General features: G+C 52.2%; 1 protein-coding gene across 1 annotated transcript; it reads left to right on the top strand.

The window, feature by feature from the left end:
* The first annotated feature begins 10,750 nt into the window (after positions 1-10,750).
* On the top strand, positions 10,751-62,251 carry Kcnq4 (potassium voltage-gated channel subfamily Q member 4). The gene is made up of 14 exons (XM_046469425.1): positions 10,751-11,064; positions 39,889-39,979; positions 40,624-40,750; positions 40,948-41,123; positions 41,759-41,884; positions 42,299-42,409; positions 42,600-42,695; positions 44,672-44,760; positions 46,431-46,592; positions 53,322-53,542; positions 55,369-55,468; positions 57,552-57,683; positions 59,462-59,591; positions 60,175-62,251. Exons 1-14 carry the CDS (start codon positions 10,751-10,753, stop codon positions 60,385-60,387), a joined length of 2,088 nt encoding a protein of 695 aa, XP_046325381.1. The 3' UTR covers positions 60,388-62,251.
* Positions 62,252-68,506: the final 6,255 nt, after the last annotated feature.

The following is a 68,506-nucleotide window of genomic DNA, read 5'->3' as shown; positions in this document are numbered from 1 at the left end:
GGAAGAGGCTCATATTAGATCATTTCAAGTCTAAGTGTGACACTTGAGATTCCTTTAACTATGAACCATGGCAATAGGACTTGAATTGGCATTCATGAAATAGGAAAGATTTCAGGTAACACTTTCTGCCCCCTGTTCATTCTTCCTCCTGAGAGATCCAGGTCTTTCCTACCTATTTAAATTTCTTTTTTTTTTTTTAATTAGTTGTTGATGGACCTTTATTTATTTGTATGTGGTGCTGAGAATCGAACCCAGTGCCTCATGCATGCTAGGCAAGCGCACTACCACTGAGCTATAACCCCAGCCCCTATTTAAATTTCTTACCAAGATTTGGGTCCATTGTTCTGGCCTGCTCTGCCCTTTACTCTCTATGTAGGGAAAGTGTTTGACTATATCTCCTTGTCTATGGCATGTGTCACCTGGTGTCATTTTCTTTAAGTGTATCTTACCTCATTCCACAATAAAAATTGAGTGATTTGCAATGAAAACATAGCACAATGAAATAATAAAATAGGGCAAACCAGAATTAGGAAAAAACAATTGAGTAGGAAATAAGTGTCATAAATAACAAGAACACAAATATGGTGGTCATGAAGACCTATATAGTTAGAATGATTTGATGCTGAGCCTCCTATCACTAAAGCCAAAAGAGGGGAATCAAGTAAGAGATTCATTCACATATGAAAGGAAGAAAACCAACACTTTTTCAAAAGCAAAGATTTTTCTAGTTTTAAGGTTTTGGATACATTGTACCCTTCCATTGTCATCAGGGAAGGTAAAGCAGGTGACACTTATCATCATGAGAAATCAGTACCCCTTAATAGTTCGGGTGGCCCCTGCATGTTTCTGGCTCCCAAGTTAATGCCCTCCTTCTTGTATCCAGTTATTCTACCTCTGGACTTGTCTCTAAAGGGGTCTTCTGGCCTTTCCATCTGTCCCATATCCAAACACATCTTAGTGAGACAATCAGCAAGTTTTCACTGGTGGCTGCATGCCCAACTTTGTGGAAAGAGGCAAGAAAGAGTGAGTGAGCAGGCAGAGGACCCCTGGTCTTAAGACAGACAAGGCAGAAGCTCTGTTATTTAATTTCCTGGGGCCCTCTGTCCCACTTTGCTGCTCTTCCACGCATTGCTGAAAATTCTACCACGGTTGGAATTTCAGGATCATCTATGGGTCCATGTTTTCCCATAGGCTCCCCCTGTTCATTTTGGAGATGTTGCGATCAATTGTGATTGGCAAGCAGCTTCTCTGCTGAGCACTTTCTCTTTAAATTGCCCTGCCAGCAGGGCCCTTCCCGGTGTAAACAAACCCTTTGGTGCAGCCCAAGAGAGCCCCTATCTAATACCCAGCATGATCCCCTTACATCCGGAGCACTCTTTAAACATTTTTTCTAGCATTTGCAACATCCGTCCTCCTGATGATCTTCACAGTGACCCTGCAGGAGAGACAGGAAGATGGATCATGATCCCTGTGTTACAGATGGAGTCATGAGAAGCCTGTTGAAATGAAGTGACTTGTCCAAGGTCATTCCATGAATTAGGGGTGGAGTTGATGCCAAAACACTAAACTGATCCTCTGCATATACAGCTGTTCCCTTGCCAAAGGTGGGATATGTATGTGTAAGAAAGAACAAAATATTGCCAAGTGTCGACTGTCTCCTTTTACTGAGCTTCCCCAAACTCACTGGCCCAGCCCTGAGTGTATGTGGAATAAATACATGATTGGGTTGGTCTGGGGACAGCTGGTAATTGGGAACTTTCTGGGAGGCTAAATACTGAAGGTTGGAGACCCTTGGGTATGAATGGAGAACCTGGCTGGCTCCCTTGCTGCTCAGATCTGCCAGTGCCACGAGGGGGCAGCAGGTAGCCCTCACCTAAATCCTGGGAGGTGCCTAATCCCTCCCGCCCTTTTCCCACCTTGAGACAATTCTAGCAACCAGTAGGGGTGTGACTGTCCCTTTTTCAGCAGGTACAAGATCTTTGGCTTCCTTCCTGATAACAACCTCACTCTTTGAGTGGGGAAGCTTCTGTAGGATAACAATGAGGGCTGGAAACTACCCTTTTCAGAGCATGGCATCATGGTTAGATCTTAATGAGGGCTTCACGACAGCCCAAGTTCATTGAGAGTCCTTCTATTCCCCCAGCTTTCTTCTCACCCTCCTCTCCTCCACCTCCGCCTGCACTTAGTGCTCCTGTCACACCCCTATTACTCACTGGTTCTTGAGCTCACCTCCATGCTTTCAGATTCTGCTCATCCCAGTGCCTGGAATGTCCTTTTATTCCCCTTTTCACTTATTGATCTCCTATACATCCATCAAGACACAAATTCAAACGGCTCTCACTGAGAAACTTCTAATTCCCAGGCAGATCAGCGAGGACTTCTTCGATGTTCTTGTATCAACTTATATAGACTATTACTAGAGCTCACATACACAGTCATTCAGCAAATATTTCTTTGGCACCTTCTGTGTATCCTGCATTGTTTTGGACATTCTGAATACAGCTGAAAGCAAGCCAGATGAGATCCTTGCTATTATGGAGTTCATTTTGGATGTTGAGTTGGGGGTGGGGTTCGGAATTGGAAATGGGAGAAATAGTAAATGCTAGACCAAGTTAGACTCTGAAAATACTCTGTCTTCCTCACAGGTGGTCCTCCTCAAATTCAGGGTCATTTCTGTGTCTCAGGATCCCAGCACAGGGCTTGGGATCAAGAGGGTAACAGTAACTGATGAGTAAGTGAATGAACACAAAGCCTGCCTTGCAGACAAACCGGAGACAGGGACTTCTGCACACTGCACACAATCCCACCTCTACTCATCTGACTCATGATTTTCTCTTGTTAACAGTTTTTTATTGCACACTGACAATATGCTAGGCAGGGCTATTAGGCAGAGATTATACTTTTAAGAAATTTATGTGTTGGAAAATAAAGCTAAAGCTTGGTACCTAAATGGGTTCTTATTTCATCTTCACATCCTTATTAAGTAGATATTCTCCCCGTTTTATAACAAGAGCTTAGGCTCAAAATTGCCCAAGGGCACCAGCTGGTTTCATGGAGCCAACTGCTCCAAAAAACCACCTGTCCCAGGTGGCCCAGCTGCCTCAGCCCCATTGGTCTTGTCTGCTCTGTCCATGATTCTTTTCCTATAGAGAATGAAAGTCCCCTCTCCATCAATTCCTGGGAAAGAGCCTAGCATTTGTCCCATAGTTCCAGCCATCCATAGGCTTTTGTCAGATAGCACTTGACCTCCCTAGAGGAGAAGATCCTAGGGTAGAGATTGAGTACCCAGTCATAATTTGAGCATGGTGGCGCACACGTGGAATCCCAGCAACTTGGGAGGCTGAGGCAGAAAGATCACAAAATGAAGCCTTGCCTAAGCAACTCAGCTAGGCTGTCTCAAAATTTTTGGTAGAAAGGGCTGGGGGTATAGCTCAGGGGTAGCACACCGCTGGGTTTAATCCCCGGTACCACGGGGGTAAAAACAAAACATTCCGAGTCACAGGAGTAACTTGGGCATGGCCTTCTTGAGGAGGAGCCACGCTGGTGGTGTCACCCCTAGGTTGGGTACTTGCCACTACCACACAGCCCAGGAAGAGGGGACAGGAGGGCAGCAAAGCTGGCAGTCAAGGGCAGAGAACATGAGCTGGGCCCCAGCTGGGCCAAGCTAGGCTAGGCTTCTCTGTTTGGCTGGTGCTAAGGTAAGATCTGAAATAGAGCCTGATCCTCCAACAGCCTTGAGCCTCCTGCCTTTCCTTAGTGCCCTGGCCTCCCTGAGCCCTGTGACACCTCTGTGAACTCCCAACGCTCCCCCAAGTCCCTGTGCCTCCCTTGCCTCCCTCTTTTAGGGAAGAGGAACAGAAGCTGACTGTGGAATATAAGCTTTCAAAGATCTCATGCAAGTCCAAATGTCTTTATTTTGCCCTTTGATTTAAATGACTAGTTTGGCAAGATATGGAATTGTAGGTTCACAATTATTTGCCCTCAGCACTCTGAAGTTGCTCTTCCATTGTCTTTTGGCATCTGTTGTTTCTGATGAGAAATTTACCATCAGCTCAACTATTGGACTTTTGTAGATAAGTTATCTTTTGTCTCTGATGACTTTTAGAATTTTCTCTTTATTCTTGATATTCTATACTTTTAACTATAAGGTGTCTGGATGTAGGTTTTTTTTTTTTTTAAGATACTTTACTAGGCAGTCTGTGGGTCTTCTAGATTTAGAAATTCATGTCTTATTTCTGGAAATAGCATGGTCACTCCAGTATCTCTTTCTAAAATCAATAATACCAATGCTGGAATTTTTTGTTCAATATTCTGTCTCATTTGTATGTTTATTGTTCTGTTCTTTGTTCTAGAAGATTCCTCCAGCTCTAGCTTCTAATTCATTAATTCTCTCTTCAGCTGTATATACTCTGCTAACCCATTGATTTTTTAAAATGTCAATGACTTTGGTTTTCATTTCTAAAATTTCTAGAAATTATGTTCATTTCTGCTACATGTTCCTGTTTAGTCTTTCTGTTCTTGTTTTATAGATGCTATTCATTTATCTTCTTGAAAAACAATATTAAACTTCTTTTCAGATTATATCATTATCTCTAGGTCTTTAGGAATGAATTTTCCTGTGAGAGATAAGTCTCTCAAGGTATTGTGCTTCTAATATGATGCGATATTTATCCTTGAGATTATTTTCAGCACATTTTTCTTACTGTATCCTGGATGTGTATGTCACCCCAAGGGACCCTCTCTCAGTTGTATGTGCCCAAGCCATGTGAAAGACAAAGCAGCTCTTATTTTAGTGTCTTGGCTTAAGGGTTTTGCATCAAATCCTGAGCCTTCAGCCCATATGGACAGGCTGAGGTGCCATACTCATATGGGTACTCTTTCTACCTAAAGCCAGAGCCAGGTGGTCAACAGGCAGAGATGTTTCAAGGCCAGCATTAAGCAGGGAGCAAAGTATAGTTCCTTCCATTCGTGGGATCTTCAGCTATATTTCTTGTCCTTGCTGGAACACTGAACCCCCCCACCACCTTGGAGGTTCAGCTTCCACTCCTGCTCACCACCAGGAATACCCTTTCATTTCTACCCTTAAAGAATTCTCATTCTCAGGGGTGGGATTGTGGCTAAGCGGTAGAGCGCTCTCCTAGCACATGTGAGGTGCTGGGTTCAATCACAGCACCACATAAAAATAAAATAAATAAAACAAAGGCATTGTTTCCAACTACAACTAAAAAACAAATTTTTTTTTTTTAAAGAATTCTCATTCTGGGGCTGGGGCTCAAGCGGTAGCGTGCTCGCCTGGCATGTGTGCGGCCTGGGTTCGATCCTCAGCACCACATACAAATAAAGATGTTGTGTCTGCCGAAAACTAAATAAATAAATAAATATTTAAAAATTCTCTCTCTCTCTCTCTCCTGCCCCCACCCCCCAAAAAAGGCACATACGCTGTTGGACCTAGAATCTTCTCCAGGTCTTCATTTTCCTCCTGAAGGTCCCAGTAAAGACATTAAGTCAATTTAAAAAAAAAAAAAAAGAATTCTCATTCTCACTTTTGAGCTTAGATATCTTTTTAAAATACTAGTAATCCATCATGTATCTTACACATTTAATATTTCAAAGAGGAGGGTGCTTGGGCAAGCTTTGGATTAGAGACAAAGGAACCTCCAGGAGCCTGAGACAGCTGAAGTCAAGTTTCACCTGAAAGTTTCTTTCTTGGAGCCTCCCCATCCTGCCACTGAGTCTCTCGCCTCTCTTCTGAGCCCTCATCCCCTTCCCTTAACAAGTATCATCCTTTGTCTGAATCCCTCTCGCTGCCACTTAATCCCTCCCACTCACATCATCGCGTTCCTGAGCCCTCATCCAAGTTCCTCTCGCCAAGACAGCATACAGGTTCTTTTTGAGTGGACACTCTGCCACTCAGAACAGTCCTTCCTCTATATTTTTCAATTGCTCCACTGTCCCAGTGGCCCTCTGAGAACATGGAGCCTACCAGCAGGACCATAGTACTGATACCTTCAGCACAGTCTCTAGGAGTAGGATTAAGGGACAAGAATGTGTCCAAAAAGGAGGAGTGTCCAAAAAGGCACAGCTCTGACTTTCATTTCCACACATCCCTTTCCCTCTGACTCCTCCTGGTGGGACCCCTCGCACCCTTCAAGATCAATGGGGGTTACTTTCGCTGAGCTCGGCGACACTGCGACCTCTTCACTTCCTGCGACTGAGCAGACTGGCCAGGCCAGCTTGGTTAGGCTGGAAGCAGGTCAGTGGCACACTCACATCCGGGGACCCTTCAGCCCTCTCATCCACTGGGCAGTCCAAGTCTCTTGTCCTTTCTGGACTGCTTAGGGAAAAGGAAGGAGGCCTTCTCTCTTCCTCATGCCCGCTCCTGCTCTCTGAGGAGGAGGATTCTCAAAGGCAACAATGTGATGCCATCACCCCAAGAGCACCCCCCATACCAATGCTCACTTGAAGAGCAGTAGACAGAATGGCTCACATTTGTACACCCACCGGCATGATCTGTGACTTTTTCATGCATTATTACATTCAGCCCTCCTGCCAGCCAGGATTGGAAGCCAAGCTGTGGCTTGTGGTTCAGGGCTCTTTCTGCCCCTGGCACGGCTAAACTTCTCTTCATGCCAGCGCCTCCTGCCCCACCCCTCCTGGGCTTGCTTCTGGGGAGCCTCAGTCATTGTAGCATACTCAGGCTCAGGCCCTGCCCAAGCTTCCTTTTTCCTATCTGGTCAAATCGGACCCTTCAGCCTGGCATTCAAGGCCTCCTGCACGCCCCTGGCCATGCTTGTTCTTCCTCTCTTATGACCTCAAACATCCTCCCCATCCCGGTACCCCACACCCACACACGCTGCAGTGCAGGGGTCAAGAGCTGGACTAGGCAAGTCTCTTCCCTGAGCTTCATTCAGTCTTCTTGACTGTAAAATGCTGTGTGAACCGTGTGAACCCACAGCGTTGCTGGAATGCTGGAAAAGACTAAGCAGGTCCACCCCCCTGCAAGAGGCTTAGCATTTAGCATGGCTTCACTGATGGTAGCCACAGGCATTGCTGGTTGTATTTCTTCTCCAAGCCCTCCCCCTACAAGGCTCTGCCATTGCTAGTAAAGACTTAGGACCTCTAGTGACCCTTAGAGATATAAGGGTGGTCCTGGGGTGTAGGATGGAGGAGGAGGAGGAGACAGCTGGCTAGAACCTAGACCCTCTTGCCTCAACGAGTGCCTCTGTGGGAATGCTTTGACACACTTGGGAGCTCCCTTGTGATTCTGTCTGTAAGAAGCATTCCATTGCTGGTGAAGTCTGAGAACCCCTGCTTAAATCACCCCTACCCACTCCAGGGAAGGAATTTGAGCCCTTGAATGACCTGAGGTCACAGTGAAAGTCAATAAAAGGATTGAACAGTGCTCCAGGGACTGAGGTCCCATCTACTTCCAGATCTCAATCCTTTCAGACCTGGGAGTCTTACCCTCTGGCAGGACTGATTCCTGGAGAACAAGGGTTGGCCATGTACGGTTCCTTCAGTCCCAACACTGACCCCAGCACTCAGGCTCAGTAGTTACATGCCAGTCACAGGGAAGCACAGGTCACAGACAGTTGTGGGGTCGCTGGCTGGCTGTGTATCCTTAGGTGAATCCCCGAACCTTTCTGAGCCTCAGCTTTTTCACATGCAAAGGACTGCTCTAGGTCCCACAAGGGACAGGGCGTGGCACACAGTTGGAAATGGGAGCACTCTCTCTCCCTGCCCTCCCTCTCAATCAATACTTGCTCTTGAAACATGATGAGGACGATGATGAATTAGATCAAGGATTCTGCCCCTTTCTTGTACAGATGGAAAAACTGAAGCCCACAGCAGGGGAGGGACTATGCAGGTGGGACAGTGAGTCTGTGCAGAGCAGTTTGGATAGTGTTACCAGGGAGGGACATGGCCTTGAGGGTGGGAAGGGAGCTGCTGAGGGTGGGGTCAAGGGAACAGGTGGGAGAGGGGAGGAAGGACTGTGGGAAACCACAGCATACTCTGCCTCCTTCCAGCAGAGGCCAACTGAGGGAGCCTGGGACAGCTGTTTGCTCAGAAAAGTGTCTTAGTCACTTGAGGCTGCCATGGGGAAAGTCCATCCTCCCAGTCATGTCCTGTGAATCCGGATGGGGGCAGGAAGGCCACTGGATGACACTCACAGTGGCCACCTGTCCTCTCTAAAGTGGACTTTTTCCTCTGCCTCCTCCGCTTTCCCATGCACACACACTAACTAAACTGTGCTAGTGTCTCCTAGAACCATCTCCCCCATCCCTTCCATCTCTTATGAAGGGTTCAAGTCTCTCCCTTTTGAGTAAGAGTGGACCTGTTCCTCTATTACAAGTGCACCTGCAGGAGAAGCAGGCCTCAGTGCCCTATGGAGGTGCCTCCTAAGATCTAACCTCCATCCCTCTAGCTGAGACTTCAGTCTCTTTCCTCTTCCTGCTGCCTTTGAGAGAGTAATCTGGAACATGATGAAACATGTTGGGAAACATGATGAAAGACCCTCTCCCTGCAGGGAGGGCTCCATATGAGGGGAAAGGACGTATATTGTTCTCTTTGGGAAGAGAGCACAGGGTTCAGAGGTGATGCTGAGCTAGAGGATCAGACTTCCCAGAACAGACCCAATTTTAGATATTCTGGATGCTGATAAGGGCAACCTGAATTCAAGTCCCATTTCTGTCACTGAAGAGTCTCAAAAGACCCCAGGCCTTTGGCAGCTGCTTTCCTTTGCACCATTCACAACCAGACCTGAGTCCCATCTCCTGGGCTACTGATGGATACAGTTGTACACAGAGTCAGGGGAGGCAGTGCCACATATCTGTGGCATGTGTGTGTTGGGTAGGGGTGGGGGGTTCTGGCTTCAACTTAATAGGGGATGACTCAACCTAGCCTGGGCATTGCATCCACAGTAGGGTCTATGAAACCTTCCCTGGCTGTCAGCAGACAGGGCCATAACCTGCCCAGGAGCACCAGGTTCTGGCCCTGGACACACCCAGAGCTAAGAGCAGCAGGAGAGATTCCTGTCAGACCCCAGGAAGCAGAGGGAATAGGGTCACTAGGTGGTTGGGGTTTGGACCGGTTGCTAAGACCAGCTTGGCGATCTCCAGGTCCTGGCAGCCCCCTCCTAATCCGCCCACAGCCCTGACTCCTGCCCTCCCCCACGGGCCGCTCCGCAGATCAATGCTGCCTTTGCTGACAGCTGAGAATCGAGCTCGCCTTCCCGCCCCCTCGCTCTCCCCTCCCGCAGCTCGGCTGTGTCCCCCGAGATCCTCCCGGAGGAACCGGGAAGAGTTTGCTGCGGAAGCGCTTCACCCCGGGGCAGGGCCTGAGGAGGGAGAGGCTGGTGTGGTCACAGCATTTGACAAGAAAAAAGGGAAGGATGATCAGGAAACCCAAATTACTACCCTGTGCAGTGCCCTGAAGGCTAAAAGGAGAGGCCCCCAACCCAGGCTGGAGATGGAGGTCAGGCACTAAGAAGAACCAGTCGGGTGGAGAGTGGGTGCGCTGGGAATCTCCCCTCCTTTGGGTGGGATCAGAATCCCATCTAAGCAAATCTTAAGGGGCCTTTGCAAGGGAAGTGTCCGTTCCCCTAAGGTTTGCTCAGCGCTTACCTCTCCACATCCCATCTGCCCTGAACTTGGTCTCCTGACCTGGAAGTGAGGCAATGGAGGGTTTCCCACGATCTAGGAGGAGCAGGTAGGCGCATCAGGGGAGGCTCCTGTTCTGTACAGGGTGCTAATTGGGGGCTCCTCCTACGTGATGAGGATGGGAAGTTCAGAGGTGTGAGGAAACAGACACACTGCCCAATATATCTGGGTAGCCCTCGGGCACCAGGCCCTTCAGGTAGCAGCCAGAGCAGCTGCAACTGATTTCGGGGCTCACTCAGCACTGGGCGCACTTTGAACACCCTGCACAATGCGCGAAGGACACAACCCGACAGGCATACCTCCCGCAGCGCAGCCTGAACTCTGCACACCATCTTCACACGTAACCACGACCCATCACCTCGCGGACCTGAAGCCACCCTTCTGCACACACAAGCAGACAACCCTCCACTCAGGCACGCTAAACTCCACAGGACACCATGCCCCATCCAGGAACGCAGCCGCAACTCCACACTCCACGCCCCACTTTCCACAACCACCCAGCGGGCGTCCCAACCCTAGGTCGCCCTTCAGGGCCACATTGCCCTCAGTATCGGTGCACACCACTTGCACACGCCCAGCTTCCCGGCCCCACGCGCTGCCCCCGCCACGCTGTCCAGCCCCGCCACGGAGTCGGCGATCCGCGCGCCCTACCCGCGCCTTCCGCGAGCGGTCCCTCCCTCCGCCTGGCCGCGCTTGCAGGCTGGCTCGCTCCCTCCCGATTTGGGAAGGCGGCGGCGGGGCGGGCGGGGGCGGCGGGGGAGGGGCGGGGCGGGGGAGGCTGACATGTGAGCGCGCGCCGGCGGCAGGTGGAAAGCCGAGCGGCATGGAGCGCGTAATAAGAGAGTTGGAGTCGGAAAGAGCCGCCCCAGTCGCCGGGGAAGCGGGCGGTCAGTGCGGGCTCCGGCGGCCCCCAGGCTCCGAGCGCCCGCCCCCGGCCCCGGCGCGGCCCCGGTCCGACCCCTAGCCCCCGCCGCCCGCGCCTGCCCGGGCGGCCCGCCGGCCCCGGGTCCGAGCCATGCGCCGCTGAGCGCTCCGAGAGCGCCCCCGCCCCGGACCGCACCGGGCCCCGGCCCCCCCGCCCGGCGCCGCCCATGGCCGAGGCCCCCCCGCGCCGCCTCGGCCTGGGCCCCCAGCCCGGGGACGCCCCCCGCGCCGAGCTGGTGGCGCTCACAGCGGTGCAAAGCGAGCAGGGCGAGGCCGGCGGGGGCGGCTCCCCGCGCCGCCTCGGCCTCCTGGGCAGCCCCCTGCCGCCGGGCGCGCCCCTCCCTGGGCAGGGCTCTGGCTCCGGCTCCGCCTGTGGCCAGCGCTCCTCCGCGGCGCACAAGCGCTACCGTCGCCTGCAGAACTGGGTCTACAACGTGCTGGAGCGGCCCCGCGGCTGGGCCTTCGTCTACCACGTCTTCATGTGAGTTTGCGACCCCGCGCCCCTTGGCGTGCCCCGGCGCTGTCCCTGTACTAGCCGGGCTCCCTGGGGACTCCCCGCCCGCCCTGGCTCCGCCTCCTACCCCTCTACCCCGCGGCCGACCCTCGCCTCTCCCTCTCAGGCCTGAGCCCCGTTTTTGAACCCCCAGTCTGATCCTAACCCCTGATCTCCCAGCTCTGACCCCTGCTTGCCCTAGCTTTAGCCTTCCTCCAGCTCTACTCCTTATTTCCGTCCTGATCACCACCTCCTGCTCCTGTCTCAGGTACTCCCCACATCCAGCTTCTTAATCCCCTCCTCTCAGCAAGTCTGGAGCCACTGATGTGGGGCTCTTTTTTCCTCTTCCCCACCTCTCACTCCCTGTGTCCCAGACACAAAGAGGACTTCTTGGCCCCCACACTTGCTGCTACCTCTTTTCCAGCTCTGAAGCTGTGATGGGCTCCCACCTGGCTCCCCTTGGAGATGCTCCTCTCCGGGGACTCCCCCCCCCAAGCACAGCCCAGGGCTGGTCTCAGATTGTAGGTGTTTGGAGGTCTCCCCAGGTCATACAGGCCTGTGTGCTGTGTCTGACTTATCTGTTTCCACTAGTCTTGCCCTCCATCCTCAACTTCTCAGGCAGCAGCAGTAGATGCCGTGCCCTGCCCAGCTGGCTGGGCCCAGCTCGCCTGCCTTGCTGGCCCGCTGCACCAGGCCTGGCTTTGGGCACCAGGGGAAAAAGAAAGAGGAGAGGGGTTGGTTTGGAAACACTGACGTTGAGCCCCGCCCCCCCTCAGCAGACTCCTACAACTTTCAAAAACACTGACCCCTCTTGGATGTGAAGAGTGAATTTTGGCAGCTCAGAACTAGTCTTGGGGGACAGCCTGGCCCAGCAGGGAACATGAGAGGCCCAGTGGATATCAGTTAAAGGGCTGGGCCTGGCTCTGGGATGCCCGAGAGAGACCTAATGTGCCCGGAAAATGTGCAGCTATTAATCCCTTCTCACCACTGCCAGAGTCTTGGGGTCCTTTGGTCTTGGGGTCTCCTGGGTGGTCCACTTGACTGTCCATCCACCTGACTGTTCAGCAGTTCTGCTTGTCTGGCTGTCCCTCTGCCAGACTGAGTTTCCACCTGTGTGTGAATTGGCCTGTGTGTTCATCTCTCCACCTAACTGGCCAGCAGTCTTCCTGCTGGTCTCCTTCCATCCTTCCATTGGCCTGTCCAGTTCTATCTGCTTCTGTTTCTCCACCTGTCTACCTGGCCACTCTTCTTCCTGGCCTTTTCCACCTGTGTTTTGCTCTGTCTTCTTGCCTGTCCCCCTAGTACCTTCTTGCCTACTTCTGCCCAATCGAAATTGGACCCATAGAACTTAATGGCTGAAGTAGAAAACTCCCTCTGCCATTGTGCCTGGGGGTGGCAGCCTTGACTTTGTGCATACCCTGCAGGGCTGGGCCAGGGACAGAGAAGTGAGATTGCTCAGGACATAAAGTCAGGCTTGGTCAACAGTTAAGAGTAGCCCCATCCCTTGGGAGGCCTGAGATGAATGTTTGTTGATACAGAAGATAGTTGGGTTGATGAGGTTCATTGCTGGTGGCCTTGGGTGTGAGAGGCAGGAGCTAGCTGCTCATTGAGAGTGACTGTATGAGGACTGGGGGTGCAATTCAGCACTTACCTAGGGTGCAGGAGGCCCTGGGTTTGATCCTCAACAAAGGGGAAAAAAATGGTGACATTGTGGCAGCCGCCTCAGGTGCCCAAGGAAGCTGAGACACTCAGATCACAGCTGTGTCCTCCATAGGCTCCTCTTGGGAGATAACTTTTCCAAGGCATAGTTGGGCCTAGGAAAGCTAATCAACTCTGAGTGGGGTTCCTTAGCCCCCAAGGTCTGACCTCTCAGACCCCATGAGGGTCACTGGGGGTAAAGGACCTGCCATCTACCTCTCAGTCGGCCACTGTAGTCACCACCTTTGGAAGGGCCTCTCCTTCCTCTCCAGGAGCTAAATCCGCTGACACCTTTGCCCCACATCCTGCCCTTTCCGGATGCCAGGAATGCCCTGGCCAGGGGCATGCTTGTCCTGAGCACTTGTCCCCAGGAGCCCAGGCTGAGGCATTTCTTGGAGCTCTCAGGGAGGAAATGTGGTGTGAAAATGTCCGGATGTTTAGAGATCTCGGGAACTCTTCATTCATCTCAGAGGTCAAGGAGGGCCAGGAGTCCCACCTCTTAGGTGCTCTGTGACTTTGTGTTGGTCTCTGAGCTTTAGATCTGTAGGTTGTCAAAGGGGACAGAAACCCCAACCTTGTGGGCCTCCCTCTTGGATGAGGTAATGGGTGGGAAAGAGCTTGGTAAGCTGCAGGGGCCTGTCGGATGGTGAGGGATGGTTGTTATTATTGGGGCTGGGGGAGGGGACCCACACAGAAGTGTCTCCTGTTCTTTAGGAGCTCCAGATGTGGGGTTTCTCAGCCACTCACTGCAGGGTCTTGTGTGTTTTTGCCAAAAAGTGCTTCCTGCCCTTGGACTTTTAGCCCTCCCCTTCCCCAAGTGGGGAGAGTCCAGTGTGCAGTTAGTTAGTACCCCTTCCCCGGGAGATAGGCAGCACAAGCTTTGCACAAGCTGCACCCTTCCTGGCACCTAGGGCTGGGGGATTGCCCAGAGGACAAGCCTGATTCAGCCTCTCCTCTCAGCAGCTGCTGCTCTGGGAAGTGAGAAGTGCCAACTCCGGAGTTCTTGTTGAGATCCAGAATGAGGGGTGGCTGGGCCCTGGGGCTCTTCCTTTCTCTTCAGTCCTTGGTCCTGCCTCCAAGCCCACTTCTCCACCCTGCGCCCCAGCCCCTGAGCTCCTCAGCCTTTCCTGGGCCTTGCTCTTGGTACAAAATACCCATCACTGTCCATCCTGCTTCCTGAGCCTTGGGAATGGAGAAGCTCACCCTTTTCAGAGCCCTCTCGAAGGCCACACCACCCTCCCTTGAAATCTGAGGGCTGGAAGGGGCTGGTATAGAGCAAGGCCCCACTGCCCACCGTGCTTCCCAAGCCTCTGTGAGACACTGCCTGCTACTCCAGCCCCCAGCTGCCCAGTGAACGTTCTCTATGTGAAGGTTTACTGCTCTGTAAACATCCTCCCTCAGCCTTGTCCCTGGGGTCAGAAACTGTGGGAATGGGGAGGGGAGGAGGTGGCGGCAGTTCCTGGGGTTCTCAGGCTTTTAACTCTGGAGCCCCCAAACTTCCACCCTGATTGTCTGAGAAGGAACATCTCCTGGGATGGAAATAATCCCAGCAAAGGGCACCCCTAACCCCAGGCTTCCCTGCCAGGTCCATCCTCATATTTTGACAGCCCCATTTTGCTTCCAAGAAAACTAAGGCTCTAGAGACTAAAGTCACATGGTCCGTTGGTGGCAGATGCAGAGGGCCAGACCCCAGGATGCCTGACTCCCTGTCAGGACTGCTCCTTCTGCTCCCTGTGGCCACCCAGTGCACCCTTGGAGTTTGAACTAAGATTTCCAGCCGGGTGGCAGCACCCACTGTGTGCCAGGCACTGTGCTACGTGCTTTTAAATCACTCTCCCTGTATCCTTCACAGCCTCACGAGGTGGCTGCTGTTCTCCTCCCCATGTGACAGACAAGAAAACAGATTCAGGAGAGGTTGCCCAGAGAGAGTGCCCCAGCCCAGAGCTGGTGGGACTCGGAGCTGCTGTCCTCTGTATCTCAGGCCCAGCTGGCCCTCTGCTGCAGGAACCCTGGGAGCAGCACTCCTGTGTTGTCCGTCTGTCCTCAGCACCCAGCACACAGATGGGACTGGGGGAGGGGGCGGGAGCAGCGATAGGATTTTGTGGAATTGAATAGAAACCGCCCGGTAGCACCCAATGCAGGGGCACTCTTTTTGTATACATATATTCCTGCCATGTGCTCACCTGAATGTCTCCTGCATGCTTGCTGCAACCTTGACACACATGTCCATGCATATTGCACATGGACATGCAGCACACAACCAAGGGAAAGGAATCTAAAGCACGGGCCCGTACCTTTACGCTCACTTCCTAGGCACGCATGCTGGGCCTGTGGCCCCAGCCCAGACCCCAGGGCCGATCGGAGCTGGACCCCTGCCTGGAGGTTTGTCTTTATCTAGCCACAGCCGCAGCAGAGGGCACCTATGATCTGTGCTTATTTGTGCATCTGTGTCAGAGGGCAGCCACAGGACGGTGTAGGAGCAAGATAGCTGGCTTTCTAGAACTTTGCTGGCCTGCGCTACCCCTGGAGGGTCCCCAAGCACCTTCCCTCCAACCCTGTGGTGTACTATTGGGTACACCAAGGCTCTGAAAGTGACCCACACTCCTCTAAGGCCACACCTACTGAGGCAGTGGTAGGACCCTGCCAGGAACCCAGGCCGCTGCCTCCCACACCAGGACTTCAGACAGCAAAGTTCCTCATCCCAGTCCATAGAGAAGACTCCAGGAACTTTACCTTGTGATCGGGAAGCTCTTGGAGGGTGACCCACATTTTTTGTGCTGCCCTTTTTTTTTAAGCCCCGGTCTCTTTTTTGGCCTTTCTAAGGAGGGGGAGAGTGGAGAGACCCTCCTATTCCTAGGTCACCTGCCTCTTCTGTGCACCCCTTTGCTCCATCCTTCCTGATTCTCCTTTGGGGGTCCTAGTAGAACCTTCTTTGTCCACCTACCCACCCCAACTCCATAGTACATTCCTTTCTTCCATTGAGGAAACCCTGCTGGAGTCTGACTTCAATTCCCATTGCTGCAGAAGCCAGTAACCTTGGAGTTTTGGAGCCAGGAGTGCTTCAGGAATGGTTATTCTTGGGCTGATGGTAGCACTTTGAGTGGGTGATTAATTTAAGGTTCTCGGAGCCATCAAAGACGCTGAAAGTGCCTGGGAGCAGGGAGAGGAGGCTCTGCAGCCTGGGCCTGCCCCCAGAGGAGCTGTGCAGGGGGCTTCCAGACTCACGCAGCAGCCTGAGGTGTCCCCGCCCCCCCCCCCACTGTCCCTCCCTGTCACCCGTGCTCTGCCCATGCAGTTCTGGGGGCAGGTTAGATCCTCTGGTGGGCCATGGGGCTCAACAGGGAATTCTGAGTGTCTGACTGGGGCAGCCCCAAGTGTGAGAGTTGAGGGTCCAGGGTGGGGAGCCGGGGCACCATTCATTTCCCCGGAGCCTGTCCCACAGGGAGGTAAGAGCCTGGCACAAGTCTGACCGATCTGGGTTCAGTTCTGCTTCTGCCCTCAGCAGTCCTGTGTCCTCGCTTAGTTACTTCACCTGTTCTGAGCTTCAGTTTTCTCATCTGAAAAATGGAAATAATGCCTGCTTCTAGGCCTGTCAGGGCTGGAGGACAGGTAGCAATGTGCCGCTGTGCTGGGGACAGTCTTGAGCCATTGATGTCATTGCAATTATTACAATAATGTTTTTATTGTCATCTTTTTCTGCCTGTGGGGAGAGGTCTGACTGACCAGTGTCCTTGGCTCTGCACAGTGAGCGTAGGAGAGTAGGAGCTGGGTTTGCCGGTGTCACCGTGTGAGTGGCTCTCCATGGACAGCCTGATGGTTGTCTTTGTGGCCTTCTGTGGAGCATCTACCAGGCCCATCTGAACCTTGTGTGTGTGGGTGAGAGAGAGAAGTGGGGGGAGAGATGGGGTCTTGCTGTGTTGCCCAGGCTGACTCCTGGGCTCAACTGATCTTCCTGTCTCAGCATCCTCAGTGGTGGGGACTACAGGCTTGTGCCACCAAGCCTCCATCGGAGCCTTTTAATTGCGTTCTCTTATTTCATCCTCCCAGCCATTATGTCTGGTGGGCATCATCATCCTCATTTCCTGACTGAGGAAAATGAGTCTGGGTGAGGGGACGTCACCTGCTTGCCTACACCCTTAGATAATGGAGGCACCAGGACTCCAACCTGGGGCCCCAGGACACACATAGATTTGCTTCTTCTTTCACTTGACAAATGTAGTTGAAGAACATCAACACTGTGCCAGGTGTGGGGACCAGGGCAGGGTCTGAGGGAGCAGGAGCCCACTGTGAGGAGTCCGTGGAGCAGACGGGAGGACTGACCTCTGCTGCCTCCTCTTTTAGAGGCTTGAGGGCCATGTGTGTAGGCGTGAGTGTGTCTGTGTGTTATGGGGAGACTGTGTGTACCAGAGTGCCATTTTGCAGCTGAAGTTTGGGCATCATGGTCAAACCCTGGCAGCTAGCCTGGCCCCAGGGATCCCCAGAGAGCGAGCCTTGGGCCCCTGAGAGAGGCAGGCCATCTCCCGCTCTCTCCTGATCCAGTGCTGTCTGGGAATGAGGGCAGAGAATCCAAAAGAGTTGTAGAGATCTGTCTCACATTCCCTGGGAAGGTGCCCTGCACTCTACCCTTATCCCTGAGCCTCACTGTCCTCTTCTATAAAATGGGCTTGTCAGGAAAGTGGGTCACTCACTTAGGGCTGCAGAGCACAGAGCCGTGCTGGATGAGTGACAGGAACTGCTGATTCAGGACCTGGGATTTTGTAGTGGGTGGGGGCTTATATTCCAGTCCCTTGCCTAGGGACCCATCAGAGGACAGGATAGCACTTACAGGGGAACCGGGGAGGCCGCTTGCCCCCAGTGTGGTGGGCTCTGAGGGGCTGGAAAGAAGGTACTGATCAGACTCCTGGGGCACCCAAAGAGCTCCCCAGGATTCTAGGCTCTCTGGGAAGCTTTGTTCCCAGGATAGGATCTGTGTACCTGGAAGTTGGCACCTGGCTGTGGGGAGTGGGGAGGGAAGGGGAGTGAGGAACAGGAGGGGCAGCCCCAGGCAGCAGACTAATTGGAAATCCAGGGACAGCACCTGAGGGAGGGAGGCACTGGAGCCGGGAACTTGGCCCTTCTTTCCTTTTCCTTTCCTCCCAGAGAAACAGTGGACAGAGTGGGGTCTCTAGGTGCTGAAAGAAAATCTTGGGACAAAACTCTTCCTGACTTCTCAGATACCTAGGCCAGGCAGATGGGATGGAGAAAGCTTGTTGGAGATAAATGGAGCATGGTTCCCACTGACACCAAAGGGATGGAGGTCAGATATCAGAAAGGACTGTCCAATAACCAAGAGATAGAATGAGATTCCCTGGGAGTATTCTTTCCAAAACTTGTAGACCCCTGCTAATAGGGCCTGACAAGATTTACTCTATGTCCCCATCAAGCAGAGGAATGTCACCCCTCCTCCACATTTTGGAGGGTGGAGGGGAGATGCCTGTTCCTTTTGAGCCCAACATGGAGGAGGGATCAGATCAGGAACCACTGGCTTTTGAATTGGGGGAGGCAGGTGGCTGGCTTGCATCTCTTCCCACCCTTCCTTCCTTGCCGCTCCTCCCTGGGAGCCTCAGGCCTGTACAGGTCACTGTCTTTGGGTTTATTTTTTGCTGGGCTTGGCCCTCCCCTGGGAGGGGAAGGGTAGGGAGAGAAGAAGGGAGGAAGGAACAGCTTTGTCAGCACAATCCCTGGCGCCTCTGCTCCTGCCCATTTGGCCTGACTGCCACCCTCTACTGGAGGGATCAGTCCCTGGGCATAATGGGGGTGCAGGCCTGGGGGGGGGGACTTCCTCCCCTGGGGGCAGAACCAGCAGGTCAGAAATAGGCTTTTCTTCCGTCCTCCAATCCCCGCTACCAGAGCAGAGGCCTCATGTCTGAGCAGATTCAGGACTTCATTTCACAGATGTGGAAACTGAGGCCGGGAGGAGCAAGCGAATGACTAAAGACACAGCTCAGGAGGTGGGAGTTATACACTACAGTGTGTGTGAGGGGGCTGGGGGGCAGGAACTCTGCCTCTGTCCTCTACAAGGAGGGAACACCCCCCAGGTCATTCTCTCATCTGACTTTTAATCTTGGGGATGGTGGCAGTCTGGTGCGAGGAGAGTGTGTGACCCGAGACCCTGCAGAGGGAGGGCAGTACCACCTGGGGATGCCGCCGGAAGGTGTTTTTCCCTCAGTATTGGGGATTGAACCCAGGACGTTACACATGCTAGGCAAGTTCTCTACCTCTGAACTACATCCAGCCCTTTTTAAATTTTATTTTGAGACAGGATCTCACTAAATCATTCAGACTGGGCTCTCGCAATCCTCCTGCCTCAGCCTCCCAAGTAGCTGGGATTATGTGCGCGTGCCACCCAGCCTTGGCTTCCCATGCTTTTTATCTTTAAAAAAAAATCCACATTAGCCTGTTTTACACATAAGAGGATTAAGGTATAAAGAAGTTAAATGACTTACCAAGGTCAACATGGCTGATAACTGGCAGAGGCAGGGTTCAATCTGAGAAAGAGGCTCCTGGGAGCCCGGACTTACCTATACCCTGCTGCTTCCCCAACAGCGGGGTCTGGGCCCCTTCCTGTGCTCTTTTTCTCTCCTTCCCTCCTTCCCTTTCTCCCTTTCCCTTCCTTCCTTCCTTTCTTGTTCTGGGCAGACCCCAGGGCTTTGGGCATGCTACCCTACCACTGAGCTCCTCCCCAGCCCCCTGGGCCCTTCCTTTTAGGTGCAGACTTCCCCCAGCTTCCCTGGCCTGCTTCCCTGGCTCTGTCAGCAGGGAGTTGACCCCCTGGGACATCAGAGGTTCAGCTCCCTGGGGACAGCCTCCCTCTCCACAGTGTCATCCCTGAGGCTCCTGTGTTGCCACCTCTGAGCATCTCCCCTGGGCATCTGAAACCCAGCATCCCTCTCAAAACCCGCCCTCCTTCCTCGCTGCACCTGACGGTGACACCCCCACAGCAGCGTCCAAGGGAGGACCCCTTCAGCAAGCACTCTTTGCTCCTCCTGGGCCTGCTGATACGTCCAAGCCACTATTATAGTGACAGGCACTATTATTGTTCCCATTTTGCTGAGAGGAACCTGAGTCTCAGAGAAGGGAAAAACAAGGCCCAGCAAGTTATACATCTTGTCCGTGACCCAGTCAGAATTCCAGCCCATGACAACAGTGACTCCCGAGCCCTCCGTGTTCCAGCGTGTGGTGCTTTCCCTTCTGCCTGCGGCTCCCTCCCTTCTCCCACCTGCCTCATCATCAGGCTGACCTCTGTCCCTCCTGCATGTTCCCAGTTCTTGGGAGGCACTCCTTACCCCAGGCTCAACTGGGGGTTCTCAACTCACTGTACCCCATGTGTTCTTGGTTTTTCCACACTGAGCCATGGGGGGAAGGGGGGGTCTGAGCCCCCTACATGGCACATGGTTTGGAAAGGAATGCAGGAAGGACGGTGGCCTTGAGGCCAGTTGTAAGGAGAAGGGTGTTTGCCAACTGGAGAGAAGTGAAAGGACACCTTGGTCCTCTGTGTGCTGAAAACTCTTGCCATTTTATCCCGAGAGTGTGTGCTCTAGGTGGAAGGAACAGTTAGAGCAAAGGTTTTGAGATGGGGCTTCAAAATCCCTCTGCCCAGGATTGCAGTCTCTGGGGTATCCAGGGCCCTCAGGGCTTGGCCTTGATCATTGGTTTATGGAGATGGGCCTTATCCTGTGGGCAGTGGGGAGCTATAGGAAGGATGGGCCAGGGCAGGGACACTGAATAGGAACCAGCCCTTGACTGAGCAAGCAAACTCCAGGTCATCTAGTTCTTCCAGTCCCCGTTATGTGGCAGGCACTATTGACAATCCCACTTTGCAGGTAGGAAACTAAGGCTCAGAGAAGGGAAATGATGGGCCAAGTTGTACAGCTTGTCTGTGGTAGAGCCAGGATTTGAACCCATATCTGTGAGACTCCCAAGCCCAGGCTCCAGAGGGTTCTCAGACACATCAGCACACTGGGGTAGTTTTCAGTGGCCTAAGGCAGAACTGAGGATAATAAGAACAATGTGGTAACTTTTTCATAAATCTAAATTTATTCCATTTAAAGGACTGTCTTTGGGTCTGAGATTATGTCTTTTCTTTTATGAAATGATGGGCTGGGAATTTTTTTTTTTTTTTTTTTGGTTAAATGTCCTTACTTGGCAAAATAAAAAGTTGACAACCTTAAGCAGTCCCCTGAGTGTTTTTGGAAATTTTACCAGTGCGTGAAATCCCTGAGTCTGGGCGCCTTCCCTCCTAGCTGGAGGGCCAGAATAGGGAGTATTCTAGGGTAGATGGAAGGATTAGGGGGACAGAGGAGCCTCAGGCCCTGCCTCCCAGGACCAGCCCTGGGCTCTTTTCCAAGATTGGACTTGGGGGGCAGGGCCAGCCAAAATCAGGAGTACTGGATCAGAAATCAGCAGGCTGGGTTTGGTGCCTGCACCTGCTTCCTGGAGACTGTGTGATACTAGGCAGGTGAACCAACCTCTCTGAGGCACCAACTTCCTTCCACATAGAAGTACAGTTATGATCTCCACCTGCCCACCTCACAGGGCTGCCTCCTGTACCAAGTGCTTGGTAAATTACAAAGTGCTCTGAAGAATGTGTGTGTGTGTGTGTGTGTGTGTGTGTGAGTTTTAATATATATAGTATATATATATTTCTTTTTCATATTTATTTTTTAGTTATAGGTGGACACAATGTCTTTATTTTATTTTCATGTGGTGCTGAGCATCGAACCCAATACCTCTTGCAGGTGAGCACTTTATCTCTGAGCCACAACCCCAGCCTCATATAATATATATATATATATATTTAATACATATATATTTGGTACTGGGGATTGAACTCAGGGGCCTTTGGCTACTAAGCCACATCTCCAGCCCACTTTTGTATTTTATTTAGAGACAGGGTCTCACTGAGTTGCTTAGTGCCTTGCTTTTGCTGAGGCTGGCTTTGAACTTGTGATCCTCCTGCCTCGGCCTCCCGAGACGCGGAGATTATAGGCGTGGGCCATCACACCTGGCTGGTTTTAATATTTTATTTTCCCTTCCTGGGCTGCCACTTCTCTTGGGCCCTCACTTGCCTGCACTGTTTGAACCTTGAGGAAGAGACCTTGAGGGGAGTATTAGGCCCTGTAAGAGCAGGTCACTTAGCCTGGAAATTCTTTTCCTCAGGAGCCCTGGATGGCAGCTCAGAGATACACTTGGGCTGAGGCCTGGGGAACTCTGGGAAAATAATGAACTTCCCGGGAGCCAGGCTCAGAGTTCTCAGCACGGAGTCTGGCATTTAGTAATAAGAGTCATAGTCTAATCTATAGCAGGTATTGTGCTAAATATTTCTCACAATGTACTTCAAGAGCCCTATGAGGTAGGTATTGTCATTATCCCTGTAATCTACAAGAGGGCACTGCAGTGTGCAGGTTAAGCACGTGCCTTGTCACAGACCGTAGGTGGCAGGAGGTGGTGAATGCTCTCTGGTCTCAGTCCAGACGACAGAGTGCCCTGAAAGCCTGAGTGTGCAGAGACCCTGTGCTGGGCCAGGGTGGGAGCATTGGCAGAGCTGCAGTGGGGGTGGGGCGCCCCTAGTGCATGTTATGGCCCGGGCTTGGAGTGGGGAAGCAAGAGGCACAGTCCTGCTGGGTGGCTTCCAGCAGTCACCTCCCTCTCTGGGGCTCAGCCTCCTTCTCTGCTTTGCTCTTAATAATAATAAAGATATTAATAGCAAGTGTTTATTGAGCACTTACCAAGGGCCAGCTGCTGCTCCGGAACTTGCCATGCCTTCTCTCACTTGGTCTCTCAACAACCCTGTTGTTGGGCCCCTTTTTCCAGATGAGGGAGTTGAGGCACAAAGATGTTAGTTAAGTAACTTGCCTGGGTGTAGGGACTCAGACCTCAGAACTCCAGTTCTAGTGGCACTTATCCCACTGCCTGCAGCCTTCAAGTGCAAGTCCTGCTCCTACCCTGTTCTATACTGGGAACTTGTTCTACACTTGCTCTCATTTGGGAAACTTCACTGGTAGTCTCTCGAGGCAGACCTTATGCTTTATGCTGGGGACAGAGCAGTGAATCAGACCTTTCCCTGGGGAACAAGGGGGCCCAGAGGTTGGCAATTACCAGGCAGGGGGATAAGTGCGACTGTACAGAGTCTTGCAGGAGCCCCGCACAGAGCAGCCCTAAAGCTGCACACAGCCCTAAAGTGGGCACAGCAGGGAAGCTTTCCCAGAGGAAGAGGCTTATATTGCGATAGGAGGGACGAGAGGGATGGGAGTCAGCCAGGCGAGGAGAAGCAGGGAGCAGTGTTCCGGACACAGCGACTAGCCCAGGCGGAGACCCAGAAGTGAGGCTGAACATGGCATTTGCAAAGGACAACAAGAAGTCAGCGGAGTGGAAGCCTAGAGGACGCGGGGGTGTCCAAGAAGAGGCTGGGATGCTAGCAGGCCTGGGTTGGTGGGGAGAGTGCCAGGCTGAAGAGCAGCACCTTCCTGGAACTGGAGGTGGGTGGACTTGGGCAGATTTGTATTTTGTAAACTCCTGTCTTGGACCGTGAGGAAGATGGCGGAGGGAGGTCTCTGGCAAGAAGCCCCGGGGAAGCCATTGCACTGGGCCTCCTTTTTCCTTTTCCTTTCCCCCAGGGCCAGCCCTCTGAGTGCCTCCTCCACAGCTGTCCACTAACCCTGCCCAGGGCCTGCCAGCCTCAACCTGGCCAGGAGCCCTGGGACTTTGCCTGTAGGGAAAGCTCTGCAGCTTATGCAAACCCGAGTGGGGGGTGGGGGTAGGGGGAGGCATGTGTGCTGAGCGGGGGTGCCTTGGAAGCAGGGAGGGTAGGTGAGGGCCCTGAGGCTATCTAGAAAGAGAGTCTGGAGATATGAGTTTGGGGTCTTTGGGGGTCTCTAGAAAAGTGTCTCATGGGAGCACACAAGGATTTGGCCCAGATGATGGTGGGTACTCTGGAGAGGGGGCAGGGCCTGGGTAGCTGACCAGTTCCAGCTCCTCTCTCTCTTTTCTTCTCCAGGGTATGCAAATAACTGGTCTCAGTCAGCCCCCACAATCTACTGATGGGGAAGCTGAGGCTGCAAACCCGACAGGAACTAAATAAACTCAGGTCAATGGTGGAACCCAAATCAGAACCCTCAGTCTCAATTGTCTCCAACATGATAAACAATGCCCACCTTTCTGCAGAACCTCACCAAAGTTGACCTGGGCCCAAGTGCCCTCTGGGTGGTCTTGGACAGGTTTCTCAACTTCTCTGAGTCTTAGTCTCTGGGTCCAAATTGTTCCCTTATATTGGGAAGGAGGTCCCCTCTCCCACTTGGTAGTCCACAAAGCATTTTATATTTATTGTTTGCAATACTGTGGATTGAATCCAGGGGCACTCTACCACTGAGCTACATCCCTAGCCCTTTTTATTTTTAATTTGAGACAGGGTCTCACTAAGTTATAGAAACTGGCTTCAGACTTGCCATCCTCCTGCCTCAGTGTCCTGAGTTGCTGGAATTACAGGCATGGACCACTATGCCTGGCTCCACAAAGGTACTTTAAAGCATACCTGGCCTGTTGTGGAGTATAATTATTGTGTGTTCAGTGCATCCCACTGAATTCCTGTAACAGCTCTGGAGGAGCTATTACACCATTCTACACACAAGGCCCTGAAGGTAGAAGTGACTTTCCTGAGGTCATTCAGCTGAGAAGTGACTGAGATGTAGCAGAAGCCCCAGGTGTCCAGGTGTCTACCCAGACCCTTGATGGACACAGCTCCAATTTGTGCTCCCCATGTAAATCAGCTGGTATCACAAGCAAAACCCATGCGGCAGCTGGGCAGGGGCTGTGTGTGTGTGTGTGTAATGGGCCAGGCTGGCCTCCTGGCTGGAACTCAGCTCACCCTGTGCCCATGATCAGCCTGGCTGCAGCTGCTGCCCTGTGGAAGAGGAGACCTTCGCCCTTGCCCTCCTGCACCAAATGTTCTTTTGCTGGGCCTGGCTTGCCGGGGGGCGGGGTGGGGGTACTGCCTGTGGAATGACCACAGGGGCACCTGCCAGTCCTTCCCACGGTGGGATCTGACTATCTAATGCTCCTCACATGACAGGCATGGGATGCGCCCAGGGCTGGGGAGAGGGATTTGGAGTCTCCTAATCCTGAGCTGCAGCCCTCCCTCTGTCTTGGCCAGGGCCGTGGGAGAGGTTTGTCCCTGCACTGTGCCCAGTGGCCCTAGTTCAGATCCCTGGCATACACCCAGCTCTCTGCTTGGGGCCTTCTCTGCCCTTCTCATGCTCCCCACCCTCCCACCATTTGGGCAGAATTGGGAATCATGGGGGAAAATGCTGGGGCAGCTGGGGCTGATGGAGGTGCTGTGCTATGCTGCATTTGGGGCCAGAGCATGGGGGCATTGTCAGGGAGGTTTAGGACCTATGTTAGGGCAGAAGATTAGTTGGGGTGCAGAGATGAAGTGTTTGGGGCTAATCCTGGGCTACCCCTTCCTGCAGAAATTTGGCTACAAGTCAGGGAGGCAAATGTGTGGGCCATGCCCCCCCCACCCCTGCTGGGCAGTAAACACTGTCGTCGCCTGGGAGATGGGCCCAAACATCCCGGCCCCCCACGGGTTATTTATACCAGGACTCCCTCTCCTTCTCTGGCCTGATCTGGCTCCTCAATCCACCCTCTGAGCTGGGAGACCTGAGCTGAGGGTCCAGCTCCCTGTCAAGGAGGGAGGCCCCAGTAACAGGCCTGCTTATACCCCACCAGGAACTGGGCACCAATCTCTACAGCCTGTCCCTTTGGAGGCCCTGGGTCTTGTTGATCAGAAGCATGTTCCCAGGCCTTGGGTAGCTCTGAGAGGCCAAGGCCTAGGAGAGAGGCCGGAGCCCTGGGACTGAGCCTTGGGTTTCTTCTAATTGTCTACATGACTTGGCCACTTCCAATTTCTCTCTGTGTTCAGTGGGAAGGAGGGTCTAGATTAGAGCAAAAATTTCAATCCAATTTATTTATTTATTGTTTGTTTGTTTGTACTGGGGATTGAATCCAGGGTTGCTTAACCACTGAGCCACATCCCCACCTTCTTTATTTTTCATTTTGAGATAGGGCCTCACTAAGTTGCCGAGACTGACCCGGAACTTTCAATCCTCCTGCCTCAGCCTCCTGAGTTGCTGGGATTACAAGTGTGTGCCTCCATGCCTGGCTTCAATCTGTTTTATTTTATTTTATTTATTTTTCTTTTTTTTCTTTTTTCAATCTGTTTTAATCAGTAGATCTAGTCCTTGAAATGAAACCTGGTGCATAAGCACAGCACATAGATAAAACACACCACAGCAGGGCTGATCTGGGAGGGGGTCCAGAATTCTGCCCACTCAGCCTGTGTGGCCCTACATACTAACCTGGAGTCTGCATGTGGCCCTCCTTGATCTAGGACACTGAGTCAGAGCTGCTGGTGTGTGAGCCTGAAGGCAGCTGATTTGCAGTGAGTGTAGATGGAACCTGAATGAACAGGCTGGGGCATCCACAGGTGTGTACCCAAGGCCCCTCCTAAGGAGAGATGAGCCCAGTGTGGGAGGAGATGGGGGCATGCCATGGATCAGAGGGTAGCAGGGGCTGGATGTCCCTTTCATGCCAGGTTTCAAGCAGCCTGGGACTCCAAGGAGTCTAGGAATTTAAATTCAAACTTCCAGATTGTTCTGCAGGTGCATGTGTCAGGAAGGATAGAACGTATTTTATTGAATACCTTGTTAATTTGATTTAAACTTTTAAGTATTTAGACTTATAATATGTGGCTCTCCATTTGTACTTGTTCCCTTCCCTGCCAGTGTTAGTGGCAAGTTTGCATCAACTCTCCCCTCTACCTGCCCACCTCAGCAGCGTCCCTAAGACAGCCTTCCCAGAACTCTCAGGCTTCGGAGGACAGGGTGAAAGTCTAAGTCACTGAGGCTCAAGGTCCTGGCAAGCTGGGTCTTCTGTTCACTCCTCAGATATTGTCTGAGTATCCACTTGGGCTAGCCTGCGGAACGTGCAAGAGTCAGACTGGCCCTGCCCTGGAGGATGGATCTCAATGAGGGGGTGAGATGAGAGTGGACAGAGGTAGGAACAGTTTCAGCTCACAGCTTGTCAGAGAAGAGAGTGACAAGGGGGTCTCAAGAGTGCCCAGAGGGGCCCTAGAATCCTAACCTGGGGCTGGAACAGCTTTTCTTCCCAAAGCAGAACAGGGATTCTTGGGATAGAAGGGCACAGAAGTCACCAACATGAAAATGTTCAGGGGACGGGGAAGGAGTGTGGCTGATTCTTAGGGTGCTTACAGCCTCCAAGGCTGGGCTAAGGAGCTTGGGTTTAGATGGGAACAGAAGCGATTGTAGGATTGTCAGTGGAGGAGGGGCATTCAGACTGAGGCAACATGGGCTGGGGCTGGGCTGAGCGCTGGATTCCTGTAGGCAGTTAACTGGGCAGCTGGAGGGAGAATAGGGCTGAGTCTGTTCTGGCCAGGAGTGGGAAGTGGAGGCTTAGGAAAAAGAGTCGATCTACTCTACCCTCTGGGATCATACCTCCTATCTCCTCTGTCTTGTCTCCTGCCATTCCACTGCCCTGAGTCTCCAGGTTGGAGAAAAGAGCACATCACCCTCACTCCCTTCCTCAAAGTAGATCCCTTCAAACAGTAGACCAGTCAGGACACCTCAGTTGTCCAGGAAGCTTTCCCTGGCTGACTGGATCCTCTTTCATTCGTTTATTCATTTTATCACTCAGTAAATATTAAGTGAGAGCCTACATTGCACCAAGCCTTGTTCTAGGTGTTGGAGAGAGTGTGAACAAGATACAGTCCCTGGCCAGGCGCAGTGGTGCTCGAATGTAATCCCAGCAGCTTGGGAGGCTGAGACAGGAGGATCAACAACGGACGAGGCGCTGAGCGATTCAGTGAAGCCCTGTCTCTAAATAAAATACAAAATAGGGCTGGGGATATGGCTCAGTAGTCAAGTGCCCCTGAGTTCAATCCCTGGTACCAAATAATAAATAAATAAATAAAGTCCCTGCATTCATAGCTTGATTTATGGGGGCCAGAGGACCAGAACTGTGTCTATCCCTAGTGCCCACCCTCTAGCTATCTATGTCTGAGCTGGGTCTCTGGTGACTTGGGTACAGGGATTCTCCCCATTACCATTCATTTGCTCCAGCAACCCTTGGTCAGCACTTGCTTCTCTAGACACTGAGCCATAGGGAGGGGCCCAATGCCCAGCCCCTGGTTCTCTCTACTCACTCCAGATGGACTTTGAGCCCCTTACAAAAACCTTCCTGGCCTTGGTTTCTTTCTTTTTTTCTTTTTTGGTATTAGGGATTGAACCCAGGGGCACTTAATCACTGGGCTATACTCCCCAGCACTTTTTATTTTGTATTTGGAGACAGGGTCTTGCTAAGTTGCTTAGGGCTTTGCTACATTGCTGAAGCTGCCCTTGAAATTGTGATCCTTCTGCTTCAGCCTCCCAAGCTGCTGGGATTACAGGCCTGCAGAGCCTTGCTGGCCTTTCTTTCTTTTTTAAGATTTTTTTTTAGTTGTCAATGGACCTTTATTTTATTTATTTATATGTGGTGCTGAGAATCAAATCCAGTGCCTCACACATGCTAGACTAGGTTTCTTTATCTACTGAGTGGGGCTTTGAGGAGGCCCTAAGGAGGGGAGGGGAGCAAGAGATGGCTCAGCTCCAGTAATGCCCATGAATGGGCAACTTTGGTTCTGGGGTGGGAGTTGGAGGGGTAACAAGGATTCAGTATTTATTTCATTATCAAGACAAGATAATAATAGTTGCTACCTATAGTGGTCACTGTCAGCCAGTGTATCTTCTCACATGCATCTTATTATTATTATTCCTCACATGCAGCTCTATTTGGTGGAAGTATATGGGTGTATCTTTTCTCTCATTTTCTGAATGAGGAAACTGAGTCTTAGTAAAGTGAAATGACTTATATGAGGTCACACGTGAAACTACCTGACACTGGGAGCTCTTGAGCACCGTGCTATATAATGTGCTGTCTGGCACCTGCCCCTCCTGGGCACTCAGCCTGAGAGTGAAAACCCAGCCCTGGCACCCGTCCCCCTAACCCTCCCCCTTGGTCCCCTCAGTGGCTGGCACTGCCCTGAGCCTGGGCACTGGGTCCTGCGACCCCGGCTTGGACAGTACCCGGGGCTGGATTAGGCGAGGACTCGACTCAGGAGCCTTGGTACCTCGGGGTCCCGGGGCGCTTGGTTTCTGCACCCAGCCCTGGCGGGTGGGCAAGCCGCGTTTGGGTGGGGTGTCGCGTCCTCCCTCTCCGCCCCAGGCTTCAGGGACGCGACGGTTCCTTCACACTTTCCGCTTGGCCCGCTGCTCGCCTTTCAGGCCGCCGAGTTTTCAATTGTTAATTTGGAAACGGAAAAAGAAGCCGGCCGGGCGGGGAAGAAACCCGAGCCTAGCGCCGCCCCTCCCGCGCCCGGAGTCTGCTCTCGCCGAGGCCCCGCCCCTCCAGGTCCGCCAGAGCCACGCCCAGCGCTGGCCCGCCCAGCCCGCCCCGCCCACACTGAGACCCGGGATCGCCGAGTCGCGGCGCCGCGGCAGAGGGGGAAGGGACCCCGCGTCAGAGACGCGCCGAAGGCTGGCGGGGGGAGGAGTCCCTCAGGAGCCCTCCCCCTCCCGAGGAGGCCGCCTGGTTGTTGGCCTCTTGTGTCCTGAGGTGAACCCAAGCCGCACGTGGGCGTCTTCCGGTTAGACCCCTGCCTCCGGACTGCAGGACCGGGTACCACGGGCACCATTAGGCAGACTAAGAAACTGAGTCCCAGACAGGGACTGTTCACTTGTTCAAAGTCCCACAGTCAAAGCAGAGCTGAGTTCAAGTCCATTTGTGGCGGTTATACATACAGGCAGTACCAGAGATGCAATTTGTCCCCTTTGCCTGATTCCCACCGCTTCTGTGGTTAACGAATCATTGGAATTTTTGCTTCGGTCTATCCTGACTCCTCCTTGATATCTTTATTCACTTATGGGAGAGTTTTGGAAGAGAAGGAAGTTCATCTAGACTTTCCATGCAAATGGAATGTAAAAGACACTCTTCCGGCGACTTCAGAACATTGAAGTCCCAGAGGACTGGTAGCTTTAGGAGCTGTCCAGGCCTCACTTTCCATGCGGGAAGCTGGAGCGACCAGTCCCAGATGGACCAGAGAAAAACAAGGCCCTTAAGAGACCCTTACTCAATCCCTTCCTCATGAACTGAAACTCTGAGACAGTTTCTCACATCTTCAGCTGACTGTTGGCAGAGTTAGGAGAGTGAACCTGTGGACCTAGGTTCCTAGCTCTGCCTATGCCCTTGTGCTTCCCCCTCAGCTGCCCCCAATCCTGACACCTCTCTTAGAGTCACCAAGCAGGCTCCTGACTCTTAGAAGATTCTGGATTTGTTGGAACTGCAGGCTGGGCAGCCTTCCCTTTACCAGGATGCTGAGGAAAATGAGGAGAGGTGTCTGCAGATGCCCTTCCAGTTTCCAGCTTAAGGAATCCCCTGGCCCAACTGTTCTATCTTAGCTGTGGAACTGGCCCAGAGAAGCAAAGCACCTAGCCCAAGTTTGCTGACACAGCAAGACTTTCCTTTCTTTCAGGGCTTATTGGGTTCAGTTGGCTCTTTCTGGGTTTGGGGATCCCATGGGGAGCATGCTCTCAGGGCAGCTGTGAGTAGCTGCCCCAGGTGTGGCCTGTGAGTTTGCATGTTGCTTTGCTTATTAGTAGCGAAGACATTGAGACTCCCCTCCTGCTTCATACCCACAAACCCCCCACTGGGTGGGGTCTTCGGAAGCTGAGTCTGCAGAACTCCCAAGATAGGCTCCTATTTGGCACCTGAGTTCCCCAGGGGGCCCTGCCCTCCCGGAAGCTCTTGTTCGACCCTGTCAGCTCTTGTTGGTACTCTCAGCTCTGGGAGTACTGAGAACCAAGTGACAGAGACTAAGCTCTTTCCCCTGTTTTGGAATCTTCCCTTCCCTCCTTCCTCCCCCCTCTGTACAGGTTCTGCTGATTCTAAGAAGACAAGATTCCTTAGAGGTGACCCTGACCCCCATTAAGCTCAAGTAGCTGGGTAACTGAGCAATCCTTGAACCCAGTGCCACCCTATACATACAGCAGAAAGGGCAGGGGCTGGTCCCTCTTGGCCCCAGGACAAGGGGAATTTTGGAGTAGGAGTGAGGGGTAAGTGACTGGGTCCTGTCACGGAAAGAGGAGATATTAAAACATTACCTCAGGAACTGGGAAATCTGGGGGGCCAGGCCCAGCTCTGTCTCTAATCTCCCATAAAATCACAGGTAAGTCAGGTCCCTCTCTGGGACTCAGTTTGGTAACATATAAAGGAGAGGATTTGTGGATTTCTAAGGGAAATTTCAGTGCCAGTATGTAGCCAGTATCTGATCACATCTTGCCACCTCCACTTCTCCTTGAACAAGTCACCTCATCTCTTGCTAGGATTGTACCATTAGATTCCCAATTCCAGGTGGGGAAAACACCCCGCCCCACCCTAGTGTGTTCTCCCCTCTGCTGCCGGGGCAGTCTTCTGCAAATATAGGTGATCTCATGCTACTCCTTGCTCACACTTGCCTGTCTTTCTTAGAGTACTGGCCAGTCCTCAGCAGCCAGTGGGTTTCTGCTTCCACCTCCACTGCCTCTCTATGCCCCCTCCTCCACCACTGCTTACAAACCTGGGAGACTGCTCCTTTCTGATCCTTCTGGAATATACCAGGCACCTTTCTGGCTCAAGTCTTTTGCACTGGCTTTTCTGTCTGCTCAGAGACTCTTCTCCAGGTGCCCACATGGCTCATTCCCTCTTCCATCTTTACTCAAATGCCACCTTCTCAAAGTTGCTCTCCCTGACCACACTCTGTAAAATAGTCTCCCCCACTTCACACTTTCCCCCTTTCCCACTTAATTTTTTTCCACAGTCATCTGACAATTTGAACATTTACTGGTTTATTTGCCATCTCTCCTTCCCACCTTTCAGCCAAAAAAGAAGGCAGGGCTTTGTAAGCCTTTATGCCTGGCCCAGGGTGAGCACTAAGTGTGTGGTTGCTAAATGAATGAAGGAATGAGTGAGTGCATGCTCCATGGCTCTGGGCTGTGTGGTTTCCTCATAATCCCTCCTGCTTTGGGAAGGGTTGAGGTGTAGAACCAGCTAGGGCCAGCAGCGCATTCTGGGAAGGAGTGGTACTCATGAGAGGATGCACCCTGTCTCAGGAAATCTCTTCCCATCACCCACTTGGCTCAGGCATAGGGCATGCAGTGGGGAAAGGACAGGATCTTTGGGTCTGTGGGAGGCAGCCACTCAAACAGCCTTTCATATGCTGAGGTGTACTCAGTAATGGAGGTGAATGAATATAGAGATGGGGGTTGGGGGGTTAAGAGAGTGTCAGGTGGGGCCTCCCCTTAACCCAGTCAGTTTAGTGGCAGAAGTAGCATACAAAGGTGGGGAGGTGAAATAAAAAAGGTGGGGAGGGAAAAAAAAGCTTCATTGGCTGTGATTAGGGACTAGAACGATGCTAGTGGAGTATCAGCTTCCAGGTTGGGTACCTGGGAGTGAAGAATAAGGTTGTCGGGTGGGTAGGGCCTTCCTTGCAATCATGCTAAGATTAAATTACTGAGGATTAAAGCCAGGGTTGCTTTATCACTGAGCTACATCCCTATCCCTTTTGATTTATTATTTTGAGATAGGGTTTCACTACATTGCTGAGAGTCTAAATTGCTGAGGCTTGCAATCCTCCTGCCTCAGCCTCCCAAGTTGCTGGGATTACAGGGGTGTGCCACCATGCCCAGCTAGATTTCACACTTAAAACAAAACAAAACAAAACAAAAAACAGCAAAGCTCTTTGTTCAAATGAAATCTTATGCCAAACCCAGCATGTAAAACTGGGCTACTAGAATGCATATGGAGGTTCTCAGTGGAGCTAGGGGAAGATTTCCACCGGCCCTCTTGTTTAAGTTTCTGAAATTCTGGCTGTGTACATTCCAACCCTTAGTTCCTCTTCACTTTCATGGCCTTCTGATTGGGAGGGCTCATGGCTCCTTGTGTGAGAAGTCAGTGCTGCCTGGCTAGCCCCCCAAAGATGGATGGACTCTGCTTCTTCCTTGTTCCGTCCTTGGCTTATGTTGACTGTTGCTCAGTTCCCTCACCTGGTGCAGTAGGCAATCTCGCTGGCATGGCAGAAGGAAGCAGGGAGACAAACCAGGGTTGTGGGGATGGGTTAAGTGGGAGAGGATGAGGCTGTTCTGCATTGTATCAGCCTGTTTTCTGTTACTATCACAGAACACCCAAGATGGTATTTTATAATGATAGAAGTTTATTTAGCTCACAGTTCTGGAGGCCCAAGGGCATGGTGCCAGCATTGACTTAACTCTGGTGAAGGCCTCATAGTAGATAGTGTCACAGTTGCAGGAGTGACTGTGAGAGTGAGAGATCATGTGGTGGAACAACAAGCCAAAGTCTGGAGTCCGCGGAGAACTAGTTCTTCCCTTCTGAGTGCATGTCTCCAATGACCTAATAACCTCCACGAGGCTCCACCCCTTCTACATCCACCACCTCTTAACATTAGCACACTAGGGACCAAGTTCCCAACACATGAGCCACCGGGGGACAAACCACATTCCAACTATAGCTCTCACCAAATGTCTTGTTCAGAAGACAGCACCTTCCATATGCTGGGGTACTGAGGTCACTCACACTAGCTCAAGAAATACTGACATGTGGCCTTGGGGTGCGACTCAGTGGGAGAGCACTTGCCTAGCATGGGCAAGGGCCTGGGTTCAGCCCCCAGCACCACACACACACACACACACACACACACACTCACATTCAAGACTGGCAGATGGTAAGGAAAGAAGAATGTTGCAGAGACTTCATGGCAGGAATCACATCTGAGATTCATGGGATAGAGAGCGGGAGATGAAATGCTGGTGTTGTTGCCATTGGTCCCTGTGCCTCTGCCACCTTTCTGCTAGATTCCTATTTCTGTTCCCGAGAAAGCATCTGATTGGTTCAGCCCTACCTACAGATGGAAACTTCTTGGGTCATTCTCCAGCCCTGGATGAATCAGCGGCAGCCAGGGCAGGGGCTTGGGGCCATCCATGGACAGCACTGCGCAGTCGGTGCACTACAAAGGGACTTGGCATCGAGGGCTAAAGTGGTGCTGAAATACAGCCTGTGCCTGGGCATGTCAGCCCGCAGCCAGGGATGCCTGTTTCTAAGGAGGCCAGCTACAGGGGGTCAGGCTATAGGCAACGCATTTGTCTAGTTGGTCCTCCAAGATGGGACATTTTTTTTTTCATAGTTTGCACTATGTGTTGGCAGCTGCTCTCCCTCCAGGGACATCGTCAGAGAAAGTAGAACTGAGCTGAGGACCAACTCTCTCCCTCCCACCTCACTGCTGGAGAGTCATCAGGCAGAGGGAACCTTAGCCGTCATTGTCTTGGCCCCCACTTTCATGTTGTGGACAGGGAAACTGAGGCTCCATCAAGACCTCATCTCAGCCCCGAGCCCCAACTCAGGCCTCTGACCCGGAGAAGCAGCGGCACAGCAGCAGCCCTGGTATGGAGCCGAGGATCACGTGCTCTTGCTCCCTTTGCCATATTTAGAATCGCTGGATCAGGGGAAACTTCTCCTCCCAGCCCTGGAGGATTCTTGGAAAGAGCCTCGCTCTAAGGCCAGCTGACTGCCCCTCCCCTTATCCCCCTTCACGAGAAAGGAAGGTCCCGCTCTCCCCAGAGAACTGGGGGGCCCCTAGGCCACCCTGTACCCTGTTGTCAGGAAGTGTCTGTCAAGTCTGGCTAAGTCCCTTCTTCAGTATCAGCTCTGGTTTGGGATTCAAGAAGTCCCTTGCTGCAGGCAGGTGGTGGGGCTCACGGCCTTTGCCCTCAGGAACCTTGGTTGAGTGGCGACAGACTGGCCCAAGAGTCCTCCAGCTGAGGGAAGACAGAACCCTGCTATTGGGACCCTGGTCTGGGGAGCAAGGAGGGAGTCACACACTCCCCAAGCCACAGGCAGAAGCCAGGGAGCCAGCTGGTGGCTGGCAGGCCCCAGACACTGGCAAGGATTGGTATAGGGTGAGGGAAAGGAGGAAGGAAGCTCTGGAGGAAGCAAGGGGCAGGGCCTGCGTGTGCAGATACTTTGGCCTCAGGGGGGGCTTGTGTCTCCTGGTCCCAAACAGGCTGCTTCCTCGCTGGATTATCAAGCCTTAACAACAGAAAAACTAGACAAAACACAAAAATGCTTGTGTTGAGCTCCTGGGATGTTCCAGGTGTTGAGCTGATCCTCGCTGCCGGGGGATAATGGCCCTGTGTTCCCATGGGAGCCCTCTCCGGCTGGAGCAGCTCCTTCTCTTCAGATCTGCCACTCGCTGTTCCCTAGGTGGGCCTTGCCTCCTCTTCACAGGGTGCCCCCGGGAGCAAGCCCCTCTCCCACCCTCTCTCTGCCTCCTCACCCTGCCTGCTCGGAGGCAGCTGGAGGGGCCTTCCTGGGTAGCAACAGTCCTCTGCCCTCAGCTTCCCTGGGGACCTCTTCCCTTTGCTGGCCCCTCTCTCCTGCAGCTCTGGCTCTTGTTTCCTGGCCCCTTCCACTCTGAGGTGCTCCTCTCAGGAGACTCCCTGCTCCCTTCCTCCTTGGCTACCGGGCCTCTCCTTTTTGCAGTCAGATGTCTTTGAAGAGTTCCGTCTCACTCATCGCCTCCACTTTCTCACCATCCTCTCCTGCTCTGGCCCTCTTCTCCTTCTGGCACTGTCCTGACCAAGGTAGTAGTAACCAACGTGTCACCAAATCCAAAGGACATTTTTCAGACCATATCTCACATCCTGGCAGCATTTGACACGTGTCCACTCCCTTCTTGAAACATTTGCTTCAAGCGGCCTCTCTCTTGCCTCTCCCCGGCTCCCCTCCCATCGCTGGTGCGCCTTCCTGTCTGGCCCCTTTTCCCTCTGGCTCCACAGGGCCTTGGCTAAATTCACCACATGCCTGTTGGACTGTCTCAGCTATTCTGTGACCTCTACCTTGATGTCCCCCACATCTGCATTGTCCCACAGCCCTCTCTGTCCCTGTAACTTGCTCTCAGTGGCACTCCTCCCTCCACCGCCTCCCCATGGGCCCTCCTGCTTCCCGCTCACCCATAGCACTTTTGTCTGTCTGGTTCCCTAGACCACAACAGAGGGGCCATTCTCTCTCACTCGCTCCATTTCTAATTAATCACCAGCTCCTTCTTCCTACAGCTTTTTCCAAGCCATCTCCTTCTCTCTACTCCCTGCCGCCACCACCCTGGTCAAGGTCACCATCATCTGTCAGCTGCCTTATTGTGAAGCCCTGTGCTTAGTTTTCCTGATCAGCCCCGCGCTCCACACTGCCCCCGTGTGGTGGTCCTGAAACACAAATCAGACTGAGTCATTCCTCCTCTTCAAATTCTTCAGTGGCTCCCTATTGCCTTTAGGATGATGTTCAGATGCCTGAGGGTGCCACTAGAGGATCTGACCCTTTATGGCTTCCTCACTGTCCCCTTCATTTTAAGTCCCCACCACGAAGAACTACTAGTCATCCTGGGCACAGACTCCCACATGTCCGTTGCTTGCACAGGCTACTTCCTCTGCCTGAGGCACCCCTGCCCCTATCTAGTCACTTTGGCTGACTTGAAGTCTTCTTGGGGCCCTCCCAGTTCCCTTAGCTCACTGTCCTTGCCTTGTCTATCATGTCACCACCGTTATACTTGTTAATGTCTTGGGACCTGGATTATTCACTTGTGGTTTTACAATGAACCTGACTGAGCGTAGATGACAATTAACGTTTCTGAGGGAATATGGTTCAGAGACTTAGGTGACAACCTCTTTCCTGCTGTGCGATTCCTGTCATTTCCCTCACCTATTAGATCCCTGCCTCTTCAGCCTCCCACCACCTGTCCTTCCAGGGATAATCCCAGAGAAGAGTGGGACATTTTGAGGACAGCAATGGTTTGTCTTGTATGAAGATCACTCTGGCTGCTTTGAAGGGGGTGGGTTATGTGAAATGGGAGTAGAGGCAGGAGCCAGGTGATGGTGGCTCAGTCAGGACAGTGACACTTGGCTATGAATATGTTCCAAAGGTGGAACTAATAGAATTTATTACAGAGCAGGAATGTACAGGGCAAAGGATAGGAAGAATCAAAGATAACTCAGTCTGCCTGAGCCCCTGCGTGCTGTTACCAAGATGGAAGGTTTATGGATACATGGAGAGGTGGGTTTTTTTTCTTTTTGTGTGTGTGTGGGGGGCATGTTCTGTTTTAGAAACCACCAGACATCCAGGAAGAGAAGTCAAGTAGGCAGGTGAACACGTGAGCTGGATTCGTAGGAGGGGCTACCATACCCTCATACCTGCTAAGGGCAAAGGCCACTGTAGTAAGGGAGGGGGACAGGATTCCTGTTTTTATTTTAAAGCAAATGGATTTTAAATGAATATTAGTTTGCTGTTATTACCCAAGAAACCCATGTTCTTAAAAAGTTTTTTAAATTAGGAAATAAGCAAAAAGAGCAAAACGAAAGCCCCGATCACTAATTTTGTCACCAAAAAATAAGCCCTGCTGACTTTTGGTACATATATAAAAAGCATCTACATTTTAAACATTGGGATCACATTGCTTTGAAGTTTGTTTTTTTTTTTTAAAGAGAGAGTGAGAGAGAGAATTTTTTAATGTTTATTTTTCTTAGTTTTCGGCGGACACAACATCTTTGTTTGTATGTGGTGCTGAGGATAGAACCTGGGCCGCACACATGCCAGGCGAGCACGCTACCGCTTGAGCCACATCCCCAGCCCTGCTTTGAAGTTTTGTAATTGGCTTTCTTCGCTTAACCTATTGTGGACATTTGAAGATGTGTAACTATTGACATGGCAAGAAAAGTGTCGAGGAAAAGAATTTTGAAACAGCTTCAGTAGGAAGTCCCCAGGGCCCCTGCTACTGAGGCCCTGGGCAGCTGAGAAAGAGGCAGAAGGATTTCTGCTGAGGGCCAGAGTGAAGGCCCATAAAGGTTTGGCAGCCACCCTTTCCAGAGGAGGGCCCTTCCTGTCCCAAACCCTGTGCCAGCTGCAATCACCACCCAGCCACCAGCCCAGCCATGGCTGTGGCTAATGACTGGATCTGAGGAGCCGGTGCTCCTTCCTCTCCCTGTGCCTTTGCTGATTCGGCTCTTGGCCGGAACTGGCCAAGGAGGCTTCCTTCTCACTCATTCATCCAAAGCCCTTTATGGACATCTGCCACTTGCCTCCTCAACCCCGGCATCTGCTGGGATGCAGCCCCAGATCCTGCCCTCCAAGAAGATATAATGGGGCCCCCGCAGAGCCGTGCCCTATACCTGTTTTTCCTCCCTCAACAGATAGGGAGACTGGCTCTCAGATAGGATTTGACTTCATGCCCATGCCCTTGCCACATGAAACCTGAACACAAATAAAACCATGCAGGAAGTGACTTGGGTCACATAGAAGGAGACAAGCACAGGGAGGAGGGAGTTTTGAAAAGGGAACCAGGCATGTGGGATCCCAGGCTCCATAGAGCAGGTTGTGTTTGTGACAGGTAAAGGGTGCATGGAGGCTCAGTTGGTGAGCTATTTGCAGTGTCAGCAATGGTGCAGAAGTGGGGACTCTGGGGCCACGTGGAAAAGGCTGGTGGATGAATCCACAAGGAATGTATTTTCAGTGAAGTCCGTGCCCCCTGAAGCCTCTTCCAGGGCACATGCATGTTCCGCCTATCCTTGTCCCAAAGAGGGCTGTCTGGAGTCTAGCCTGGGTCTTCTTTGCTGCTCCTGTAGCCCCGCCCTTTCATCCTGGTCTCCCTACTGTGTGCACAGGCTCTTCAAGGCGCATGCCCATGGCTTTCTCCCTTCCCTTCCACTGGGAAGTTGGGAACCCTGGCTCTAAGCTCTGTCCTGGCAATACTGGATGACCCAGGTGAATCCTTTCCATCTCTGGCCTCAGTGTCTTCATGTGTGTAATTGAGGAAGTGTTGGATGAGTTAGGTTCTAAAGTTCCCTTCCTTTCTTCTTTTGCCCTTCTTCCTGGTACTAAGGATGGTACCCAGGGTTGGTGCTCTACTACTGAACCACATCCCCAGCCCCTCCCGTCCCCCACACCTTTTTTTTTTTTTTTGGTACTGAAAATTGAACTCAGGGGCACTTAAGCACAGAACCACATTCCCAGCCCTTTTTTGTATTTTAGAGACAGGGTCTCACTGAGTTGCTTAGAACCTTGCTAAATTGCTGAGGCTGGCTTTGAACTCGCAATTCTCCTATCTCAGCCTCCCAAGCCGATGGGATTATAGGCATGCGCCACCGTACCTGGCTCCCAGACCTTTTTGTTTTTTTGAGACAGGGTCTCACTAAATTGCCCAGACTGGCCTCAAACTTGTGATTCTCCTGCCTCAGCTTCCTGAGTTGCTGAGATGACAGGTGTGTGCCACCATGCCTAGCTGAATTTCCTGCCATTTCTAAACATCTGGTTCTGGGCCACTTGGTATCTTCCCACAGCACACAGGGGAGTTGCAGGTCTCTATAACCCACCTCTTCACTGCCTGATTCCCTTCTCTGTATCCTTCTCTGCATCCTTCCTAATCTCTTTCCTTCTGTAGCCATCTCATTTAATTCCAAAGGAGCTGATGAGAACAGGGCCAGTTGTCCCCATTCTGCCAATGAGGCCATGCTCTGACTTCTTTGGAGTGCCTGGGGAAGGTGGTTCCTCCCTCAGTGCTGACCTTCCCTGAGACCCTGGATGACCTCTGGGACACTTCTCTCAAGACAACCTTAAAACCAATCCAATCCACGGCTTGTGGATCAATGAGCCTGGAGGAACACGGGAGCCTATGTGTTTCCACTGCCAACTTAGACAACACTGCCACTCAGCTGAGTGACCATCTCTTGGTGACACAGCTATACTGGGTGCAGTTGAGAGAATCATGAGGTGTCTGTGAGCTTGGTGGCTTGGAACTTGGGGGCTGCTGCCTTTGGTGCCCAGCACAGAGCCCACCAATGCTTCCCTCCTCCCATGATTCTGCAGCCTCCTACCAGAGGCTCTTCTGCTGTCCTGCCCCCAAGCTATCTAACCCTTCCCTTCATGCTGCAATTGTAGATTCTTGCTGGTCTTCAGCTGCCTGGTGCTGTCCGTGCTGTCCACTATTCAGGAGCACCAGGAATTTGCCAATGAGTGTCTCCTCATCTTGGTAAGTGCTGAGAGTCCCTGTCCAAGGGAGGCTGTGGGCTGAGGGCTGAGGTAGGGAGAGGCTTCTAGGCTTTGAGTTGGAGAGCAGATTCCTGTGCTGAGTTCCCTTAGTTGGTAACTACCCCTCTCTGGGTATCATCCTCCATTATAGCCGGTGTAGGAGGACCTCCTGCTTCTATGGAGGCCTTATGATGGGCCCAATAGTGACAGGATGAGTAGGCTCCACCCTTATCAGGACAAGTCGGTAACTCCATCTCTGCCTAAACAAAAGGCACCAAACTAACACCCCTTGGGGGGAGACAGCTAATGGATAGCTGCCCCTTTATTTCAGCCAGGTAGAGCTAAGGATTCTGGGATGTTTGGGAGGGGAAGCAAGACTGAGGGATAGAAAAATCCCTGCAGCTAATGGTGGCAGAAAGGGGAGGACAGGCTCCGGCTTTCAGTTTTCTTAGAGAAAGTAGAAGTGGTCACTTCCTTTCTGGAATCCCCTTCAGCCCTAGCCCGTGTAAGAACGGAGAGGGGTCAGGTGGAGGGGTCCGGTGGAGGGGTCTGGTAGAGGGTGCTGGCGCTCCTGATGCAGGACTCAGGCTGGGCCAGTCTCTGACCTGGAGAGTGGGCAGCAGAACTGAGGCCCTGATCCCGCAGGAGTTCGTGATGATCGTGGTCTTCGGCCTGGAGTACATCATCCGCGTCTGGTCGGCGGGCTGCTGCTGCCGCTATCGAGGATGGCAGGGCCGCCTCCGTTTCGCCAGAAAACCCTTCTGTGTCATCGGTATAAGGCTTTCCTCGATTTGCCTGACTCCCGACCCCAGGCCCCAGGGTTGACACCTTGACCCCGTCCCTAACCCTGGCCCTGGTTACTGACACTGACTAGGCAGACCATCCCAATCTGCCACCTCCTCACAGCCCCAGGAGACCCTGGGTCCTGTCGCAGCCCTACTGGTGACCTTGCCACCTCCTGCCCTGCAGACTTCATCGTTTTCGTGGCCTCGGTGGCCGTCATCGCCGCGGGCACACAGGGCAACATCTTTGCCACATCTGCGTTGCGCAGCATGCGCTTCCTGCAGATCCTGCGCATGGTGCGCATGGACCGACGCGGTGGCACCTGGAAGCTGCTGGGCTCCGTGGTCTACGCACACAGCAAGGTGAGGCTGGGCAAGCGGAGGGCGAGGCTGAGTTGGGCAGAGGGACGGTCCTGAGCGGAGCCCTGGCTGGGTAGGGGGGGAAAGGGAGACTATGGACGGGGTGGGCATGGAGATTGGAAGCGGGGCAGGGCGGGGCTGGGGACAGGATCTAAGCTAGAGGCAGGGCCTACAGGGTGGAGCAAGTGGGGGGTGGAGCTGGGCATCAGCCGGGCCTAGGAGTCAGGGCCTGAAGCCGGGTTTGAGGGTGTCACTTGGAAGCTTCTGAGTTTGAAGGGACAGTTTTCACTGCCACTTGGAGAGCTGGGATGGGGCCTGAGGGTGGGGCTGGGAAGGGACTAGAATGTAGGTCCCCAAGCCTGTAAGTAGTGTTGGGGGGCAAAGCCAAGGGGTCTGGGGGTGGAGGTGCGAGCCTGGAACCGGGCAGGTCAAGGGCAGGCCTGGGGTCCTGGTGGTCTCTAGGTGAGGCAGGGTTTCCTTGAAGTGAAGAGCTGAGAAAGGAAATGGAGAAGAGCCACTGCCAGGGGTTGGTGAGATCGGGTACTTTTATCCCCCTTCAGAACATGGTCCATAGGCCATAGGGAGCCCCTGCCCCTCTGGTAGGCACAGCTCCTCATGTCCCTTCACCTGCCTGGCAGGAGCTGATCACCGCCTGGTACATCGGGTTCCTGGTGCTCATCTTTGCCTCCTTCCTCGTCTATCTGGCGGAGAAGGATGCCAACTCTGACTTCTCCTCTTATGCCGACTCGCTCTGGTGGGGGACGGTGCGTAAGAGTCTGTGCAGGGCTGCCCTTCTCCTTGGGACTCTCCCCAGAAACTTCCTGAGACCTGTCCATTCTGCCCCTGAGGGTTGATCAGGCCCTTCTAGAACTAGAGCTGGGACCCCCTTTGACCAGCCCCTATGCCACTCTGCCCCCCAACCTACTCTGGTGGATTGCCCTGTTCCCATTAGCCCCCCGCCTGTCCCCGAGCCTTTGTGTACAGCACTGGAGAGGTATTAGGTACGCCCCTACTGCCCCCTTGAAAAGTCCTTGTCAACAACCCCTATGGAAAATATCTGGGGATGGGGGGAGAGAACCCTTTCCTTTTGACCAGTCTTCCACCTGTCTGTGCCCCCAACAACTTCTCGTGGGTGGCCTCTGTGATCCGTCTTGTGGATAACCATTTGTTATCTCCAGATTACACTGACAACCATCGGCTATGGAGACAAGACACCACATACATGGCTGGGCAGGGTCTTGGCTGCTGGCTTCGCCTTACTGGGCATCTCTTTCTTTGCCCTGCCTGCCGTGAGTTCTGTTCTGCTATGTTGGTGGGGGAGGATGAGGGCAAGACTTTCTCAGTCCAAATCACAGATTTGTCCAGGCAGCCTTGGGTACTGACTGGAGAGAAGCCAACGCCTAGTCAGATGGGCAGGGATAGGGATACCCTGGTTATCTCCCCTCCCCACATTCCCCCAACCCTCCCTTATCCCCTTAGGGCATTCTCGGCTCCGGCTTTGCCCTGAAGGTCCAGGAACAGCACCGGCAGAAGCACTTCGAGAAGCGGAGGATGCCAGCAGCCAACCTCATTCAGGTAAATGACACCCAGGAGGCCCTGTGGCACAGGCCCTATGATACACCCACTTGGCGTGTTGGCCCCTGTGTGCCAATCCATGTGGCCCAGCCTCACAACTACAATTCTACTTTGAAGCTCAGAGAGGGATGTGGCATTTCTAGGGTCACGTGGCAAGGCACAGACAGAGCTGGGATGTTGACAGATTCATAAACTTTCCCTGGCACCAAATGCCCAGTTTGGTGCTCACTAGAGTTGCGCCATTGCCAACTCTGGCCCCAGCTCTGTGCAGCCTGGGTAGATGGGGGTCTGGACAGGCTCCTGTGAAGACCCAGCTCTGCTGCCCTTCAGCTGCGCAGCCATCCGCGGCAGCACTCTGGGCTCATTCATTCAGGCATTCCACAAGAAGCCACACGAATGAAGAGGTTTTGGTTCAAGTCTAGGCTTTTGAGAGCTCCAATATTTAGTAGCCAGGCAGGAAAAGAGCCTGCCAAGGAGACAGAGGAGGAGCAGCCAGAGGAGTGGGTGGGAAGCCAGGAGCATGTGGTCTTCGTTGCCCTCAATGATGGGTGATCTGAGTGGCTGTGGGATGAGGCCAGGGCTTTATTTTCTGTGACCGTGTGATTAGGTGTTGGCTTCTCTCCAGTCAGAAGTGTATGCAGGAGAACTCTGTGCAGGAAATGGTTTGGGGAATACTGACGCAGCCCACCTATGCATGCTCCCCCCACGCCACCCTCTGACCCCCAAACCCAAGTCTGACTCAGCCCCTCCTTATCTCTTTTACCCAGGTGAAACCCCCTCTCCCCATCCCTGCTATCTCCAGCCACCAGCCCAGGCTTTTCTTCATAATGTCCCTCGGGGCACAATGGCCACTGTCCCTTGAGAGCTGGCCTTCTGAGGGGCATTGTAGGGGCAGGCGGCTGGCACTGTTCGTGCCGAGAGACAGCTGGTATTGTAGTGCCCATAATTAATGAGACAGCTCTGGCAGCTGCTCTCCAGCCCATGCCAGGGGCCTAGGCAAGCAGGAAGTAAAAATATTTCTGTCTTTGGAAGGCGCCTGGCCGGTGAGGTCAACAGTGGCAACCCCATAGGGACAAGAGGCACCCAGAGAAGGGGGGTATACAGGGCCCAATTCTGCCTTGTCCTGCCTAGCAGCTTCCATGTCTCTCTGCCTTGGCTGATCATCCCACTCAGTCTCTCCTTGGCTCTTCTCCATATCTCAAAGACTTCCTCTTGTCCGACCTTCTTTCCTCCTGCTATGAAGGAAGTCCTGCAAGTCCATGGAAGCTGAGGGGCTGGTGGGTGATGCTCTTTCCTCCAACCAACCCCTCAGCATTCCTCAGCAACCCCTTTCTCAGTTCCTAGTGACAAGCAGCTAGGAAAAATAGAGCAGAGTTGCTGTTAGCAGTCAGCATTCATTCTCCAAACATTTGTGGGACACCTACAAGTGCCAGATACTCTACTTGGCTCTGAGATCGGTGCCATTAATTGAACACACAATAAATATTTACCAGATGTGAAGAAGGGAGTTAACAGGAAGGTTTAACAGGGGGACCTGGCATTAAGTGCCTACTATGTGTCACCACTGAGCTTTGCATTGAATAGACAAACATGCTCACAGCATGCTGTTAGGTAAGTAGTAGCTGATTCGCTCTACGGGGGAGAATACTGAGGTTCTGGAACTTCATTTAGTTTGTCCACACTTGAAAGGGGTAGAACTGAGATTGGAAACCCACATCTGCCTGATGATAAAACCCCTGGTCTTACCCCTTTGCTCCAGGGTCCTTGACTCATGTTGATCTTCTGGGCCATCTTGGGCAAGTCGTTTCTCTCTAGGCCTCAATTTCTAAGTTGGCCTTGCTGGTGGCTATAGAGTTGGGACTGGCCTCTGGCTCTGCCAACCTTTGGCTGGCTAAGGACTAGGTTCCTTCAGGGGCAGAGGGCTGGTGGGGGCTGAGAGACCTCACTGATGCCCCATTTCTTCCACATATCCCCAGGCTGCATGGCGCCTGTACTCCACCGACACTAGCAGGGCCTACCTGACGGCCACCTGGTACTACTATGACAGTATCCTCCCATCCTTCAGGTAGGTCCTTCTGGGGTGGGAGTGGGTGGGGGCTGGCAGTAATACCCAGGGAGCACAAAGGGCTGGGATTCATCCCTGGAAGGTGGGGAGAGGGTGACAGCTCCCATGGGAGCATTTTGGGCTGGCTCTGTAGGTTCTACCTTACTTAGAGCTTGGAAGATCCTCTCTCTGAGAAGCACACAGGACATAGGGCCTTGGTGGAGCTCTGCCCCACAGGCTGAGCCCAGCTCATGGAGCGCTGTCAGTCAGAATGCTCACCCATTGGTGATGCCACTGAGGCCAGTGACACAGCCAGCTCATTTCCCTTCAGTCTCAAGTGGGGGACACTGGTGGCACTTACCAGCCTGGAGTATTGCAGCTGGTTGAAGAGAGTGTGGAATGGTCAGGAACACATGTGCCAGGACCTGCCCTGAGCCCCCATATGTGACTGGGCTCGACTGGGCCTCAGCACCCAGAAGAGAGTCTTCCCACTGGCCCTGGCTGAGCCTAGGCTGCACGGGGGTGGCTCCATTCAAGGGATTATTAATAGCATCACCAAGGTGCATGTGGCCAGGTGCCTGGCCAGCCCTGGGGCAGGAATGAAGACCGCGGATCTGGCACGCTCCCACAGGCAGGCGGGCGTGGGGTGCGCGGCTGGGCCAGGCTGCTGCGCTCAGCGCTTCTGCGCACCTTTTTTGCCTCATTAGTTCTCCAAGAGCAGCTGTTGCGTGATCCCACTTGCCCTCACCTGGCCTGTTCCAGCTCCCTCCCAGCCCTGTGGGCTTCCTGGGAGGGGCAGAAGAGAGGGCCCTGGAAGGGGGCATCACACTTCCCACCCCCATCTCCCTTCCTGGCAGAGGCAAGCTCCCACCTCGGAGACAGAGATGGCAGCTAGGTTAGACGAAGCCTCCTTTTCAGGAGCAGCCCTATTGACCAGGGCGAGGTGGGGAGTTGGGGCAGGGGCTGGATAGGTAGAAAGTGGTGTGAGGGAGGCGGGGAAATGGAGTCTGGTGGTCTGGGTCCCTTGGTTAGAGGGACAGAGCCTGGTTTGGGGATTTGGGGTCTATCGGACCTTCTGCTGCTCCCTGGGCCTCAGCTTTCTTATCCCTTTGGTGGGAAGGCAGGGGACAGTGGAGGGGGGCATTTTACTTTTTTGGCTTATGGTAGGAAGTGGCCTAGAGAGTCAGGGGGCAGCTCCAGGCCCAAATTCAGTCTCCAGGAACCCAGCAGCAGGCGTGAGCGCCACAGGAGAGGAAAGCTGGGCCAGCTGCCCTGTGAAATCTCCATCCTTGGTCTGTCTTCCCTAAAATCCATAGTCAGATCGGAAGGGTATGAATTTCAGGGCTGCTGCTGGCCTTCCAGCAGGCACAGTGCCACTGTGCCTCAATGAGCAGAGAGTCAGCTGAATTTGAGCTCCTATTTGCCACCTTGTGCGGGTGCTCTTGAGTTGTGCCCAGTCTGCACAACCAAACCTGGTGTCCCTGAGGATTTCCCAGGAACTGAGTGTAGAAAGGGAGGAAGAGAGCCATTGTCTTCCATCTTCCACCCCTGTTTGGTCTGGCCTGGCTTGGGTGTTTGTGAGCATCCCTATAGAGCAGGACCTGGCGGGTGAGCTCAGGAGCTCAGAGCCCACTAGGTGAGGGGGGTGGTGCCAGGGCCCTGCTTGTGGCTGATGGTGCCCTCTCCTGCAGAGAGCTGGCCCTCTTGTTTGAGCACGTGCAGCGGGCCCGCAATGGGGGCCTACGGCCCTTGGAGGTGCGGCGGGCGCCAGTACCTGATGGAGCGCCCTCCCGCTACCCTCCCGTTGCCACCTGCCATCGGCCGGGCAGCGCCTCCTTCTGCCCTGGGGAAAGGTAGGGGCCCCCTGGGGTCACCACCTCCTCTTGCTTCTCCTCCTCTTCTTCCATTCTCTGTCTTATCCTCCCTCAGACCTGCCTCCAGCTACTCTGTCGGTGTCTGGGCCTGTTTGGGGGCCTCCTGGGCCTCTTCATGAGGTCTGGGCGGTTGTCGTCGGATGGCCAGACAGGTACAGACTGAGGGCCTCTCTGGAGAGGCCAGGCTGGACTCACCTTTTCGTTTCCTGGGACTCCGAGAGTCTGAGTGGGAGAGATGTCCGCACCATCCTACCCTGTCACCTCCCCCATTCATGCCATTGTCCTCTTTCTTTCTCTGTTCCACGTTCCCCTCACTCTTCCATCCCTGCACCCCCATCCCTCCCGGGAAGCTGGAGAGAGGAGGAGGCCGCTGGCCACAGGTGCTTACGGCTCAGGTAATCGTGGGCACCACTCTGGGTTGTGAGGGCAGGGAACCCCCTCCCCAGCATGTTGCTCTAGGAGGGGCTTGACCCTGCAGTCACCTCTCGGGAACCAGATGCCAGCTGGAAAGAGAGCTCTGTGACTAAGACCACTGTAGGACCTACGTAAACCCAGCCAGCAACTAATGCTCTTGTCTCATGCAACCCTTGTCCACAGCTTTGCTAATCCCAGCGGGTGCTCCTGGGATTCTCTTTTCTTCCTTACTGAGGTACTCCTTGCACTCACAACGGTATCTTTCCCCTTGACCTGTCCCTCCCGGAGCTTTTGAATTTTGAAAGAAGAACCAAGAAAGAATGATGCTTGGCCTGCCCTGCCATGTGTTCATAAGTGGGGGAGCTCCAACATGTTTGGATAAGGGCAGCCCATTCACTCACAGCATGGGGACAAGCAGCTGCCTCTGTAGATTTAGCTTTGAGGTCGAGGGTTCAGTCCCCTTCATACCTTCCCCTGCTCTTTACCCATCTCTTTGTTTTGCCTCATCTTCACACGTCATCACTGAACCAACCAGATAGGCATCTGGGCCTTGAGCCTTAGCTGTAATTCTGAGCCCCAGGCCCAGAACAAGGGACCAGGGAAGAGGTGCCGTGGAAGCTTGCCTCTGCCACCTGGTCTGTGTGTCCTTGAGAAAGTCATCAAATCACTCTGTTCCTGGCAGAAAATCAGTGATGTTTAGGCTGACTAGGAGCTCTGGGTTCTCTGAGTTTCTCCTGGAGGATAGAGTGATGAAGTGTTTTGGGCTGGGGGAGGGGGAGCGGGTAGCATCCCTTCCCTGTTCTTAGGGCACTTCTGGGCTAGGGGCTGAACAGGAAGTGGGGAGAGAGAGAGCACCCCTCCAGGTCTGGAACTGGAGGGAGGGGAAGGGAAGCATGTCTGGCCAGGCCAGGCTGGGAGCTCCCTGGAAGAAATGTTCATGATATAGGACCATTTGGATTCTCCAGCACTGCCTGAAGGCCCTTCATCCTTATCCCCATCCCTACCAAACTGCGATTCACAGGCAGAAACTCAAAAGTTTTGGCATTCCAACATTCATGCCAAGAGCATGGGCTCTCTGCAGCTTCTAGGGCACTCTGGTCTCACCTTGCTTGAATAGGAAGGCATGAGAATGGAGGGGAGCCTGGAGCCTGGCACCTATAGAACTCCCAACGGCTTCTATGGGACCCTGAACTCACTGAAGCCCAGGAACAGATCACTGCTGAGGGCTTGGCTATCACTAACTCCCAGCCTATGTCTGTCTGTCCTGGGGTGTCTGTGTGTCTGGAACTCATGGTGATGGTGGTAGAGTGTCACTTCTTCCCAGAGACCCTAGAGAGCCAAGCTGTGTCTTCTAGGTCAGTCCCCAGGCTCAGGCTAAATGGTCTTGTCCTTAACCTTGGCTGTCTAGGTCTACTGCAGCTGGGATGCCTCCAGATATGTACCTACGCATACACACACCTGGTTGGCTACATCCCCAGTGATGCTTGGGGATGGATCCAAACTAAGCATGTTCCCAGGAAGTAGAGCTCCAAGAAGCAGGACTTCTTGGGGGATGGCCAGGGGATGGCATTTCCTTTTAGGATTTTGTGTTGAGTTGCACAAAGTGTGGTCTCCGACTGCCTGCATCAGCATCTCGTGGGGTGTTTGTCCGAAATGCAAATGCCTGGCCCTCTCTCCACACCTGCGGAGTTGGATTGGAGAGGAGGCCCAGGATTCTGCGTGTTCACAATGCTCCCAGGGGGTCCTTATGCAGACTGAGAACTTCTGCATTCTGGGGATGGAGCTGGAGGATGACTTGGGTGGGGGTCCTTTTTTCCCACCAGCCACCAGAAACTGGCCCCATCCTGGCAACTCCCCACGCTCTGCCCACCTGTCCCTTTGTCACTAACCTCTGTTCGTGTCTTGTTCTCAACTTTCCAGCCAGATGTTTAGTAATAAACGGAGTTTCTTTCGGATCCACGCCAGCTGGAGACCGAGGTACCCCCTCGCCTGCTCCTCCTGCCCCCACTCTTCCTCATCCCCCCAGCTTTGGGGGTTGGAGAGGGGGACAGGACGGGCCATGAACAAGGTGCATGTGCCTGCCGCCTGCCATCTGCCTCGGGGTCCTGATGAGCCCCTTGCCTTCCTGGGGATGCCTCTGCCAGGTCTGGGGCATGGGCCCAGTGTGCTGGAAGGGACACTTGCAGGAGCCTTGGGGATGCGCGCTGGCTCTGCCGCTGACCCCTGTATGATTTTGGTCAAATTGCTTCCCTTCTTTGGACCTAAGTTTTCCATATGTGGAATGGGCAGATTGAACTAGAGGCTCTCTGAGGGTCTTTCCCACTCTGACTTTTGCTGGGCCTTGGGTTTAGCTTCTTGTCTCCCCACTGTCTGCCTGGAACGCGGCAGATGGCTGAAGGGGATAGGCCTGGCACCTCCCTAACTCCAGAGCCCTAATGTAGCTGCATCACCACTGCATTCATGGTACCTGCCATGCCAGGACTTGCTGTGTGCCCTGGGGACACAGTGATGAATAAAACATGGTCCCTGGAGAGTTGCAAAGAGTAACTGCAGTTTGGTGCAGTGAGCGCAATAAGAGGAGGAAGCAGAGGGGCTGTGAAGCCTGAGTTGGGCGCTTAACCCAGAGGAAGCCCTGGAAGGGGTGGCTGTTAGCGGGGACATGGACCAGGCAAGTTGGCAAAAGAGCACAGCCATGGGAAACAAGTGCATAGCCCGGTTTGGTCAGTTCTGAGAGTGGGATGTCAGAGCTGAGGTTAAGGCAGGGCTGAGGTTAAGCCCCAGTGCGGCTTCATCTTGTTGGCATTGCCTGACACTTGAGTTCGTGGATCTCTGGTTTCCCTAAGGTGCCTCTGGAGTCTTGTGGTAGAAGATGAGGAGCAGAGCCCCTGGCTGTCATGTGCTTCTGTAGAAAAGCAGCATTTCTGAGAGATGTGGATTCTCCATCACAGTCTGGTCTGCACTCACTGGCCGTGTGTCTGTGGGCAAGTCACATAGCTGTCTGTGCCTCTGTTTCCTCAGATATGAAATGCAGATTGTTTTTTGTTTTGTTTTGTTTTGTTTGTTCTGGGCATTGAACCCAGGAGCACTTTAGCCCTGAGCTCCAACTCCAGCCTGAGACACAGATCATAAATGCAGTATAGCCAGGCCCAAACTGCTTGGCGCCTACAAAATTGACCTTATTCAATTTGGTACATTTGGCAGTTAAGATCTCACTTAAAAAAACAGTTTGGGAACCATGACTGTAGGAAATGGGGACACACTGAAGGGTGAAGCTGAAGAGACTCCAGGTCAGATCTGACCCACTGCAAGATTGGCTGTAGTGGGCAGGATGGACAGAGGGGCAAGAGTGGGACAGAGAGGCCAGCTATGAGACTGTTTGCCTAGTCCCTGAGGAGGGGACTGGAGCGGAGGGGCCGTGTGCAGCCAGACAGTGGGGAGGCTGCCTTTGGCAGGCAGAGGATGAATCCTAAAGAAATTCCTGGTGCAAGTGGGTCTGAGTCCAGCAGGGCAGTCAGAGGGCAGTCAATGGCAGCACTGACACTTCCTGAGGACAGCCACAGTCAAGCTCACCCTATCCTTCTCCTAGGCACCAACAGACCCCTTAGACCTCAGTTGTTTACTTTGGCACCTTCAACATTTTGAATTGGACAGTTCTTTTGCTTGGGGCTACACATGCTTTGTGGGATGCTTAGCAGCATTTCTGGCTTCTACCCATTGGATGCCAGGAACACCAATGCTGTGACAACCCCAGATATCTCCAGACATTGCCAAATGTGCCTTGGGGGGTGAAATGCCCCAGTTGAGAACCACTGCCCTCGCCCTCACCCTGATCACTTGTCCTGGAAAAAGAACACAATCTCTGAGGCGGAGAAAATGGCCCAGGACTTGCCCCATCCCAGGGGAGCTCTGTGACCTCGGGCAAGTTGTTTCACTTCTTTCCTTATCGGTAAAATAGGGATGGAGAACCAGAGCCACTGCGTGACGTGGCGGAGAGGACTGAAAGCACCGAGGCAGGCAGGTGGGACACTGCGTGCTCTGAGGAGCCTGGGAGGGAAGGAGCTCTTTGGTGCCCACTGTGTGCCAGGTTTCTTTCCATTTTCTTTGAGCTTTCAGGCTCCAGAGAGGCTGACGTGAGCTGTTTTCTGGGCTCTGCCCAAGGAGCAGGAATCCAGGGCTGCTCCTGGTAAAACTGTCTTCTTGCATTAAAGAGGAGCCCAGGGCCTCAGATGGCTGGAAAGTTACAGAACCCCCACAAACCCTGCTGGAAGCTCCCTCCACCGTCACAGAATCAGAGCTGGAAAGGGACCTTTCAAGGCCTCTAGTGCAAGCCTCAGACTCCTTCCTCCAAAAGTTCTGCTGAGTGCACACTCAGCTTGTTTGCACACTTCTTGAGATAGAGGTCACCCCTCCCTTCCCCAGAACGCCATTGGTGCCTGATGTGCTGGGTGCAGCGATCCAGAGTTCCAGGCCCTTGACTGGAGCTCAGGGCCTTCTCCAGCCTTCTCTCTTCCTCTCCAGCTTGGAGGAGTGGAGGACAGGGGCAGGGGTTGCACGGATGGGCAGGGTGGTGGGGTGCTTGCCAGCATGAGGAGAGCCCGCAGGAATGGCTCTGCAGGGGAAAGTTTGGGAAAGCCAACCTCAAACTTCTGTTGGAATCTTTGGGATGTGTCGAGGGGACCCTGGGGCCTGACCTTCCCTTCTGATATCCTAAGGGCTCCAATACCTGACCTTTAACCTCTTCCCTCTGGGCAGAGGCCCCTCCCCTAAGGATGGCCCTACATCCGGGCCACCTTCCCGAAGGTGCCCCTGGTTTCGAGATCTCTTACCTCAGCAGCTGGGCTCTATACCTTCCACCCCATGCCCTGGGCATGGGGGACCTTGGTACCCACCCAACCTCGAAACCAGAATGTGTCCTTTGCTTAATTGTTGATCTGAAAGTCCCTGAGAGTAGGTGACAGTCTCCTTCCTCAACCCTGCCCCACCTCAGGCCTCCTTTGAGACTGGCTGGTGCCCCTCTGAGCTGGTGCCCAAGGCAGTGGGGGCCCCAAAGCTGTCTGCAGGGATCCTCCAGTGGCACATGGCAGCAGGCAAGGCAGCTATGATGCCACAGGGCATAGGGTGGAGGATGTTGGCATAGGTCTGACCCAAACAGCAGTAATGTGGTCCTTGAACTTCTTGGACCAGAGTTACTCTACCAGGTACTGGTTAATCAGGGCCTTTCATGGTGATGGTAAACCCATGGCCTCCTTCCACCCCCGCCTGTCTCCCTCCAAGGTTTGGGGGATGTGGTGAGGGGCTGGGTATAGTAAGGGGAGCCTAGAGCGTGTGTCCAGATCTGCATGTGTGTGCTCATGTGCACACAGACAGTGTAAGCTGAACTGGGAACTGAGTAGCACTGAAGGGGGAATCTTCTAGGGAGATCCAGGACCCCATGGTCCAGGTGAGCAGAGCTCAGGCAAGGGAGACCACGGAACAGGTTACTGAAATAGATCTTCACTGGGAGGGCGGATACCAGGCACATCCTAGGCATACAGCACCCAGACTCATGAGGCTTAGGCCCTCAACGGACATCACACTGCACTGTCCACTGGCACTTCACACAGAAGCCCGTGTGTTGGAGATCTTATTTTGCAGAGCCCATCTGCATGGCTAGATCAGGTCCTAAAACCCTGACCTGACCCATGCCGAATCAGATAGCTCCAGCAGTGGGGAAAGGAGAAAATACAAGCTGACACATGTCCACACACACCATGTGTATACACTCTGCTACCTCTGTACCCACACTGTCACATGTGCACACACATGCCTCCTTGACTCCACCCAGCCTCTCCCTGGTACAGTGAGGACTGGAGGCCTACCTCAGTGTGCATGGCCAGGTGAGCTTCCCCATCCCTCAGCAGCCTGTCTGTGCCCAACGGGGTCACTGCCTCCACCCTCCAACCACCTGTGGGCCAGGCCCAGATCCTTCGTCCTCCTGTCTTGTCTGATTCCTTCTTGGGTTTCTCTCAGTCCTTTCACTCTGACATCTGTCTCCTGTGCACCCTTATCTGTCTTGGCAAAGAGGGGTGGGAGGTGGGACTGGGTATGGGATGGGCTCCAAATGACCTCCCTTCAGCTTCTTGTTGGAGTCAGGGCCCCCCTCACCACACCGTTGTTCCATCCTAGAAAGTCTGTTTGGTGGGGAATCCAGACCCAATAGTCACCCCCAAGTCCTAGATCAGCATTGTCCCCACTCACCTCCTGCCCCAGCACCAGCTAACTTGGCTCTCTCCCCAACCTGCCCTGCTCTGCTAGCAGCCGGATGGGCATCAAAGACCGCATCCGCATGGGCAGCTCCCAGCGGCGGACTGGTCCTTCCAAGCAGCATCTGGCACCTCCACCAATGCCCACCTCCCCAAGCAGTGAGCAGGTGGGTGAGGCCACCAGCCCCACCAAAGTGCAGAAGAGCTGGAGCTTCAATGACCGCACACGTTTCCGGGCCTCTCTGAGACTCAAACCCCGCACCTCTGCTGAGGGTGAGCTCCCAGAAGTTTGGGGTCCAGGACCTGCCAAAGGGGGTGGGGATGGACTCTGGTTTTCTAGTCTATAAGATGGGCATCATAACACTTGCTTTGCTGTAGCCTGGGCACCAGATTATTGGAGATCAAATGGGAATGTAGAGGGTGGCATTTGATAGTGGTTGAGGGCACAGGCTTTGGAGCTAGGCTGCTTGGATCTGAATTCTGGCTCTGTCACTTCAGCAAGTGACCTAATTTCTTTGGGCCCTACTCCACTTCCCTCACCTGTAAAATGGGAACAATAATAGTATCTGCTTCAAGGGCTGTTGTGAAGATTGAGATAATCTATGGAAGGTGAACAAAAGAGTTTTTGGAATATAGTAAGTGCTCCATTAAAGCTAGATGATGCTGGGTGCTGTGGCACACGACTGTAATTCCAGTGGATCAGAAGGCTGAGGTAGGAGAATCATGAGTTCAAAGCCAGCTTCAGCAACTTATCAAGGCCCTAAGCAACTCAGTGAGACCCTGTCTTTAAATAAAAAGTATAAAAGGGCTGGGGATGTGGCTCAGTTGTTAAACACCCTTGGGGTTGATCCCTAGTACCAAAAAAAAAAAAACCCAGCTAGATGACAATGAATGTGCCTTGGAAAGATCAGAAATCCACATTTCATGAGCCCTGATGGGATTATCTCATTTGCTTCTCCCATGACTCCATTTTAATTCCCACTTTATAGACATGGAAATTGAGATTCTCAGCTCATGAGTGGCAGAGCTCCTGTCCTCCCACAGGCCTGTCCAGTTCCAAAGCCGAGGTTCTCTGCCCTCCAGTGCAGCTTGCACACATGAGACTGGTGTCTGAGGGGGGTCACTTTTCAACTGTTGGAGGGGGACTGTTTTGAGTTCTAGTTCTCCCTATAACTCACACTGTGACTTAGGCCAGTTCTGTGCCTCAGTGTCCCCTTCTGGAAAATGGAAGTGTTGGACTGGGTCCCCTGGCAGACTCTTTCCAGCTGCAGAACATGCTGCAGGGCGGGCCTCAGAAGGGGAAATGGGATGTGAGTGGACAAGGATGGTGGATGAGGACTGGAGGCACTTTGTCCTTGGAAGAAGTGGGTAGCCATGCTACCTCTGCCTGTACTGCATCAAGATGTTGCTGGCTGACGACTCAGCCTTTTCCTGGAAAGTTACAGAAGACACAAACCAGTCTTTGGGAGGTGCTGGTCCATAGAAACCTGGGCAAGGCTGGTGCCAGGGACCTCCTTTACTGCCTGCTCATGCCCCTTTCTTTTGGTGGGTGAGGAGAGTATTGCCTTTCTTCCAGGGCAGAGTGCCAGCCCCAGAGGAGCTGTTCCTCTTATCCTGGTTTTAAGAGCCTTGCTTCCCACAGCTGGCCAGTGGAGCCCTCCCTGCGCCTCCATCCCCTGTAGCTGGAGGATAAGATGGTGCATGATTATGTGCAAAGTATCAGGTGCCTTCTCTCCAGGGCTCTCTGTCCTGCATGGTGGGGCCAGTGGGACTTCCTCCAGGACTATGTTTATCACATTTGCCCCAGGTCAGACCAGATGTGCCCTAAAGCAGCTGTCAATCATCTGACATCTGGCAGATGTTTGCTTTGTCTGACTACAGGGACAGATGGGCATGTAGCAGACTGGGTTTTTCCATGCTGGGTAGGGTTGTGAAGGGCAGAAGCAAGGGAGGCAGGAGCCTGGTCTGTCTTGTGCCCCAAGAAGGTTCTGGTCCCTTTCTGGTCCTATCTTCTTATCAGTACCTCCATGGAGGTGGGGGTTGGAGTGGCATTTTCTGCTGCTGACCCTTGAAACACATGGCTGCCCCTGTCTTTTCAGAGGGCCCCTCGGAGGAAGTAGCAGAGGAGAAGAGCTACCAGTGCGAGCTCACTGTGGACGACGTCATGCCAGCTGTGAAGACGGTCATCCGCTCCGTCAGGTGAGACTGAAGCCTGAGGTGAGCACCCTCTCCCATCTGCCACCCACTGCTGCTCCCCATCTGGGCCCGCTCTCATGGCCATGCCTGGCCTAGCTCCCAGTGTGCCAGACGCTGCCCGGATGGAGAATGGGCAAGGTGGGGAGGTGGCATATGGCTCCCTGCAGGGTTTGCTCTTACATATCATGCCCAGAGGGCCAGGCTCCAGTGGCACAGCTGCCCATCATGGTCCCTGTCCTCACACATGCAGTACCCTCCCGGTCTCTTCTGCTCTGCCTCTCTGCTCCTCTCCCTTCTCTGTCTCCCACTTTGTGCCAGCTTCTTTACTTCTCTTTCCCCAGCTGTATCCATGCCTGCCTGTTTCTCCTGGGGTTTGTCTGTGCACCCTTTCCATGCATCTCTCTGATTCTCAGCCTCCTTTTGTCCTGATGTCTCAGACTCTCTCCCTGCCTGTTTCCCCTAGGACTTCTTTAGATCAATGCTTTTCAAACCACAGGTCAAGGCGGTTTGAAATCAACTTAGGGAAACCAAGTTAGTGGGCCTTGATCAACATTTAAAAACATATGAGAATGCATTTCTCATATTAAGGGCAAATAATGTTTATGAAATTTATATTTCAGTTATCTGTGTGTGTATGCACGAGTGCTCATGTGTGCATGTGTACTAGTTTGTGCTGTAACACGGTAGGTCTTGGTCAAAAATTTTGAAAGCCCCTGCTCCACTGCCTATCTCCCTGCCTCAGGAGTTAAGTGGGGACCTGTAGCCATGGCCCAGTCGCAGATTTGGCCCCAACTCATTGGCAAGGAATTCTGGCTCAGTCTTCATTTCTAGCTCAGTTCTAGTTCCAGAGACCTCTGAACCCCTTGCCTTCTGGACTCACTTCCTCTCTTCCCTAGCTCATGCACCTGCCCATAAGCCTCTTCCCTTTGTGTTCTTTTTGACATCAGTGAGCTGGATTCTCTCTCCAGAGTCTGAGGCTACTCCTCAATCCCTTTCCACTCATGTGACCACCATCTGGAACACAGTGCTTGAGCTGTGAGTGCCAGGTCATCTCCTTGGCCACCTGTAGACCTCTTGTACCTGTAGATCTCTTGCCCCAAACCCCTTCCTCCTCCTGGGTCCCCATCAGGGGGCAATGGCACCACCATCAGCCATGGGAGTCATCCTGAACTCAGACTCAGAAGCCTTTCAGTCCCATCTCCTGAACCACTTAACAGTTGTCCATTACTCTACCCCACTGCCTCTCTCCCAACTCAAGCCTGTTCCCTGGGGCTGATCTTCCTGCTCCTGACTCTGACCCTCCAGGTCACATCTTCATGTGGGCTAGCACAGCAGTCATGCCAAAGCAGAGTGAATGACCCGCCCCTCCCAGTGCCCATGCTCTGCCAGAGATTTGGGGCTCTTTCCCACCTCCTTCTCATGGCTCATCTCCTCCCTGTCTCCTCACACTGTCCCGTAACCCCTGGACTGCCCCCTTTCCATCATGTCCTTGTTCCTGCCACTTAGAGCTGAATGTCACTCACACACCTCTATGCCCTCTGCTTCCCACAGCTCCCTTTATCCCCTTCTGCTTGCTCGGGGCACCTCCAGCGGAGGTCCTCCCTTCTTGTGGCCCTGCTATCTTTCTTCATTCTTTGAACATGGTTTTTGTCATCCCATAATTACCTATGTCCTTTCAGTCTCTCATTCCAGCCGGGGGCTCCCTAGGCCGGAGGTTGGCTCTGAATCCTCTCCGGAACCCAGGGCCCCCAAAGCTGTGCCAAGTATTTGTGGGGTGAATGCAATATTCCTTCCCCGACATGGTCATCCTCAACAGTTGATGTTCACAGATGCCCCCTGTGTTTTACCTAGCCAAGGGCATCAGGCCCAGTCCCTGCCCAGATTAATCCAAATATAGGACATGAAAAAACACCAAGAAACCTGTGGGGTACAGAGGTGGTTAGGGAGGCTGGGGACCCAGTTGCTAGTGGTGGTGCAAGAAGGAATTGCCCTGGTGGTCAATAAGTGGGTAACAGACATGGAGAGGGGGCTGGAAAAGAATCCCATACTGGAACAGGATGGTCCCTGAGAACCCCTCCCTTGACAGGATTCTAAAGTTCCTGGTGGCCAAAAGGAAATTCAAGGAGACACTGCGACCTTATGATGTGAAGGATGTCATTGAGCAGTACTCCGCAGGGCATCTGGACATGCTAGGCCGGATCAAGAGCCTGCAGACTAGGTGGGTACCCTGCCAGCCCAGACCTGGGAGGTTGAGGCAGGATGATCACAAGTTCAAGGCGAGCCTTAGCAACTTAGCGAGACCCTAAGCAACTTAGTGAGACCCTGTCTCCAAACAAACAAACAGCTAGGGATGTGGCTCAGTGGTTAAGCACCCCTGGATTCAATCACTGTACCAAAAACAACAACAACAGAAAAAAAAAAAAAAAAAAAACAGAAGGAAGATCTGTTATGTTTTAAAAGGATCCCTCTAAAGGTGCGATGGTGACAATGGACTATAAGATAGCAAGGGTAGAAACAGATGGAAATGCCTACTTCAGACATCCAGGTCAGAGATCATGGGACCAGGGTGCAGCTGGGGAGGTGGAATGAGTGGTCAGGTTGTAGATCTGCTCTTTCTCTTACACCTTATCAGAAAATCCTACTGGGGGAGAATGACAGAGGGTAGAAGGGAGGGTGGACATGATCAATATGTGAGATATGCATGCATGGAAATATCACAGTGAAACCTATTTATTTGTACAATTAGTACATATTAGTGTTAAAAAAAAAGGAAAAGAAACCCTACTGATGGGGTATGATGGGGTGAAAGAAAGAAGAGAATCAAGGATGAAGCCAAGGTTTTCGGATTGAGCAAGAAGAAAAAGGAAACTGCCATTTATTGGCACAGAGAAGGCAACAAGTACAGCAAATTTCAATCAGGAGAATTGGAACTGGCTGAGTTTGTGTGATGCCCATCAGCCCTCAAAGGGGAGTGTTGCACTGGCAGTGGATGTAGGGATGTGGAGTATGGAGGAAAAGTTCGGATGGGGAAATAGATTTGGCCCTGGGTTTGACCCCTAGAAACACACACATATTTGGTGTTGACAAGGTATAGAGGAATTGAAACTATGGACTTGAAGATACGACCTAGCAAGTGGGAGTAAATTGAGAGAAGAGGCTTCAAAGGCAAGCTGTGGGGCCTGCAATGTTTAGAGGTTGTGGAGATAGAGGTGGACTCAGCCAAAGAGACCAATACCAGCTGGGAGGTAGGGGTAGAACTGGGAGAGGGTGTTTCAGAATCCAATTGAAGAAATGTTTGCAGGAAGAATGGGTGATCAGCTGTATCCAGTGAAATGAGGACTGAGAGTTGATCATTGGATCTAGTAACATGGAGTTCATTTGGGAACCTAACAGTAGTTTTGGTGAAATGGTGAGGTAAAAACCTTACTGGATAGGTTTAAGAGTGAAAGGAAGATCATGGCACACCTGTAATCCCAGCTACTTGGGAGGTTGAGGCAGGAAGATCTCAAGTTTGAGACCAGCCTGGGTAACTTAGTGAGACTCAGCCTCAAACTAAAATATCTTTACAAAGGGTTGGGGATAGCTCAGTGCTAGAGAAGCCCTGGTTCCATCCCCAGCCCCAAAGGCATGGGGGAGACATAGAAGAATTTCACTGTGAGAGCAGAAAAGATGGGATCAGCTCTAGCCTTATAACTCATGTTCCCAGGTATCTACCTCTTTCCCTTTCCCAGTCCACTATTTCCCATCTCTCCTCTATGTTTTACTGGCCATGTTTATGTATTGGTGCCTTTGCTCGGTCAGTTGGGGAACCCCAAAGCAAAAGCTAGTTTCCCTGCTTCAACTCAAGCCTCCATTTGGCAGTGCAAAGGCCTCCTTCCTCAGTGGCCATTCCCACAGGTGAAGACTGTGTCCTCCCATTCAAAAGGCAACCTAGAGTTCTTGTGGAAGGGAGGAGCATAGGTATCCAGAACCTTTGATGGTTCCTCTTCCTCACAGGGTGGACCAGATTGTGGGTCGGGGACCCGGGGACCGGAAGGCCCGGGAGAAGGGCGACAAGGGACCCTCAGATGCGGAGGTGGTGGATGAAATCAGCATGATGGGACGCGTGGTCAAGGTGGAGAAGCAGGTGAGTGTAGGATGGACCGTCGCAGGGGCCAAGAAGCTGATCGTCGTCTAGAAGCACTCGGGGGGCGGGGGACGCAGGAACCAGAAGAGGGGAGGGTGCGTTTCTCTGAGCCACAGCCCAGAACACCCGACCAGACAGCCCCAGCCGGGCCCACGCGTCCAGTACTTGGCCAAGCTCCGCCCCACAGACAAACCCCGCCCCTCAAAAAGCCCGCCCACTCCTGCTACAGCATCCGGGTAAGCCTGTCAGCTCTGCTGAGCCCTGCCTGTGAGGCGCCGAAGCCTCGCCCAAACCCACCTACTTCTCTTAACCACTCCCCTCTCAGTTTCCTCGGTCTTATGGACGGTTCCAGTTACGGCTAAATTTCTTCCGGGAACACACCCCAGCTTCCCAGCTTCCTCCCGCCCCCAAATTCCACCCTAGACGCCGCTCCCAGATAAGTCCCGCCCAGGCCCCACCCACCTCTTGAGACACGCCCGCCACGCCTCCTGCCGCGCCCCTTCCGGCCAACTCCCGCCTTCCAGTGGTGCCCCGCCCCCGAGTCCCAGCCGAACGCCTCCTCCCAGCTGCGCCCCGCCCCCAGGTGCAGTCCATCGAGCACAAGCTGGACCTGCTGTTGGGCTTTTATTCGCGCTGCCTGCGCTCCGGCACCTCGGCCAGCCTGGGCACCGTGCAAGTACCGATTTTCGATCCCGACATCACCTCGGACTACCACAGCCCCGTGGACCACGAGGACATTTCCGTCTCCGCACAGACGCTTAGCATCTCCCGCTCGGTCAGCACCAATATGGACTGAGGGGCTTCTCAGGGGCCGAGCAGCCCTCGGCCTAGCGCTCGGACCCGCCCCTTGAGGCCTCCGAACTCTTCTCTTACTTGAACTCGCTCCCTTGCGGGGAGAGAGGCCACACGCAGTATTGAGCAGCCTGGGTGGGCGAGATGCCCGCTGCGGGTGCCAGAGCCCAGCTCCCACCCCAGGAGCGTGAGATGCCAGGCCATATGGAGGGCAGCAGCAGCGGTTGCCCCGTGGCCTTTGGGTCCCTCGGTTCCCTGCCCACTCTATCAAGGCCCAACATGGCCTGCCTGGCCGGGGATACTGCCCAGGAGTAGGAGCCGGGTACTAGGGCACTGGGCCCTGACCCAGCTTCCAGCTATGCAAGGTGAGGTCTCTGGCCTGCCCTTCAGACAGAGCAGGGAAGTCCTCCTGCCAAGTCCCCACCCCACTTGGGGATGGGTCCAAGGTGCCCCCGCAGGTACCCACAAAGCACAGAACCCTGCCAAAAGGCAGATGGGCATCATATATGCAAATTATATTGAATATGCAACTTTGGGGACCCCCATGGGGTCCCTCTGCCCCTCTCCTATGGGAGATGGGCTTCCAGCAGTAGCTGGTCTCAGGCTGCTTGGCCATGACCCCATCCCCATTCTTTGGCTTACCACCCCATTCCTACTCAGCATGGGGCCTGTTTCTCTCCTGCCCTCTCCCAAGAGCAGTGCTTGGGCCTTTCTTTCCATTTTCAGGTGTCACCTCCAGGGGCTTCCTTTTCCTGCTGGATGTCCTCTCCTCTCTTTGGTCCTCCAGACACCTTTGACAGCACAAGTTTCTGTATTTTCCCCACACTTCCCAGACAATGCTCCATGGACAGTCACACAAATTCCTTTAGCTTCTCCAGAGAAATCCTCACGTTCATACTGATGCATAAAACCACACATGCTTGAACACATGAGCACAGAGTCACTCAGCCTCTCCTGAGTCTCTGCAGCTGAGCTAGTGGACTATCCTTTCCACTAAGAGGAAGCCCCTCACTCCCTCTGACCAGAAGAGGGAGCTTTAAAGTCTGTCCTGGCCCAGGGCTTTACCAGCTCCCCTTCCTCAAGAAGGTAGACTCCTTACTGGACCAGGAACCCTAACTGCTGCTTCTGCCCCTGAGGGCCCTCCTTGGTGTCCCCACAGCACAACTCAGGCCTAGGCCTCTGGGACCCACACACCACTGGAGAGACCCCAGGCCCACTCCTTCCTGGTCCCAGAGAGCATAATAATGCACTTGGATGATATACCACCTGTGTACCTGCCTCTCACCTGCACTGCTCCCTCCCTACTTCTCCACTTCAGTTGGCAGCCCCGCATCTTGCATAAGTGCCCATCCACTGCAGGCCCTCAGCCCCACTTTCAAATCCCCACTCCTGCGTTCCTCTTCTGCAAAGCCAAGCAGGTGGCAGGAGGGTGAGGGGTAGTGGATCAATGGCAACCCTCTGTGGGGTACCAGGGAACAAGGGGGCTGAGGCCAAGCTGCCTGCATCTCATAACTGGGGACCTGCATGCACCAGCACCAGGGCTTGGGTTGGATCTTGCTCAGCCCCAGGGTGCCCAGCCTCTGCCCTACCATGCCCTCTGCATGTACCATCATGCCCCGGATGGAGCCTATCCTGGCTCGCCTCATTTGCACTGCACTGTCTTTAGAGAGCCACCCCTCCATCCCTTCAGAGACAGATCTTCAGAGAGGGCAGGAGAATAGGATTACCCTGTGACCAAAGGAGGCATGGGAAGCAGCCCTCCCTCCTTCCACCATTGAGGTTCCCTCACCAACCTGGTTCTCAAATATGCAAGTACCTCACTTTGTTAACTTATTAACTTATTGGTTTCATTAAAGTTTTCAGTAGGAGGTGGTTGGTCTTGGTTTTGTTTGGTGGCTGTGGATGAGGAATTTGATTTGGGGGTAGGGACAAAGAGATTTGGATTAGTTTGGACTCTTTCTTGTATATAGAAAAAATCCAATCCCATATGGCTTGCACAAAACATGAAATATTGACCCAGAGAACTAAAGAGGGGATAGATTTGGCTTCATGTTCAGTTGGATCCAGGTGCTTAGATGTGTGAGGAATCTGTCTCCTGTTTCAGCCTTCCTCTCAAGCAGGCTGAGCTCTCATGATGATGAATGAAAAGTGGATACCAGTTTTCTAATAGTTTGTTCAGTTAGCATTGGACCAGGAAAACAGAAACAATGGTAGATTTTTCAACAGAATTTACTATGGGGAGTGGGTTACACTGTTGTAGGAAGGCCAAAAGGACAAAGAGAACACTGAGAGAACCTAGAGAAAGTAGCTGCAGGATGCAGGAACTCCTCCTAGAGCGGCGGGAATATAGGACGAGGTTGGGGTCATCAGAATCCACAAGCTTATGGAGGGGGTAGTTCCGGTGCACAGAGATCTAAAGAGGAGGGACTCTGGTTGATCTTTTAAAGGACACAGTGATTGCAGAAAAAAGGCTGAAGATTGGAATTGACTTCTGGCTATCGCTGATAAAGATGGGAAGCAAAGGGAAAAACCTCCACTTCTGCCTTCTCCTCTCACCCTTTAATGTCAAAACCACAGCATCAGGGTATAGAACGCTGTTTTTAGGAAATAGACCAGCTCTGACACTCAGTATCCATGCACATCAACCCATGCACATTGGAACATCTATCTAATGACGGTAGCTTTCACTTCATGAAACAAAACTCTCCTTCATACAAATGAGGACACTCTAACCTCCTTCAAATAGGAAAAGCATAAAACCCCAACAGATGGATTGATCTCATAGTCACAGTCCATATTTGGGTGATGTTAATTATTGCTCTAATTCAATCACAATCCCATCTGTAACTAAACACTAAACTCAAGTTAGCAATCATTTACAAAATCTTTCTATGAAATAATAAGGGAAAAGGAGGAGGAGGAAAGAAAACATTCATTTATTTATACAGCACACACGCACACATGCACCAAAGAAAGAAGAAAATGTGCATAGCTGCAATAGACTTCTTTCTGGTAGCTTTTCATTAACTTTTGCTGTTGTACATGGGAGCATGGCCATCCCTGGAATCCACTGGGTTTGGTTTCAGGACCCACTGCGGATACCAAAATCCATGGATGCTTAAATCTTATATGAAATGAGGTAGTATATAAAAATTATAACCTATTCACATCCTCCTGTATACTTTAAATAATCTCTACCTTACTCATAAAACCTAATACAATGGAGATGCTATATAAATAGCTATCCTGGATAATGATAGGGAAAAAAGTCTACGTGTTCAGTACAAATGCAGTGTGTGTGTGTGTGTGTGTGTGTGTGTGTGTGTGTGTTCCCCTCCATCTGCAGTTGGCTGTATCTGGGGATGCAGAATCTACATATTGGGAGGGCTGAGTACACTAAGAGGGGCCTATCGAATTCCCTGGATTCCTCTCTCCTTGGTAGTGGGGAGTAGTCATGCAGCCAGGATGTTAACTCTTTCTTTGTCTGTTGGTTCAGTGCCATAAGGAGTAGAAGATGGCCAGGGGGGAGTTTTAACTTCCAGTTCAATGAAAACTGTTGCCTCCCTTCCCTTGAAATTGAGACCTTCAAATTAAGAGTCCAGACTTGTAGGGACCAGAAGTAAAAGTTCTGTGAATGTATATAGTAGCCTGAAAAATGGCCACCTAAGAGAGCAAGGTCTCATCTCTGGGACCAGTCAATGTCATCTTGTTTATAGAAATGATTAAGTTAAGGATCCCGGCATGGGAAGATGATCCCAGACTATAGAATGAGTCCTGAATCCAATCACAAATGCCTTTTTGTTGTTGTTGGGGTGGTACCAGAAATCAAACCCAAGGCCTCACATTTGCCCTACCACTAAGTTACACCCCAGCCCACAATGTCTTCTTTCTTTTGTGTACTGGGTATTAAACCCAGGGATGTTTTACCACTGAGCTACTTGCCCAGCCCTTTTTATCTTTTATTTTGAGTCATGTTCTTGCTAAGTTGCTGAGGCTGGCCTTGAATTTGTGATCCTCCTGCCTCAACCTTCCAAAAGCTAGGATTACAGGTAGGTACCACCCTACCCCAGCTCCACAATTTTTTTTTTTTTTTTTAAAGAGAGGCAGAACTGTGTGTGGTGGTGCATCCCTGCAATCCCAGTGGCTCAGGAGTCTGAGGCAGGAGGATCACAAGTTCAAGACCGGCCCAGGCAACTTAGCAAGACTCTTAGGGTTAAAAAAAAATGTGGTAGAAAATAAATAAAAGAGAGGCAGAGGGAGACTGCCCACACAGAAGAGGAGAATGTGGGATAAAGACATAAACAGAGGTGGAAATGAGGCGGCCATAGCAAAGGAAGGGTGGCAGCCCCAGAAGCTGGAAGAGTCAAGGAATCGATTCTCTCTGAGAGCTTTGGAGGGAGTACAGCTCTGCCCACACTTTGATTAGGCCCAGCGAAATTGATGTTGAACTTCTGGCCTTCAGAACTTTGAGAGAATACATTATTGTTATTTTAAGCCATCAAGTTTAAAGTAATTTATTAAAGTAGCCATAGGAAATTAATACAGTGACCCACCAGTGTCTTTGTGAGAGAGGCCACTCTCACTAACTTCCTGGGATTCCTGGAAACATATTCTGGATGAGCCAGTAAGGATAAACCATGCCCATTCCACAATGGGAAGTGGAATCCACTTGGCACCAGGTGCTTAGGGAGATCCCTGTTGGAAGGATGACATATTAGATACTTTGCATTTGTCTCTGTTGATAACACATGGGACATATAGTAGTGGCATTGGCCAGATCAATCTTGATGAGGTGAATCCATGTTGTTGACTGCATAGTCTGCATTCTAGCTACTGGGAGCACATGTATATGAGCTTCCTGAGAAAACACTGGAGGGACCAAAGAAAGACTGACATCCACAGAACATGCCATTTTGTCCTTCTGATTATCAAGAGCATCCTCTGTCATGGATGCCTTGTGTGAGATGTTACTTAGGATGCAAATATCTTCACATTTTGTGCCATTTCTATAAACTCATCTGAATACCTCTTCCCATTTTCCTTACTGCCAATCTTCCAATTTTGTGCTTTCTGAGTCTCTGACCATTCACTCAAATTATTAGCCACTACCCACAAATCAGTGTATATCCATACTGCTTGTCATTTCTCCATTCAGACAAAACAGACAATCAAACATACTAAAGGGTGAGTAAGATTTAGCCCCGCACCAGGACTAGCATGCTGGTGTTGGTGATGCTATGCTAGAAGGCATAGCATGTGTAAAGGTCCAGAGACACAGAGTGTGGTCTTTGAAAGGAGCAGAAAGAAATCCCTGTGACTAGGTTTAGAGCAAGGGAGAGAGTAATACAAGATGATCTTTGCAACTTTGGAGTCAAGAATTTGCAGGATTTTATAAATCATTCCAAAGAAATGGGACTTCATAGTAAGGGCAATGGGGAACCAATGAGAGCTCTGGATTAGGGGTCACTCTTGGATAGATTCACATATTAGAAAGGTTTTTTTTTTTTATCTGATTTGAGGAGCCTAGGTGTGGGGAGAGGGTCAGGAGACTGCTACAGTAATCTGAGCAGGAGATGTTCAATCCAAACAGGTCCCAAGGCATTTCACTAATTGAATAAATATCTATTGAGCACCTTCTGTATTCTAGACCCTGGCTCAGCACAATGTGCAGAATGAAAAGATGTAGGAGAATGAGTTACAGCCCTGAGGTCATCTAGCCCCTGGGGGAGACAGATGCACAATTAACCAATGTACAAGTTGCTGTTTTTCTTTTAAAATTGTCTGGCTCAGCAAGAGTTTGCAGGTGGCTATGGGAGTCCCCAGACTGTTATCAAATATGGTCTTGAGAGCTGATATGATTTTAGCTTGGTGTGTCATTTATTGCTATGTAAGAACTCACCTTAAAACTTAGTGGTTTGAACAATAACTGTTTTATTAACTCTTGATTCTGTGGATCAGCAGTTTGGGCTGGACTCAGATGCACAGTTCTGCTGGCCTCACCTGGGATCACGATGTGGTTGTAATCATCTGGCCTCTTGACTGATGCTGGAGGATTGCTGTGGTTCAGGTGTGTCTCCCAAAGGTTCCTGTGCTGGAAGCATGGTCCCCAGTGTGGTGGTGTTGAGGCGGCAGAACCTTTAAAGAGGTGGAGCCTAGTGGAAGATAATTAGGTCATGTGTGCTCCACCCTCTGAAGGGATTAACAAATGTCTTGTGGGCTTGGACTAGTTCCCTCCAGATCTAGTTTTAATGAATTGAGTTATTACAAGGGGGTCCCGCCACGTCTCCTGAACCCCTCTAACATGTGCACAGCTTGCAACTCTCTCCCACACTCTCACCATTGTGGTGTCATCCATAATGAGGCACTTGCCAGATCTGAGCAGACACTAGCACTGTGCTCTTGAACCTCCAGAACTGTGAGCCAAACAAATCTCTTTTGTTTATAAAGTACCCAGCATCAAGTATTTTGTTTTAGCAGCACAGAATGGACTAAGGCAATAGTCTAAGGTGGTTTTACATTGCTGGTGTTTGGTGCACTCTAATTTGTCCATAGGTTGCATTTCTTATCTCTGCTCCATGTGGCTTCTCATCCCTCAGTCGATTATATTGAGAGTCTTCAGATGGCAAGAAGGCAAAAGCAGAAGCCCGTTGAGGCCCAGGCTTAGAAACAGTACCGAGCAGCCTCGAAGGAGGCTCAGGTCACTTGCATGGCTACTCTGAAGATGTTGCAATTTTTATACTTTTGCAGCTCAGAGAGAAGCATGCTTCATGTTTCTCAAGTTAAATAACTTATTTCATGTACTGTTGACTGTTCCAATTGTTGAAACAATGTCTTTGTTTTCCCTCTGAGAAGCTGATGGGCACATCTTCCCTATCAGTCACCTCTGTGTACACCAGGATGTGAAAGTGCTACCCTGGTGAGTTAGTCTGCTGGGGATGCCATGACATATACCACAGACTGGGTAGTTTAAATAACTGAAATTTATTTCCCCATAGTTCTAGAGGCTAGAATTTCAAGATCAAGGTATCAGCAGGGTTGGTTTCACTGTGGCCTTTCTCCTTGGCTTGAAGATAGCTGTATTCTGGTGTCTCTCTTTGATTATCTCAGTGTGCATGTACAGGTCTTATGTCTATCATTTCCTATTATGAGAAACCAGTCACATTGGATTAGGGTCTACCCTGAAAAAAAAATCCCATTTTAACTTAATTACCTTTTAAAGGCCTTACTCCAACATAGTCACATTTTGAGGTACTGGGGGTTAGAGCTTCAACACATGTGTTTTGAAGGGACACAGTTCAGCCTGTTTATGGGGCTGAGGATTGTTCTGGGACTTGCCCCATCCCAGTTGGGCAGAGGTGGACATGTATAGATTTCATGGAACCCAGTGTTTTGGAGACATTGTTTTTTGAATCACAGATCCTTTTCTATAACATGACCTATTTGGAACTCTAATATATAAAATATAACAATGCAACCACAAAACAAGGACCTCCCAGAGGCATCCTCAATTCTCACCCTGTATACATATTTGCCGGGTGAGCAAAGTGTTCAGCATTTTGTTGCAAAATAAAATCTGTCTCTATTATTCTGACGCTTTATTTATTTATTTTTTGTAATGGGATGGAGCCCAGGGATATTTTACCACTGACTCTATTCCCAGTCCATTTTACTTTATTTTATTTGAGATATAGTCTTGCTAAATTGCTGAGGGTCCCATAAGTTGCTGAGGCTGGCCTGAAACTTGTGATCCTCCTGCCTAAGCCTCTGGAGTTGCTGGGATTACTTGCAGGTGTGAGCCGCTGTCCCAGGCTGCATGCTGCATTCTTTTAACTATTGCAGTAATTTGTATTTGTTTGAAAATCTTCCTTCCTTCCTCATCCATAACATGGCTGTCCTGGAATGGCATATACTTGCCTATCTGCCTTATAGTAGGTTTCCTGGAAGTGGATTCTGAGATAGAGAGTAGTATTCGGAAGGGTTGTGGAGAGTGTACTCAGATTCATTAATGTGGAGGGCAGGAGGCGGAGTGGGCAGAGGGATCTGCTATGGGATGTCACCCAAGGCACTGGCTAATCCTCAGGAGCTTTAGAGCTTGTGCCAAATCGAGGGAAGGATTCAGGCTT

This window comes from Marmota monax, unplaced genomic scaffold (genome assembly GCF_021218885.2).
Source record: "Marmota monax isolate L192 unplaced genomic scaffold, Marmota_monax_Labrador192_F-V1.1 WCK01_AAM20220418_F8-fsc00008, whole genome shotgun sequence".
Lineage (NCBI taxonomy): Eukaryota > Metazoa > Chordata > Mammalia > Rodentia > Sciuridae > Marmota > Marmota monax.
The sequence above is the reverse complement of the archived record's forward strand: the minus strand, read 5'-3'. Positions and strand labels throughout refer to the sequence as shown.

Excerpts from the sequence above, each read along its gene's own strand:
- Kcnq4 (XM_046469425.1), top strand. The coding sequence starts at position 10,751 with ATGGCCGAGGCCCCCCCGCGCCGCCTCGGCCTGGGCCCCCAGCCCGGG. Across the intron at positions 39,980-40,623 it reads ATGAGTGTCTCCTCATCTTG|GAGTTCGTGATGATCGTGGT; the intron begins GTAAGTGCTGAG and ends CTGATCCCGCAG. Across the intron at positions 42,410-42,599 it reads CTTTCTTTGCCCTGCCTGCC|GGCATTCTCGGCTCCGGCTT; the intron begins GTGAGTTCTGTT and ends TTATCCCCTTAG.